Source organism: Coenobita brevimanus, chromosome 107, assembly GCF_032717465.1.
Source record: "Coenobita brevimanus isolate Jiangsu-jjx chromosome 107, ASM3271746v2, whole genome shotgun sequence".
Lineage (NCBI taxonomy): Eukaryota > Metazoa > Arthropoda > Malacostraca > Decapoda > Coenobitidae > Coenobita > Coenobita brevimanus.
The window spans coordinates 8,468,608-8,530,073 of NC_137060.1; the positions used below are offsets into that span (position 1 = coordinate 8,468,608).

At 42.2% G+C, this 61,466-nt stretch overlaps 2 protein-coding genes across 2 annotated transcripts; both read left to right on the forward strand.

The window, feature by feature from the left end:
* Positions 1-5,244: 5,244 nt before the first annotated feature.
* Positions 5,245-21,111, forward strand: LOC145416689 (sacsin-like). The gene is made up of 4 exons (XM_080285627.1): positions 5,245-5,421; positions 16,041-16,197; positions 17,078-17,386; positions 21,023-21,111. The coding sequence occupies exons 1-4, from the start codon at positions 5,245-5,247 to the stop codon at positions 21,109-21,111; spliced, it is 732 nt and encodes a 243-aa protein (XP_080141753.1).
* A 2,359-nt stretch (positions 21,112-23,470) lies between these two features.
* LOC145416690 (sacsin-like) lies at positions 23,471-58,242 on the forward strand. Its single transcript, XM_080285628.1, has 5 exons — positions 23,471-23,521; positions 34,824-34,907; positions 35,605-35,683; positions 47,802-58,118; positions 58,178-58,242. Exons 1-5 carry the CDS (start codon positions 23,471-23,473, stop codon positions 58,240-58,242), a joined length of 10,596 nt encoding a protein of 3,531 aa, XP_080141754.1.
* The last annotated feature ends 3,224 nt before the right edge of the window (positions 58,243-61,466 follow it).

The window sequence follows — 61,466 nt, forward strand, 5'->3', positions numbered from 1 at the left end:
AAAAGAATGAGCAACAGACGTGGCGAATATTACACTACCTACCGATACGAAGTGATGTCTGCACACTGGCAGATGAAGAGTTTGAGAACGAGGAACACATTCCTCTGGTTGGCGTTGCTGCTTCTACCTCAGTCAGCGACTCCAACGCACAGGGTCACCTCTTCTGCTTCCTGCCCCTGCCCTTGGACCCCAGCAACATGACGGGCCTTCCTGTACACCTCAACGCGTCTTTCATACTCGACCATAACAGAAGACACGTGAAGTGGAGAACCGCAGAGAGCAGTGATCAGCAGTTTGATGTAAGTGTTTCACGCCTTCACCTCACATCACTTTCGTATAACGTTCCTTATTATGAATATACTGTCGTAACTTTTATATCTGTTAGCTTCAGAATAAGGGAAATGTTGGGAGGATGTTTGGGATTTCTTCAAACTGTACTTCTTCTGTTTCCACTGCACGACTACTACTGTTGGGGCTGTGGTTTCTCTTAATACTAACGACATTACAGGGGTATTTCTGCGAAGGGCGGCTACATTCCATTTTCTATCCTGATGACTATTGGAAACGTGTTGTTTTAGTTAGTGTTACACGTCCTATACTGTTGTACACTAAAAGCAGAGACCTTCACTGCCGTCACCAGCAAACCCGTAAATCATAGCTGGATATTGCGGCATAAAATCTTGACTGGTGTATTATGACGAATCTGCTGTACTGTCTGTTTGCTGGCATCTGATACTTTCGTGTGTCTAGTCCATCCCGGTCTTAAGCATATAAAGTCCGGGATGTCTTTTTCATTCTTTTTCATGCCTTCTCGTGACGATTTTATTTACCTTAGAAGAGAGTATTTGAAATGGGGGATGGGATTAGATATAGCCTTAGCCTCAGATAACTGCTCTTCAGTGCAAGAATCCTTTTCAAAACAAAAGAAATTCGTCTGATAGCATTCATAATAAACCAAAATTGGCCTCACTCGAACTCAGGAGATTAACTGATGCCTTTGCAGACAGTTTTTCTCTCTCAACATAATCTCTCATATTCCTCTGCTTCTGTTCTTCTCCCATGGTAAAGTACAGTCTGCCCTTTGCTCAGCCTCCAACGTGAAGTATATCAGTGCTAACTTTTCGTCCCATAGCTCCTTTTTCGCCCCTTCGCTCCTCCTTGAAACCTTTCATCCTTTTGCTTCACCATTTTATCTTTCGTTCCCTCGCTCCTCCTTTTTAGCATCTTAACTGCATTCATGATTACTTTCCTGCCATAAACACGGTCTACGACTTCATACTCTAACGAACATAATCGTGAAGGTCTGAATTAATCGCAGGTAATTGAACGCCTGATCAGTGACAGTCAAAGAATGAAACAAAATATTTGCATCTTGAAAACCGCGACAGAGTTGTGTGCGGTTTGGGGAAAGAGTTTTCATGGGGTGGGGTGGGGATATTTTTTCAAAGGTCTTTCCTAAAATTTTCCTTTCTGCTCCATTCCTTGTTGGTCTCGTCTCTCCCATCCTCTCAGACCTCGGTATTTCATCCACGTCTCTTACACTATGCCTTCCTCTTCTCAGTCGATCACTTCGTTAGTATTCTGGCACCTTAGTTCTTCGTACTGTGACACTTCTAAGAAAAACGCGACTTCCCAATGTCCATTTCTGATTTTCCTTTGCCTCCCCCGCATTCCTTGTCGTAATAATTATTCCACAGTACATGTGAAACTTGGCATTATCGCGTCTCTTCTGTTACCATTTTTTTTTTTTTTAAATTTATAAGCCCCCATTTTTTATTCTAAAGTTACGGCAGGAATTACCCTTGGATTAAATACATTTCTTGTAGCGATAAAGGCAGCGCTTCTTCATGCTACTCCATTCCGAAGAGTCATCCATCCCATTCCCATGCTAGATTTCGATTTGATGTATGTGTATGAACCGCATGTTCCTCATCACATTGTAACAGTTAATTCTATACTAACCTCTTCGCTATGTTGACGTGTTCGTACTTTATTCTCACAAATACCCCCCCCCCCCTTTTTTTTTCCAAACCTTATTCCCTTCCACATATGACAGACGTTCCCTGTGTTGAATGAAATCGCTTGTTGAATATAACTTTCGTTTCCCTCACGTTCAATATTGACCCACTTTCACGCTTGTTCTGTTTGATATCTTCCCCTATTCAATGAAAAGAATTGTCATCAACCAAGCCGCGATTTTTCACTTGCTCATCATTTATTATAATATTTGGTTTGGGAATATCGGTGACGTGCCATGAAGCACACTTGGCCCACGTTCTAGAAGTCGTGGGTTAGATTCCCGGGCCGATCAAGAGACTTTTGCCTCTGATTTCATTATCCCGTCCTGTTCACACAAACTGTAAAACTAAAATAGGGACCTTATGTCAATCGACGGTTGCGTGACTTAGTCCTGGGGAATGTTTGTTGGGTGCTCTTCATGTCATAAAGGCAGTCCCGATTTTTTTTTTTTTTTTTTTTTTTTAGTGTGCTGGTGTTTCTTTGTTTAACATTTCCCTCGTCTCTATATTCCCGCTACCTTTATGCAGTTGTGTAATAGCGATGACACCATAAGAAGTCATTATACTGCCTTTGCATTAGGTTGTCGTAATCCATGGTTTTGACTTTGGTCCGTATTCTCATCGGTTAAGGGAGCTCCATAACACCTTTCCCTAAGCGATTTGTTTTGCCTAACATCTTTCCATAAGAGATTCATTTTGCCTAACAACTTTTCCGAAGCGATTTGTTTTACCTGTTAAACCTTAGTGTCCTCTGTTTTACATAAATCATTATATGATCGCCTTCCTCTTCAAACATAGCATGCATAAGGATATTAACCAGCTGCAGCCAAAAATAAATCGCTAAGGAAGAGGTGCTAGGGAGCCTCCTTACCCGACGAGAATACGGGCCCAAGTCTGTGTGTGTGTGTGTGTGTGTGTGTGTGTGTGTGTGTGTGTGTGTGTGTGTGTGTGTCATGTTTTACAGTCATTTTGTTAACACTTTTCCTTGGCAGTAAAGGTAGGGTTTTATTCCACCTGCATCTAAATAAAAAGAAAAAAAAAAAGAAAAAAGAAAAAAGGAAGATGTGTAGCAGGTAAAGTTACCTTAAATTACACATTGTTAGCGCTTAGTATGCTATTATCTTGATAGGCGAGATGAGGCAGAACAGTGGATATATTTTCCTATGATATGGATACTGTTTTGGCTTTCAGATACGTCATAAATTGTTCATTCGCCCTAGCTTAGCCCAGATTTCGTTTTTTGCAGCCTTATTTCCCGTAGCTCGGTGGCTGATAAAGACAATACTACGGCTTGACATCTTTTCCATAGCACTGTTTCGTGATTAGCATTCTTGTCTGAGGTACAACTCAGCATTTAAGATAGTGAGACGGTAATTTCAGGCAAAAATGGCGTAAATGAGCAGTGTCTGTACTACGTATTCTCCAGCAACCTTGATGAGCTCGATAAGAAACCGACCCTACTTCCTCCTTTGACCTTCTTAGTTCTGTCCAGAACTTTACTTACCACGTAACTCGGGTCTACGGTACAGTATTAGTCCCCCACATCCTCTCCCTCTTCTACTGTTCAGCCATGACATTCCTGCTGCAACTTTGTGTCGAGTACCGGTATCTTTCTTGGTCCATGCCCCACCTTTCCACAGAATTTCATTGAAATTCATTGAGAATTTTTGGAGATATTGTGCAGGGTAATCCAGATCCGGGTCCACCACAAAATCTAATCATTTCTTCCTTGGCCCATGACCCACCCTTCCACAAAATTTCATCAAAATCTGTGTATAACTTTTTGAGCTGCTAACAAACAAACAAACGACAGTAAAAACATAACCTCCTTGGCGGAGGTAACTATCCCAGTTCTCAAGGGCTAAGTCGAACTCTTATCAACAAGTTCTATACTCGTATGCGGACAAAAGATACCAAAGTTCAAGGATCAAGTGATTATATTTTTCCCGTCAATGAACAGATAAAATAGTTTTCCTCAACAATCCAGTAAAAGACACATGTTCACAGCTTGTCTTATCGGTATCTCGAATGACACTGATAATGCAGCCAGGAGAGACGGGTAGTGGACGAGTTCAGTGTAAACTCATATTTAAAAAGCACACAGAGATAGTGTTTGCTTTAATTATGATATTTTCATTTCGTTATTAATCTCGGTGAAATTCCTAAAATAGAGTTTAACTCAAGGATTCTGCCGTTACAGTTCCATAAAACTTTTTAGTACAGAGGAATACTGGACAGTAATTTAGTTTTATGATTATGTCTAGTTAGGTACCCACACCGAAGTATGGAGTCCTACTGTATTTGCTTAGCTTTCATCCTTTTACTCCTCTGTCTTCTTATTTTCATTTATTCATTGACTTATTCATTCTATCCTGTTTCCAAACTTCATTTTCCATTATTTCTTCATCATTTCACCTCAAACTTCGTACAGTTGTTACCTGGGTGAATACTCCCAGACACCCTTTTATTTGTATGTTTATTTATTACCTCCGCCAAGAAAGTTTTATTTTTGTCGGCGTTGGTTTGTCGGTTTGTCTGTTAGCTGGATTACTCAAAAAGTTACGGACGGATTTTGCTGAAATTTTTTGGAGGGATAGGGTACGGGCCAAGGAACAAGCCATGAGATTTTGGTGGTGATTCGGATCATCATCCAGGTTCAGGAATATTTTGTTTGTCCACACGATATCCCCAAACGTTCTCAATGAATTTCAATGAAATTTTGTGGAAGGGTGGGTCATGGGTCAAGAAAGAATTGATTAAATTTTGGGGTTCATCCGGACTCGGATCCTGTAATGGCATTGGCAGAGGTATGCGCTCTGAGTGTTTTCTCGTTTATTTATTTGTTTTATATAGGCATTTTAAAGGGTTATATGGGGTTGCAGGTCAAACTATACAAGCAAAAGTTTTAGGATTGTATGTTCTTGTATGTATAGTAATCATTATGGCAATTTGCACAGAAGTTTGTCAATGTTCTGTTTTTGTGCAAAGACCATCCTGCACTCCCTTGGCAGTGTTGACAGTCTCTCAATTATTGTTTTATTTCGGTATTTAAATAGTAATATTTTTATTTCATTATGCAGAGGGGTAAACATACGTGCATAATGTACTGTATATAAGGAGAGAGAGAGAGAGAGAGAGAGAGAGAGAGAGAGAGAGAGAGAGAGAGATGGTAACGGCGTGGTGATGGCAGGTGCGGTGGAACGAGAGGCTTGTGTCAGTGGCGGCTATGGTGGCGTACCGGAAGCTGCTGGAGGCTGGACTGCAAGAGGCTCAGCAGCATCTCGTCAGCGCCCCAGCCTGGTACTCCATGCTGCCTGCACTCACCAGACTCAGCGGCAGGTGGTATGACATGGCTATCGCTGTTTGGCGCACACTGGCTACCATGCCCATCATATACTCAGAGGTTGGTTGGACTTTGTTTTGCTGTCACATTACATCATCCCAGTCAACGCAGTATACCTCACTATATTGTTTTACCGTCACCATACTTCAGCTTACTGTGCCGTACCATACCGCATCATACATCCGTCGCTTGACCTTGCCGTGCTTCAGCTTACTGTGCCGTACCATACATCACCATATTCATCCCTCGTCTGACCCCACCATACTCATCCCTCACCTCCTCATACCTCACCATACTCATCCCTCATCTCACCTAATCTCACCATACGTTGCTATAGTCATTCATCTCACCTCACCAAAGTCCGCCATACTTGTCCCTCATCTCATCTCATCTCATCTCACCACATATTAGTTTACCTTATTTTGCCAGACCTCACCTTACCATACCACTTCATACTTTACCTCACTTCACCTCACCCCCACCTCACCTCACCTCATCATACTTCACCTCACCATCACCTCCCGTTAACCATACCTCAATTGACCCCATTATAACCCCTTCAGCAGGACTTGCCAATCAGTGTAATCATGTACTATCCACACGATTTTATTCAGTTATAGAAGAGATGTTTTGAATTATAGGAGTTAGATCCCACAATAATTCCTTCGCTCTTCCGGGGTGGGATTCTCAACTTTGTTTTTGCAGGACGACCAACAGACAAAGACTTTTTTTACGATAATTTTTCTCTTTTTTCTCTCTCTTTCTTTTTTCTTGGCTTGTACGATCATTTTCCACTCGCAGTTTCTTTTCTTTTCAGTTTCGTAAACAAGAAAGAACGAGATATGGAAAGAGTCTCTTCCTTGTCCTTCCTGCAGAAACAAATCATGGACAAAAACTCATAAGGCAAAAACTCACTATTTAAACACAGAGGGACAAAAAGTCACCGAATAAAATTTAATCTGCAGTTCTAATGAAACAAAATAGACAATAAATTTCAGTATATGCTTAATTAGTTCATGAGTAAACTATATGTCAAACATGCGGGGAAGTACTTTATTCCTAAAATAACACTGAATTATTTTATTTGTTAAGGCTACACTGAAATATAATGTCATTTAAAATGGTCAAAGCTTTTAAGATACTACAGTTTTTGAGGATGGATACGTTCAACAACTCTAAGAAATTATTCTGCTGATTTTCTGTCAGCGACCAGATATTCACACAGGTTCTTTAAGCGTTTCTGAAGGTGCACATAGTTTCTTTTTACTCTTTTCATTGGAAGTTGGCCTCTTCCATCTTGCATTGTCATTCTGCCTCGTGATAGTTTAGAATGATGGATAGGAAGGACCAACCACCTTCTTCAATGAGGAATTTCAGCATCTGTCTGGTGAGTTTTTCTCCTCGTTACTGTTTAATTGGCGAGTTTTTGGCCAGTGAGTTTTTGTTTGGCGATTTTTTGTCCAGTGAGTTTAAGTAAGGATGGAAGTTTGGAGGGTGAAGTGCTTGAAAGGGTACAGCAGGGGAGAAAGGTCGCAAAAGGTCGCAAGTTCCTTGAAAGCAGTAATAAGAAACTGGGAAGTGAGCATGGAAGTGAAAAAGTTATTACATGACAGTATTGTGATACCAACTCTAACATATGAAAGTGAAGCTTGGACGTTGTTGGAGGGGCACAAGTCAAGAGTGAGAGCAGTGGAAATGAGTTATTTGAGAGGAGCATGTGGAGTCACATGGAGAGATAGACTGACAAATGAGGAAGTGAAGGAGCGTTGTGGTGTGGATGTGGATGTGGTAGGAAGCGTTAGGAGAAACACACTGAGGTGGTTTGGCCATGTGGAGAGGATGGAGAGAGAGACTGACGAGGAGAGTGTATGTGGGTGAGGTGGAGGGTAAGAGAGAGAGGGGGGGGAAGGCCAAGGATGAGATGGAGAGGTAAATGAAAGGGGTGTGTGAATTGGGAGCAGGGCATTGGAATGGCGGGGGACACGGGGACTTGGAGGAGATTTTATTGTGGCCACCCTGTAAGGGATTAAGGCGTCTGGCAGTAGATAGATAGTTTTTGTCCGGCGATTTTTGTCCAGTGAGTTTTTGTCCAATGAGTTTTTGTCCGGCGAGAGTTTGGCCGGTGGGTTTTTGTTCGTTCTATGATGTAGGATCCGATGATGTGATGTAATGTGTGGTGGGGTGGGTGATGTAAAGTATGGTGAGGTGCAGAAATGTGAAATTGTGGAGTGGGGTCCGTTGATGTGATGCAGTGTGATGTTATGTGACGTGGGACAATGTGAGAGGGAGAAATGATGTGCAGTGAAGTGATGTGGTATAGGTGGGGTGACGTGAGTGATGTGATGTGATGCAAGGTGGAATGATGTGTGATGATGTGATGTGTGGTGGAGTAAGGTGTTGCGATATGATGCTGTAAGGGGTGAGGTGATGGTGGCATAATGTGATATGGTGTGAGGTGGGATGATGTGATGTGATATATGGTGGAGCGATGTGATGTGTGGTGGATGATGTGATGTGACGTGTTGCAGGTGATGTGATGTGTGGGAGGGTGAGTGATGTATGTGGTGTTATGTGTGGATGGGTAGGTGGTGTAATGTTATGTGTGGCGGGATGAGATGAAATGCGAGGTTGGGTGAGGTGAGGTGATGCGATGTGATATGATGTGTGGCTGAGTGATGTGATGTGATATGTGTGGAGATTATGTTAAGTGATGAGAAGTGGGATGATGTGATGTGTGTGGTGGGATAAGGTGATGTGATGTATACTGGAGTGATATGATGTATGGTATGTGGTGGTTGAGACGATGTGATGTATGCTGGAGTGATGTGACGTTGTGAGGTGAGGTGATGCGATGTGATGTATGAGTGGGTGATGCAATGTAATGTGATACGTGTTGTGGTGATGTGATGTGATATGTAGTGTGCTCATGTGTTATGGGGTGATTCGATGCGATATGATGTGTGGTAGGTGATGTTATGTGATGTGTACTGGGGTGATGTGATGTTACGATATGTGCAATGCGTGAGGTAGAGTGATGTGTTGTTCGAGTGATAAATCTGTGTTGAAGTGGACCGGTGTAATGTATCACAAACAGCAACTGGCATAATAAGCCCTATTTGATGGATTGAGGTGATGTGATGTAATATGTGATGGGATGATGCCATATGTGAGGGGGTGATATGATGTGGTGGGACGATGTGATGTGATGGGGCGATGTGATGTGATGTGATATGTCATGGGGTGATGTGATGTGATATGTGAAGGGTTAATGTGATGTGATTTGTGATGGGATATGTGATGGGGTAATATATGATGGGGTGATGTGATGTGATGGGTGATATGATATATGATGGGGTGCTATGATGTGATGGGGTGATGTGATATGGGATGGGGTGATGTGATGTGATGGGTTGACGATGTAATGTGATTGGATGATGTGATATGTGATGGGGTGGTATGATGTGATATGTGATTTGGTGATGTGATGTGATGGGGTGATGTGATGTGATGCGGTGATGTTATGTGATGTGATGGGTGATGTGATATTGTGGTGGGGTGATGTGACATCTGAATGGGTGATGTGATATGTAATGGGATGATGTGATATGTGATTGGATGATGTGATGTGATATGCAATGGGGTAATGTGGTGATATATGATGGGATGATGTGATGGGATGGTGTGATGTGATATGTGATGGGGTAATGTTATATGTGATGGGGCGATGTGATTTTTTTTTGTGAGGAAGAAGGAACCAAAGGTTGAGCACGCATGAACTTTCCTTCCAAGAAAGAAACAAAATACAAAAAAGAGCCAAATTCAAGAGCCATTCATTTCGAGATGCCTGGGGCCGGATACTCAAAACGTTTAACGGCGCCTTTTATGCCAAAGGCGCCATTACACATCGCCTTATCATGAAAGGCGCATACTCAAAACCTAGGCTGGGCGCGGCCATATTGGAAAACATGGCTCGATAGCGCCTTGTGAGACTGATGTAGCGCTCAATCCTGACTCCCTCACTAATCGTGACTCCTTGCGTTCATTGCGCATGCGCCGCCGGCTGCCAGACGTACGACTCATTCGCAGCAGAAGCCCTGCAGAAAGAAGAACTAGCGGGATGATTGGCATACTGATTACATTCACACATTATTTCGAAGAAACTACATGTAAGCCATGTAAGTCCTTTATAATAGCTTTAATAGGGTCATAACTACAATCAGAATGAAAATATCAGTGAGTAATCTGTCTTCCTCAACACGCAACTACTTTTGTTTACTGAGGATTCGTCCTTAACTTATTTTTGGCCACCGAATTAGGCTCATTGTACACGGTTCAGAGGAGAAAGAGACCTGATAATGGCACATAAGAGTAAGTGGTAAAAATTATGGTACTGAACTGTGAAATCAGCACGGATTTAGTTGGCAAAATTCCCGAATCCACTGACGTACGAAATAACCAATCATCTCGCTAGTTCTTCTCTCTGCTGCGAATGAGTCGTACGTCTGGCAGCCGGCGGCGCATGGGCAATGAACGCAAGGAGTCAAGATTAGTGAGGGAGTCAGGATCGAGTGCTACACTGGCAGGGTCGGGGGAGCCCTAGCGATCAAAAGGCGCCTTTCCTGGACAACAACAACAACTCGTGGATGATGTGTGTGGTGCTCCTCGCTCGTATTTAGATGAATTACTGCCTCTTTACCTTATTTGGAGTGGAATGGTTTGCGTCAAAAGTAGTTACTGGGTAGCAAGATATCATATTCTAGTAATAATGATGTAACTGGGGAGTATGTGTGGTATGTGGATGTAGTCAACTCAGCAGTAGAGCAATGTACTGTTCAATGCTGTTTCTTCAATACATTTAGCCATAATTCATGCTGCACCAACGTGTGTCTAATGTTACAGTTTGCTCTGTTCATATAGGTATTTATGTTCAGAAATATATTAACAGTTCAGTGTGATGTCTGTTGGATCAGTCGCTCCTAGCATAAGCCTAACCCACCAGCTTTAGCAAGAGGTAATGCAGTGCTTCAGTTAACCCGCCCCATCCCGACGTTTTCTGGGCAGTGGTACGCCCCAGTCCCGACATTTTTGGACCTTTTTTTTTTTTAGGCTCAAACATTCGCTATTGGTGAGAAACATCGAAAATTCATAGAGAAATCGCTCACCTGAGGTTTAAAATACTCGATCCAGGTACGAGTACCTCCTTACCTGACTGGGTTTTCTAACAGGCTGGCATCAAAGAAAACGAGTTCTATGGGAGGGTAACTAATTTATCCACTCATAAACAGTATTTATTTATTTACTTGGTACGAATTTATATGTAGTATAAGAGTATATTGGTTTTCAAACAGTAATATAGGCATTATAAGCATTGTTTCACTCACTAACTCATCACCATTCATTACTTTTTTTTCCCACATTACCTGATCATCATTTCTGACTGTTTCTTCCTCTAATGCTATGTAAACTTTGTCCTCCACATTGTCATCGATTGGGGAATCACTCTGGCCCTGAATGTCTTTATTGGCCAGGTCACTGGTAACAGGTGAATTGCCGAGACAATGGCGTGCAGGGGGGGGGGAGAGGTTATGCGGTGTAAGGTATTGTCCCTGCTTGGCATCTTGTAGAGGAATAGAGGAAGGTGTCCCGTGTATACGTGCCAAAAATCACTCGCAAAATCACTCGCAAAAATTGGAAATTGTTCAAATTAGGGACCTTGCAATGTTGCTGCGTTAATTTACGTCTCCGGGATATGAGTGCACATCATGTGAGGACGTGAATTCACGTCTCCGGGACGGAGCGGGTTAATAGTACTGGGATATGTTCAGTTTTCATCCTAATAGTTACTGATCCAAAGGAAGTCAGGTTGCCTATTTGCAGTTAAATTTTTTTCATTCCAGGGATGTGTGGAAGATGTAATTTTATGAAAACCCTAGTCATTTTGTGAAATGGATTTTAACTTAGGCTGGGCTGACAATGGTTATATTAGTGTAAATGAAGGTTCTAGTTAGGTGAGGTTAAATTACAATATTTTAGAAGGGTTAGGTAAAGGTATATAATGTTAGAGTAATGTTAGGTTTGGTTAGTATAGGTTTGTTTAGTAAAAGTTATGACAAGGTTATGGTAAGCTGCACAAAGCATAATCTAAATTAATCTAATCTAATCCAACCTAGCCATATTTAACCAAATCTGACTGAAATCTAACCAAAATCATCCTGGTCTAAAAATCCATTTCACAGATTGACTAGTGATTCACAAAATGACTATTTTCACAGATTTCCTGCAACATTATAGGTTATAACCTACTGTTTTTTGTTGCTGTGGTTGTTAAGTGAGTACTGTGAAGTATGTGGTTAGGAATGAAGACTATGGCAGTTTAACTTTGGTTTAGTTAGCACAATTTTTTTTTTTTTTGTCACCTTTCCCCAACAATATCCCTTGGGCATTAAACCTAATCCTCATTGTGTTAAGGGTTTGGCACCTAACCTGACGGTGCAAAAGCCCAATACAGCAATATGCAGCACCGGAAAATCCACCCACGACGGGTTTCCCCACAATTACGCTTTGCATACGGTAGGTTAGATTTGGAAAGCCAAGGTTATGATAGGCCAGTTTAGGATATTGGTAGGTTAAAAGAAGGTTTGTTGTCCAAAACCACAAATTTATCTCCTCAGATTTCCTCCTATGTTATACCAACTGAACCCAATCTAAACTAACTAAACCTAATTATTCTAAATCAATTATGACAGGAAACTTATAGCTTTATGGGAATGTTGTGCATGTGATGAGACATATCTGCTGTTGTAGTTGGGTCTATACGCTACAAGACAGACAAAATCAAGGAAAATTTGGCCTGAAAATGAAATGCAGTAATACTGGTGTTTCTCCCATCTTTAACTTAATTTCTCTCCCTGGGATAGCAGCTGTTGTTCCACCAGTGGGTCTAGGAAATGAAATAGCAACTACTTTTCTGGCTTAGAGAAGAGGAATACTGGCCAGACAAATACCTTTTATATATACTTGGGATATGTTTAACCAGTGATTTTATGAAATCCCTAGGGAATTCATGAAATGAGTTCAAATTAGGATGGCCCAATTAGGGTTAGGATAAATTAGGCTGCGGTTAGGTTTGGCTAAGATAGTTGAAGCTAAGTTTAGGTTAGTTAGGTTACCTTGGGCTGTGGTTAGGTTAGGCTGGGATAATCGAGGTTAAGGTTTGTCAGGTAAGGTTAGGTTAAATTTAATATAGAAAGATGCTAAGTTTTTAGTCGTTCATCTAAATTAACCTAACCTCACTAACCTAGACTAACCTAAACGTAACCGACTGTAGATTGTCCCAGCCTAACTTAACCTCAGTCTAAATTAACCTAACCTTTATTAACCCATCCTTATTTAAACTTATTTCACGATTTCCTAAGGGATTTCATAAAATCACAGGTTACACAAAGTCCATATATATATATATATATATATATATATATATATAGCATATAATGTGTGCACTAAATATTTAAGGAAGGTGTTACTGAAGGTAATATATATATATATATATATATATATATATATATATATATATATGCACTAAATATTTAAGGAGGTGTTACTGAAGGTACTGTACACATGAATTGACTATCTTTATTTTGGGCAGTGAGTTATAGGTCCCTCATTAAATTTTGAAGTTAGTGCGACTGAATCCCAGCTTATGTTTATTCACCATTCCCACAAAATATCACTACGAAAACGGAAATATGTCTGGGACTATTGCGTTGCATCCTCACTTCATGTTTTGTTTATGTCCGTCAGCTGAGAGAAAATGCTGCTTTGCGATTGGCAGACACTTCCTAAGAGTATTTTTATAACGCTCCTGTGATTGGTTGCGGTATCAAAAGGCGCCTTCTGAGGGAAAGTTGCCTTTCCACGGAAAGGCACACCAAAGGCGCCTGTAAAATTGTTTGAGTATGGGAGTTGGGTGTGTCCCCAACGGCGCCTTTGACCTGCCGTACGAAAAGGCGCCATTCTTCAACTGGCGCCGTGTTAAAAGGCTCGTTTTAAGTATCCGGCCCCTGGACACACTGCGCTTGAAAGACTGGAGATCATAGGAAGTAGGAAATACAGATAGAAGGAGACAGTTCCAGAGCTGACCTGTTGCATAAATGAAGAACTGAGAGTAACGGTTAACTCTTGCATTAGAGAGTTGGACAGCAAAGAGATGAGAGTTTGTTGCTAGACAGGTGCTACGTGCCCGTCATAGAGGTGGAGGGGTGCAAGCAGACAGTTCAGGGGAGCAGTGACCAGTGAAGTAGCAACAGAAAAGAGATAGAGGCAACAGTGTGGCGAAGAGACAAAGGTTGAAGGGAGCCAGTAAGAGGAGAGTTGATGAGACGAATAACCTATGCCTCCACCCTATTGAGAAGAGCTGAATGTGGGGAGACTCCCCACACATGAGAGTTGTACTTTCAACAGGGGCGAATAAAACCCGTGTATAAAGTCAACAACTGTGCAGGAAGTAAAGAAGACACGCAGTCGGCCTAGCACGCCCAATCTCCTGGAAGTAGATTTTACAAGAGACGCAATATGATCTTTCCAAGATAGGTCCCGTGTGAATGAAACCTTAAGCATGTTCAAGGATGATGCAGGATTGAGCTGGATATTATTAAACATTAGTGGGTACTTCTGTGGAAGATTCTGACGGGTTGATAGGTGTAAAAACTGAGTCTTTGGTGCATTAAAAACAACAAGATTATTTTTACCCCAGTCACAGATACGAGCCAAGTCAGACATTAAGTATGCCATAGCCTCATCACTTGTTTGTTGAAGTAACCGCTGAGAAGGACGTTGCGGGAACCGAATGGAAAGGTGAAGGGTGGAATCATCAGCGTACGAGTGGATAGGGTTAGATGTACAGCTTAGATCATTGTTGAATAAAAGGAAGAGAGTTGGTGATAGGACGGAGCCCTGAGGAACACCTCTGTTAATGGATCTAGGAGAAGAACTATGGGCGTCTACAACAGCAGCTATAGAACGACCAGAAAGGAAGCTATAGATGAAGGCACAGATAGAAGGATAGAAACCGTAAGAGGGTAATTTGGAAATTAAACATTTATGCCAGACTCGATCGAAAGCCTTTGAGATGTCAAATTCAATGGGAAAGCTTTCGCCAAAGTCCCGAACGGAGGATGACCAGGAATCTGAAAGGTAGGTGAGAAGATCACCAGTGGAGCGTCCCTGACGGAACCCATACTGACAATCAGAAAGAAGGTTTCAACAGGAAAGATGCTTTAAAATTTTTCTGTTAAGAATTGACTCGAAGACTTTTGAGACACAGGATGTTAAAGGAATTGGACGACAGTTTGAGGGTTGGGAACGGTCACCCTTCTTTGGGACAGGCTGAATGAGCGGAAACTTCCAGCAAGAAGGAAAGGTACAAGTAGAAAGACAAAGGTGAAACAGTTTACCTAGGCAGGGTGTAAGCACAGAAGCACAGTTCTTGAGGACAACAGGAGAGACCCAATCAGGCCCATATGTGGTATGTGCTGGTGTGATGTGATATGATGTGATGGGGTGATGTGATATGGTGTGATGTGATATGTGATGGGGTGGTGTGATGCAATGTGATTGGGTGACGTGATGTGATGTGATCGGGTGATGTGATGCGATACATTATGAGGTGATATGTGATGGGGTGATGTGATGCAATACATTATGAGGTGATATTTGATGGGGTGATGTGATGACGTGATGGGGTGATGTGATATGTGATTGGGTGATGTGATAATGTGATGGGGTGATATGCAATGAGGTGGTGATGTGTTGGGATGGGATGTGATGTGATGTGATATGTGATGGGATGATGTGATGTGGTATGTGATGGAGTGATGTAATGTGATGGGGTGATGTGATGTAATTTGTAATGTGATATATGATGGGGTGATGTGATGGGATTTGCGATGTGATATATGATGGGGTGATGTGATATGTGATGGGGTGATGTGATGTGAATGTGATGGGGTGATGTGATATGTGATAAGATGATGTGATGTGTGATTTTGTGATATGTGATTGCGTGATGTGATGTGATATGTAATGGGATGGTGTGATGTGATATGTGATGGGGTGATGTGATACGTGATGGGGTGATGTGATATGTGATGGTGTGATGTGATGTGATATGTGGTGGGGTGATATGTGATGTGATGGGATGATGTGGTATGTGATGAGGTGACTTTTTTTTTTTTTTTTTTTTTATGTGTCCGACACTGGGCATAGGCTTCACAGCCTGCTGTCAAGGCCCAGCAGTCCTCCTACATACCATACACCTCTACATGTCACCACTTCGGCGCTAACACCCACCGTCCATACTGAATACATGCTAGGGCTGTCTCATACAGGACTGGTGTATTGGTTTTAGCGGGGGTATTTTTACGACATGTCGGCGGGTCTTCCGGCCTGATTTTTAATGAAATTCAAATCCTTAAACTGTTCCCTGCCCCAGCCGATTTTCGATCCTGGGTCCGTTAGGACTGCAGGCCATCTTGATGTGATATGTGCTGGTGTGATGTGACATGATGTGATGGGGTGATGTGATATGATATGTGATGGGGTGATGTGATGTTTGGTGGTGAGATGTGTGGTGAAGACTGGTGAGAGGAGCTGCACACACATAAGATCACTTTACTTCCCAGACACAAGGGTTCCTCACGCCCAGGAGCATCACGATAGAGGGACAACTGAGTGACGTGGGTGCTGACGTGGCGAAGCGTGTGAGGGACTTCTTAGTCTATCATGACCTCCCTCTGGCCTCACCGCCGCCCTCCATCATAGCCTCGCTCAGTGATATTGGTTGGTTTTACCTCTGCTTTTCTCTCCATTATCGTCCCTCTCTTCGTAGCCTCACTGGGCGATGTAGTTCGGTTCCTATTTGTGATGTTCATCCATCCCCTCTTGCCTCCTTGTAGCATCAATCAACGATATAGGTTTGTTACTACTTGTCCTGCTCCTCCCATTCGTGCCACCCCCTTCTGTCCACCCTTAAAGCCTTGCTCAGCGATGAGAATCTGTTATTGACAATGCTGTTCCTTCATTTCACATTTTATATAGTGTCAGTGGGATAAGGGGAAGGATTTTATGATAGTGCGTCTTTCTTTTGGAAGCGCAGTGAAAGTTATACCAAGAAGCTCAAAATTATCAGAGAGTCATCTTTTGCATCTGTTCGACCATCCCCACATCTAATTGCCACTTTTTTTTAGTTCTGGATCATCCCCAACCTGTGTTAGTAAATGATGTAATAATTTATTAAAATATATTGTGTTTTGAGCCTAGATATCACTGTTATGAATTGTTAAAGTGAACGAATTCTCACATTTGGAATAGACATTTAATGGGGAAAAACAACAGTTTTGCGGGGAAAAGCTACTTTCACTTTAACTTGGCCCAGATTCTCCTCCTTCAGCAAGGTATTTTATGCAGCAAAGTGACAGAAAAAGACAATGCTACAGCTCAGCATTCTTTCCATAGTTTATCATCAGCATCATATTGTAGCATGAATCTGTTGCTACAGCTTATCATTCACGATGGTAAGATGGCAGTTTTAGGCCAAGGAAGAAAAGTGTATGGTCGACCTGATACTGTTTTAGTCCCTCAACAAACACCTCTTCTAAATATACTTACAACATTTCGTGGTATACAGATTAACTTATAACTCACGCTACTTCTTTCCCAGGAGTTTCCATGGCTACAGTGACACCTTCACTCGTAAGCAAGACTCTACGAAAAGTGCAGACTGTGGAGGAACATTATCGATTGTCACTGCTGGAGTATGTTTTATCAGATGAAAAATATAAGAATCTGGAAGGGCTTCCACTTCTGCCATTAGAATCAGGATGTTGGAGAAGGTTTAGCACGACTGGAGGGAGGGTGTATGTGTGCTCTGAGGACGAGGCTGAGGTGTTCCTGGGGCAGAGTGACGAGATCCTGAGAACGGACCTGCCAACTGCTGTGTACAGGAGGTTACGGGAGGCTGCACAGAAAGGTGAGACCACCACACACATTTATGCAATACAGTTTTGACGATACAGCAAAGAAGGAAAATGTATGATGAGGGAATCGGTTGTCTTCCCTTGGGCCTGATGATTAGAACACCCCAGTCAGAGTAATAGTTTTCAATTTTGCGACCACCTCACATAATTTCGGTAGTACAATCCTATTGTATTATTTTTGAATGTTACGGCATGCTTGCATATGTCAGCCTTTGGTAACCCAGTGGCATCTAGCCTTGCTGCTCGATCTCTGGCAACCTCCCTATTCAGTTCCTTATCCCTGAGGTCACACTCATTGACCTCGTCCCAAGTCTTTCTCAGTCTGCCCCTCGCAACCCAACCCCTGCTGTTCACACTTTTCGCCTTCCACACCCAATTGTCATCCTCTATCCTCTAAACATGCCCAAACCATCTTAGTCTATCTCTCCTCATCAGAACACCAATACATTCTAGTCCTGTACTTCCTCCCAACTCTTCAACCGCAATCCAAGCCGCCCCCTCCTCCCTCACAGGCGTCGCATTCAAGGACGCACTACACATCCATCTAATCATTGTCATTTCTGTACTTTTGAGCCTACAAATCTCCTCTTCCTTTACTGACCAGGTCTCACTACTAAACAGCATTGCACTCCAAACACATGACACATACAAACATCACTTAGTGTGATGGTCGAGCCCTCTCAGTTTTAGGAGAGGCAACAGCTCTCTGAACTTTCTCCAACCACTCCTTACCCTACCCATAATAACGATGGAAAATGTATGGTTGTGAAATCAACCATCCTCCCTGTAGTGCGGTGGTTAGAATGCCCCAGTCAGAGTGATAGCTTTATGTAGGTTTGACTCACAATAAGTGACTGGAGACTTTTCAATCATGTAATGCCACCAAGGGAAGTATGCTGGTCATTACCCTTTAAGCCCTAAACACTGGTCGATTTTTACCACCACCAGCTGCTCAGTATGGACAGTTTTCCCAAAATTGCTTGTTTCCAACTCTTAATATCTTGGAAAGTATAACAGTTTGAGAAACAAATTAAAACCATGTTACTCATCAACTCTTGTTTTTGTGAATGAAAACATCCCCAGGTCTGTAGGTGGTGCTGCTGATGAGTAGGGAAGTGGAGAAGACACGTTACTTGCAGCTCATGAGTTGGGATGTGTAGACCCATTGCTCATGGCCCAGACTTCGTGCTTAGTGTCTGCATTTTGGCTAGCGTTTGTAACACTGACTTCCCAGGGAGAGTGGTACTCTTTGTAACACTGTCTGACCTCTAGCTGTGCAATTTTCCATTTATTAACCAATCTCCTCCACTTTCCCCACTCACAGCTATGGTTATGAGTCATCACCTGATACATGTGGCTCACATATATGGTTTTCCAGCCATACCAGCATTGCACTTTGCCCAGATTGTGTGTGGGAGAAGGTGTAGGACACAATACTTGCCCATTTTTCCCTCACACTCCTACAATATTGCACTTTGGAAACACTTTGAGAGGAAATTTTCTCCTTTCCATTGCACTTTTTCCTCAGCTAGCATGCACTAGTGTAATGAATACCTTATTCTTAACCATGAGGTAGATGTTTGTCCTATTGGTTGGGCTTTTTGGCACATTTTTTTGGCATGAGGCTAATGCTTTTCTCACTAATTATGTTTTATATTACTTATTCTTCTGGCATTTCATATCGCATGTATGGATTATATCACTTATTTTGCACAGTGAAACAAAGGCAAGAAATATATATAAGTGCTACCGCAAAAAGCAATTTTCTTCTGGTGCACATAAGGTTTTCTTTCATAATGCTTGCGTAACTCGTCATATTTACAAGCACTTCATATCAACTTTGACTTATGCAATTACGACAAAAAAAAACAAACAAACAAACACACTTTCTTGTATTTGTCCGCTATTTACATACATGCTCCCACACACCTGTGCTTAGAATTCAGTTTCACGGTGATATATGAAGAAACACAATGGGCAAATTTCAATCTGGCACTCATGACTCTGATTGGACGTTTCATTGCATGCAGTGGGCCGACATTTTGTCATTGAACACACGTGACAATGCCTGCATGTCACTCACCCTGCAGGTGTTCAGCCCAGATTGACCAGATATTGCCTTCCCAGGTACCGTTTGCTGGCCAACCTATCAGCCGGTGGCACCTGGTGCACTTGCCTCCTTCCACTTGCAGGCTCAACAGTTCTATACTTTTCAAGGAGCTGCCATGCCAGTTCTTTCTCATCCTATTGTAGGGAAAGACTCTTACCCACAACCTCCTTGTGAAGGAGGTAACTGTTGCCAATACTGATATCCAAAAGGTGCAGCAACGCCTTTACATACCGTCTGCAAGACTTTTGAAGGCACTCTATCACTCCAGTCTGCCTGTCAGATTTATCCACGAGCAACCTGTTGATATTGTAATCATTGATGGCATCTGGCTTCAACAGTGGTTGCCTGGTCCTGTAGTCTGTTTTTCCAGTGTCCTTCATAACCCTGTGGTGGACTATTGTAAGCATATTCACCTTTCACTTGTTGTACCACTGAATGACCAAAATGCTAACACATTTCCGGGTTAACAGGGCACCTTTCTCAGTGTTTTCTGGGAAAGATGGATGATTCCGTCGTAGGGCACGAACAGTACCACAGGAACCAGTCCCATTTTTAAACAAATGATACATCAGTGCTGGAGAAGTGTGGTAACTGGTATACAGGATGTGGATTTTGTGGAAGTACCTGTCTATAAGCACTTTTACCACAGAAGCAGAAAACCCATGGGGATCATCACTGTACAGTATATATCCACATCTGTATCCGAGTACACTATCACGTCTAGCACATATCTAGTCTTGCAATTGTATAAGACAAAGAAATTTAGGCCAAAGCAATGTCTTTTGAAAGGCATATAGGCTACTGAATAAATGCTAAATAGCCCCGGAATAAAACAAGTGACTCGTCAATAACCACTTTCTGAAATGACTGGAAAAGTTTGATATATGACTCCTTCATCATGGTAAGAAGTGGCCTGGTCTTCCACAACCTGTCAATTAGGGCTGGGCCATAGTTACTGTTGAAGTGTAGGGACTTGAGGATCGAAGTACCTGTCCCGGGCCATATCATTACCAAAGACAGGTCCACAGAGCAATAATTGTGAATGATATGCTTCTTTATGTGTGCCATTATCATCGTCAGTGTGACCCACACATATATTTCCCCCACCTCCACTACCTTCCATTCTTTCATTTTTGTACTCTGGGACAGGGACAACTCAGGCCGACAAACAGATATAACCTGGTGAAAGTTTATCTCCTCCCCTAAGTGCTGCATAATGGTGGTTGTAATTATCGCATGGAAAAAAGGACAGGGTGGTTTTTTCTCTTGCCCCCAAGTTCTGCTTCTGAACACCTGCCCATCACATCAAAGGCAGGTAGGGTAGGCTGGAAGCCTTCACCCTTCTTCCACACCAAAGCCTGCCAACGCTGGGGCTGCTGGGCATGATCCGGCAGGAATAAGGCGCCTCTTGCCATCACGAGTACGCCCACTGCCATGGGCAGGGGGGTGGAGGGGAAGGAGAGGTTGAGGTGGAGGAGGATGTGGGTGATGATTCACCTGTAACTGGGACTCCCTGCAGTGATGCTGGCTGGCCACATTTCCTCACTGGTGCCGATGACCTCGTTATCCTCACATATGAAGGGCCAGGTTGTGGGAAATGACCCTTGAGGTGCTAGGTTGTGGTGATTGTTATGCTAGGTGTTTTTAGGCTGACTTCTCGTCCTAGAAACACCAGCTGTAGAGCCGGGTTCCCCTTTCAAGACTGGAGCCAGAACACACAACGAGAAGAGCAGGACATAAAAACTCTTAACAACAACCTTACACGTGTATTATCTCAACTACAACTCCAGTATACAATGTGAATGTGAGTTATACACTACACTTTTCAATATCAAATGTACTAGAGAGACTAGAGGGCTCCAACTGGTTTGTGTGGTGTTTGTATTGCACAGAATACTATCCAGTCGTAAGAGCACTGAATGGACATTGCACAAGGTGAGGGTAGGTTTCACACAGTCTGTTACTTGGGCTTGAGTACACAATCTGAATGCAAGTGTCACGCCATATACTATGCGGTGGTAGGGGCACTGATTAGACACAGTACACAGTATGAATATAGAGACACACAATACACTATGCAGTAACTAGAGCACTAGTTCGGCACTGTATACAACATGAGCATTATTGTCACAACATACACTGGGCAGTCACTGTTACACTGGGCACTCCGGCTAGGCTGCAGGAACCGGGTGACCCCCAGGTGTCGGCCATTTGTTGGAGGGGTCCTGTCTGGTGTCCCTTCTCTTAAGGGCCACAGGACTACCCTCAAAGGTGACGTCGTCTGCTGCAGGGTGCGGTTGGGCGTGGTGAGAGGCCCTCTACTCCTGGGGCCTGGCTGGGTAGTCTGGACCTCGGGGCTCGGGCCAAACAGCGCAAGTAGGCATGCTCGTCTGCGCCTACCCTGGGGAGGATGTCGCCGTCGTCTAGGGCTGGGGAGGTCGTGCCCCGGGGTTACCGGGGCTCCATGGGGAGTCCGGCATCTGTGGTCTCCCTCCCATTGGGCTGCCGTCAGGGTCGGGCAGTGGCGTCGCCTCCGGTGGGAGTCCGTCAGGTGGTCATCTCCCACGGGCACAGGGACAGCACTGGTCCTGGCCACACTCTTCCAGGCAGCAAGACTCCTCCTGGGGGCTGCCTCTGTGGAGAGAAGCGGAGGAACATCCCTCTCAGCTAAAGGAGGGGTGAGCTGAGCAAGGGTCGTCCTCTGCCGGGGAAGTCACAGGGGGTGAGAGACTTTGGTGTTGGTGTCTCTCCCTCATGTGGCTAGAGGCCATCTCCGAGGTCCCGTGGGCAACAGGGGGAGGGTGGCTAGAGGCCGTCCCTTCCCTGTTGGTGTGGCTAAAGGCTGTCACCAGGGCCCAACTTCCTGACAGGACCATGGGTGAGGTGCGGCTGGAGGCCACCACATGACCATGGGTGCGGCTAGAGGTCTTCACCGGAGTCCTGCAAGGGGAGTGACGTGCATTCAAGGTGCAGGTGGATGCCGTCACTTGCCTGCTGGTGTGGCTGGAGGCCGTGATCGGTGTTCTACTCCTGGAGGCAGCTGCAGAAGGGGAGGGGACGTACCTTGCTCTCCCTGAGTGCGGCTGGAGGCCGTCATTGGTTTCTGCAGGAGACGGGGGGTTGGCAACACTTGAGCAGCTAGAGGCCATCTCTGTTATTATGTGGCTACAGGCCATAACTTGGCTCGTGCAGCTACAGGCCATCATGTTGTGTGTGCAGCTAGAGGCTGTCACTTGTTTTGTGCAGCTACAGGCTGTCACACTGTATGTGCGGCTACAGGCCGTCACAGGGGTGCTGCTAGGGACTGAATATTTAGCCCCACCCCAAACCTGTCGAGGGGCTGGTATGGTTGAAGGGTAATGTACTTGGACTATGACATTCCTGCTTGGTCCATTCCAGGGAATAAGAGCACAAGGTAGTCGGGGACATAGGTCCATACTGCCTTGGCAATGCTTGCACCCTCAGAGCCCCTCTGTGGTCGCGTCCTGGGGAGGTTGTCACCATGTCCCGGTGGTGCTCAATTGCCATGGTCAGTATTTCATTGATGAAGGTCGTGGCGGGGAGGGGAGGCGACCTTTTTGCGCAGAGCATGATGGAGAGATGCGGCAGTAGCATTTATGTAGAACATGACAGTCATTTTCACCACCTTCTCCACTTTCCACACTTCCTGGCACATCATATTCTTCTTCTGTAACAAGAGCGTCACTCTCATACACCTCTCCAGCCTCCTGAAGCACTTTCAGGTCCTTATCTGATGTGTCTGAGGGGGCAGGGGTGGGCGCACGTGACATGTCGCTCTCAGCATGATAACTCCCGCCATTTTCTGAGGCAGTTTCACCATTTTCAGCAAGAGAGAGACAGTATCATCCAGTACATGCACTATAGCACTGTCACTAAGTCTTTCCTCGCGTCCTTTGGGAGAAGCTTGGGTGGAGTGGAAGATGTAAGGAAGCTGCAGGCGGCAGGGATGGAATCGGACAAGGAAGCTCCTGAAGACATTGTACTACACCTGGCCAGGGTATGGGAGAGACTGACTCACACTCCAGTGTGGAGGCAGGAGTATGCCAACACTCTTCGGTGACCTGATAAATTAGTGGCCACTTCAAACAGTGGCGCAAAATCAAGTGTGGTTATAGCCATCACCTAGCATTCCCGATCCACAAACTTTGCCTCAGATATAACCATCACCCGTCACCTAGTGTAAGGGCCCTCCCTTCTTCTTCTTCTGCTATGTGTCTGTCTTGATTCCCCTCTCGTCAATCTCTCTTATCTCAAACTTCAGGGAATCCTCGACGAAGGTTGGCCTCTTACTAAATAAAAAGGGGTAATTGTGCAGTGCATGATCACTGTGAGGAGGTGATTATAAAGGAAACTCAAATTTGGGACTTACATTACTTACTAACACTAGAATGGTACAGTATAAAAATGAGAAAAATATACTGAGTACTAAGTACAACATCCACTTATCCTTAATATAGCACCATGAATCAGCCACTTATCCTTAGCATAGCACCATGAGTCATTCACTTATCCCTCCTTGCTTGGACCTGGTTCCCTAGGCTGTCCATGGCCTAGAAACCGTCCCTGACGACTCTGGGGGTCTAAATCTTGGTAACTCTTCTTCAACACTCGAACCCTCGAACCGTTCTTATAAATTCAATATTATACTTAGGAACAATCAGTCCTTAACCCACAGCATCCCGTCGACGTGAATTAACGTCCACACGTTTTGTCACTGCCAATCCCGTCGACGTACATAAATGCGAATCAATTGCGAGGTCCCTAATTTGCACAATTTTCAATTTTCGCCAGTGATTTTTGGTACGTATACACAGGACACCTTCTACAAGATGCCAGGCAGGGACAATGCCTTACCCAGCATAACCTCCTCCCCCCCCCCTGCATGCCATTGTCTCAGCAATTCACCTGTTATCAGTGACCTGGCCAGTAAAGCCATGTCATGCCACGATACGAAATTCAGGGCCAGAGTGATTCCCCAATCAATGACAATGTGGAGGACAAACTTTACATAGCATTAGAGGAAGAAACAGTCAGAAATGATGATCAGGTAATGTGGCAAAAAAAGGTCAGGTATGGTGATGAGTTAGTGAGTGAAACAATGCTTATAATGCCTATATTACTGTTTGAAAGCCAATATACTCTCGTACTACATATAAATTCGTACCAAATAAATAAATAAATACCGTTTATGAGTGGTGTGAAATAGTTACCCTCCCATAGAACTCGTTTTCTTTGGTGCTAGCCTGTTGGAAAATCCAGTCAGGTAAGGAGGTACTGTTACCTGGATTGAGAATTTTTTAAACCTCAGGTGGGCGATTTCTCTATGAATTTTCGATGTTTCTCACCAGAAGCGGAGGTTTGAGCAAAAAAAAAAAAAAAAAATTTCCAAAAATGGTCGGGAGTGGGTGGAGTCAGTGGTGGAAAAGTGGTCGGGATGGGGCGGGTTAATATTGCTTACTGTCTAACCAAAATTGGCTTTACTTTGGATAATTAGGACCATACATTGAGTATTCTTATCCTACTCCTTAGCTTAACTAGGTATTTCACAGTTAAGTGCATTTCTGTGTCATGATACATCACTGGTATTGGTGTAAGTACTGTAATTTAAATAAACGGGTTCCAGTCTTTGTTCCCTTATAAAACTGGGGGCCTCATCTGCATCACAAAAACCCCTGAGTGAAAAGAACAAGCTTTGTCTAGTTTGGGGATACTGGCATAATATTTTGACAGTATATACCATACATCACTGTCTCATTAGTTTATTTTACATAAATTTTGGTCACTGAGGATTAATCTTACCTCTAATATTCCAAGAAACAGCCAAGGCTCAAGCAGCCAGTCTTTAGTGCTTCCAGACAAAGAAAGCCACTCAAGGCCATCCAGACCGAAAACAACCAAATGCATAGTTCTTTCACACTCCATACTTGGTTTATACATTAGAAAAATTACAGATTCCTTAGTAACTCATGGCAATTTGTCAGATCACATTTTATCACAACCAGTGGCAAAATCTTCTTAGTTGCTAAGATAAAAAGGTAAACAATCCCATTCTCTTTCTTGTCAAGTGGGGCAACTAAAATATTTTTTCCTCTCACATACAGTAGTAGATTACAATGAGCATTTTGAACTTATTTCCTAATGACATCATTTAGGAACCAGCAACTAGGGAAAACAGTTACACTATGATTCTCAGAGGGATCTCAGTCATAATATCAGTGAAAAAAAACTTTGGGTCACGACACTAGGGGTTAATGTACTGGACTCTGGTAGCCTTTCTTCTGGCCCTTACATCTCATGGGAAGTAAAATGGGATTTGCTGTTACTGTTTTACTCATATTTTAAGTTTTAAATGAAATTATGGAATATACAGTTAATTCACGATATGTTTGGTGGAGATATTTGTCATTTTGCACCAACTTCCCATGGTTCAGTGGCAAAGCAAACCATACACCACGGCTTGGCATCCTTTCTTCTTCTTCGTCGTGCCTCGTGCCATAATTTCAGAGCTAACCTCTAGTTACAGCACAGCGTTCAAGATATTGAGATGGCAAGACACATATATAAAGTGAGCAGATCATAGGGAAGCAAAGTCCTATTTTAACTTGTGTAATACATGTACATGGTAAGTCTGTTCTCCGCAGTGCTTTCACTGGACTTTAGGAAGATATTCAGGGTCGTATCTTAAGTAACAATGGAAATGTCCTGACACATCCATAGCGACTTACTCTGCACTTGACACTTCAGTACACTCTTAACCCGCCTCGTCCCGACCGATTTTCCACCACTGACTCCCCCCAAACCCGACCAATTTTGGAAAAAAAAATTTTGGCTCAAACCTTCGTTTTTGGTGAGAAACATCGAAAATTCATAGAGAAATCACTCACCTGAGGTTTAAAATACTTGATACAGGTAGCAGTACTCCTTACCTTACTGGGTTTTCTATCAGGCTGGCTCCAAATAAAACGAGTTCTATGGGAGGGTAACTATTCCACACCACTCATAAATGATATTATTTATTTGGTACAAATTTATATGTAGTACGAGAGTATATTGGTTTTCACACAATAAGGCAATATAAGCATTGTTTCACTCACCAAACACATCCACATACCTTACCTTTTTTTGGCGACATTATGTGATCATCATATCTGACTGTTTCTTCCTCTAATGCAACATAAACTTTGTCCTCCACATTGTCATCAATTGGGGGATAACTCTGGCCCTGAATTTCGTACCATGGCATGACATGTCTTTACTCTGGTAACAGGTGAACTGCCAAGACAATGGCGTGAGAGGGGGGGGAGGTCATGCAGGGTAAGACATTGTCCCTGCCTGGCATCTTGTAGAGGAAGGTGTTCCTTGTATACAGACCAAAAATCACCTGCGAAAATTGAAAATTGTGCAAATTAGGGACCTTGCAATAGATGCGCATTTATATACTTCAACGGGACCGACAGTGACAAAACGTGTGGACGTATATATACATCAGCGAGACGTGGCAGGTTAATGCAAACTGTATCAGTATCAAAATGATATGAACAATGTACAAGTGAATGTCAGTGCAATTTGCAAAACAAATCGTCCAGGAAGAAAAGTTACGAAGCTTTCAGTGCCTCCTAGAATACGACCCTCAGTTCCGTGACCATACCATATCAGAACAGACACTGAGATCTTCATACCACGTTTGTTCTAACCTGACAGAAATCCCTATACCCCTTTCAGCTTATTTGATGATCAGGTGTAGCCAAGGTAGATTGGGGGGCTGATTTTACTAGAAACCAAGGAGACTCATTTCTACCTCATGCAGTTACAGCTTAGTATTCAAGTTGAGGGAGTGGTCCAGTTCTGTCAGGTGAAAATAAAAGGATTATAGTTCATTTATTAAAATTCCTTGATTTTTGACATTTTACTTACTTAAATTTTTAGTCATGGTTGTAATTCCTGAGTAATCCATGAGTAATCAAGGTGCTGCAAAATTGGATTTATGTTGAATGTGGTGTGGCTGGTTGATCTGGAATAGAATACTGTTGTCTCCACCATGAAAGGGTTAATGAGGATCATTAACACTCTCAGTCTTCTAGGGCACATTCTGGGCTAGGTGAAATCTTTAAGCGGTAGCTATGAGAGAATACTGTACTCGTAATGTCTCGACCACAAATGGGTTATTAGTGACGATATAAACATTCAGGTTCCTATGACTCACTTGGCTGGTATTTGGTGAAACAATACTAGAGCTGCCCTACTATGAGTGGGTTAATGGTGGCAATATTAAGACTGACGATGCTAAGTCTCACCCCCAGACCGAAAAAAAAAAAAAAATCTGGTTCCTAACGTAAACACTTCTTAGTTTTCTTCACTATGTGGTGACGGTTGGGAATCTAAGCTAATCAAACCACTCCGAAACAAGAAGAACCACTTTGAGCAATGGTTCTTAAACATTTTTGGCCCCGATACTCCCACATTCAGCTCGAAGTCAACCAGATACCTCTCTCTAATATGATTCCTCTTTTCACTCTCAGTTTCTGGTTTGTATGGAAAAGAAACTGGCTAGTTAGTCTGAGTTACCATACACGATTTTTTTTTTTTCCAGGATGTTTTTCTGGATACCCCTCAGAACCCATTTTGATATCCCCATGGGGTATCTGGGCACTTCTTTAAGGACACCAGACTTGGAGAGTGCAACACCTGTCTTCACCAAGTGGGCCTAAGGGCCAAATATTTGACTTTGCCCTGTGACCTTGACTTTCGCTAGTTAACTTGCGAAATCAATTTGCATCATTCTTGCCAAACCCTTCACCCATCCACCAACATTGGTTCAGATCAGGCCAAAACCTTTGGAGTTGACTACCTACGGTCTTTAACCATTGATCTTCTCTGTGACGTTGACTTTTGACTGACTGCTCATGAAATCGAATCTCTCTATCCTTGTTTTAACCTGAAACCTTCCACAAAGTTCTCTACATCGGATAAAAGCCTTTGAAATTGACCTTGCCATTTGATCTTGACCCGTGACCTTTCTGTCTCAGCCCATCCACCAAATGTTATTCAGATGAGATCAATAGTTAGTTTTTTTGTTTTTTTTCCTACCCAGACACAAGTCGAACTTTGACTTTGCCCTTTGACTGACTGTGCTAAAAATTGAATTCCCTCATTCTTAACAGACCCCTAACTCTGCAACCAAGTTTAGTTCAGATCAAATATTGATTTAAATTTGCTTTGTGACATTTCCCCATCACTTTGACCTTTGATTGATTGTTCTCAAAGTCGAATTCTGTTTTCATCGCTTATCCTCAACCCTTCCACACAGTTTGGTCAATATCGGATAAAAACTTTAGGTTGTCTTTGTCCTATGACCTTGATCTTTGACCCATTGTTCTAAAAAAGGACAATAGAGTTTACCTCTTGGTTGACCCTTAGCCCTTCTACCAGGTTTGCTTAAAATCGGATAAATTTATTTGACATTTTGTTAACAATCACATACACGGGTCAAACTCTGCCTTTGCCCTCTGACCTTGACCTTTGGCCGGTTTTATCAAAATCAGAGCACTCCATTCTTGCCTTATCCTTAAGCCTTCTCTAACATTCTGTCAGTTGGATAAAACGTTTTTATTTTCCTTGGTGAAAGTGTGCCCTACACCAATGATCTTAACCTTTAGCTGTTTCTCAAAATAGCAGGTTTTACTCTTTGGGTTTATCTTTTTTCCACTATTTTCAAATTGGATATACAGTACAGTTTCTTTTGTAAGCGCACACACACACACACACACACACCGAGAGAGCAGACGAACGTCGACATTGCTCTATACCTGGCCAACTTGGCCAGCGGCATTACCTAAATAAGCATCTTCATATGAGTCAAGCTCTGTACAAGGTTAGACTAAATGGTGTTCTAATATAAAGAAGAAGAAGTTTTAAGTATGACTTTGTCAAACAGAAAAGTAAACAAGCAGCGCAAGAATGCGCACAGTCAGCTGATCGTTGTCCAGTCTACAATCTGCCCCAGGGAATGTAAGTAATATATGTGCTTTTAGTACTGCAAAATGACCACATACTTTAGTAAAGCAAATTTGGAAAAGAAAAGGGATAAAGGTAGAAAGCAGGATGATGATGATTACCAAGAACTGGTTGAAATGGAGACTCACAACAAACTGGTTGAACGTGTACACAGGTTAGAGATGGCTTTTCAAAATAAGATTGATGAAATTAAGAAACAGATGCACTTGCAAAAGGAAGAAATAGGAAAATTAGGAAAGGAAGTCAACAAGAAAGACACAACCATAAATGAGCTAACAGTTGAAGTGGGTATACTCAGGAGGAAAATTAGTGAAATGGCAAGTACTGTAGTCAACCACGAGAGTATTATGGAAGAGTTCAAAAATGATACAGTTAGGCAAGTAAGCAGTCTGATAGATCGGAGCAGTGATATTGAGAAGATAACACGGGTGAATGAAGCTGTGCAAAGCTACAAAAATGATGTGGAAACCACTTATGCTGAAATGGTGAAAGTAAAGAAAGACTTGGAAACAAGGGTGGAAGAAAAAAGCATTAAAAAGTGAAAAGAATAATCCAAAACAATCCTAAGTTAGTCAGAGATTCAGTAGATATTAACATATCTATAGTAATCACTGGTATAGAAGAGGAAGAAGTAAAAAACAAGATCTCAGGAGACAAAAAGAAGATGGCAAATGTAATGGGCATATTGAAAGAAGTATCAGAGGAAATCTGTAGTAAAGACATAGAGGAACACAAAAGGTTAGGGAAATACGAGAAAAGCAAGTCAAGACCCCTAAAGGTAACCTTCCGTCGAGAAAATACTAAAAAATGCAAAGAACCTTGTGGAAAAAAGAGTTAAAAAATGTATGGATAAAAAGATGCCTAACACAAGAGGAACTGGAATTACTGAAAGAGAAGAGGGAGGAAGCAAAAACAAAAAATGAGGGAAGATCAGAGGAGGAGAAGAATACATTTTTTTACAAAGTAATTGGATTGCAGGTACGAAAGTGGTACATGAACAGGCGGGAATAAAAAGGAGGAAGGTAGTAAACCAAATAATGACAAGTATGTAAACAAGATGATAAAGTTGATGTACTCAAATGTGGATGGAATGGTATCTAAATTATTAGAGATGAATGATTGTCAGAGAAAATGAAGCACATATAATATGCCTAACTGAAACCAAATTAACACCAAGGATATCGAATGACACCCTGAACTTAGTGGAATATAATATATAGAGAAGAGATAGGAACTTAAAAAAAAGGAGGAGGAATTATAATATTAACTAAGAAAAATCTAAAAGTCAAAGAAATAGAATTAGATATACCCTCACAAGTAGAACTGATTGCAGTAGAGATAAATACATCTGAAGGGAAAGTAATTGTAGCCAATTTGTACATGCCACCCAGATCAAACTCGTGGGAATGAGACGAATATGAGGACCTGGCGGAGAGTACAATTCAGAGTTTAAGAGCATTACTACATAAAATGGAAGAGAAATCGAAAAGAATTATACTAACTGGAGATTTTATAAATTGGAATACTCTAGATATAATAAGCCAAGAAAGCTGTTAGGACCAAAACTCCTGGAGGATCTTGTGCAAGAGTTTTTCCTAACGCAACATTGAAGGGAAAGCACCAGAAAAAGAGGACTCGATGTGCCCTTATTGCTAGATCTCATATTTACTAGGCAAGAAAACAATATTGACAGTTTAATATATCACCCTTCATTCGGCAAAAGCGACCATGCAGTACTAAATTGCAATTTCAGGATTGCATATATCATAGATAACAGCAATGAAAGTTACAAAAAGAGCCTAAACTATAAAAAGGAAAAGTATCATGACCTAAAGAAGTACTTCTTAGAAATTGCTTGGGAAAAGGAGCTTAGAGGACAAGATTTAAATGCTATATAAAAATTCTGTGAATTTTATGAAATAAGAGTCCAGAAGTACATCCCACAGCACAGAGAAGCAGAAAAGAAAATAAAGAAATTGTTCAATACAGAATGTAAAAAAAAACAAAAGAAAAAAGAGATTTGTTGTGGAATAGATACAGAAGACACAACAGGCAAGAAACGATTATACAAGAATAAGGAGGGAAGCCCCAAAACAGTTTGAGGAGGATATCATAAATAAAAGTAGTGATCAACCAAAGCTATTTTACAACTACATCAGAAGCAAAACCAAAGTAAAAGATAAAATGCAGTCCATTACGGACGATGAAATCACCTATACACAAGAGTAGGATATTTGTGAAGCACTAAACAAGAATTTCCAATCAGTTTTTACAGAGGAAAAAATTTTTGAGAGGGATTATGTGGAACATTCATGCCCACACATACTACCAGATATACAAACATCAGAAAAAGAAATACAAGAGGACCTAAGTAAATTAGACAAAGGAAAAGCGAATGGTCCTGATGAAATTTCATGTTGGGTGCTACGTGAATATGCAAAGGAGTTAAGTAAACCATTATTTTTAATTTTCAAGAAATCCTTGAGTCAAGGTAAACTACCTGATATTTGAAAAAAAGCAAACATTGTTCCCTTATTCAAGAAAGGGAATAGACAAAATCCACTTAACTACCGATCAGTATCACTAACCAGTGTTGTAAGCAAGGTATTAGAAAGCTTATAAGAAAAGCTTTGGTAAATCACCTAGTATAATAACAAAGACAGTTTGGTTTCAGAAAAGGAAAATCATGTGTTACTAATCTGTTGAGCTACTATAACGGAGTAACAGACACATTACAGGAAAGAGAAGGATGGATGGACAGTATCTATTTAGATTTCAAGAAAGCATTTGACACAGTACCACACCAAAGACTTTTATGGAAACTGTACCATCAAGGAGGAATTCGAGGCAAACTGTATTGTTGAATGCAAGATTTTCTCATGACAAGAAAAATGAGAACAGTACTAAGGGGAAATTACTCATCATGGAAAGAAGTGACTAGTGGAGTACCACAGGGCTCAGTGATGGCACCAATCATGTTTTTAGTGTATATAAATGATACAGACAGTAACACTGGAAATGAAAGCTATCTAAATATGTTTGCAGATGATGCAAAAATACAAAGGAGAATTACTAACACAGACTCTTGTAAAGAGCTACAAGAAGAATTAAATAAACTTCATGGATGGAGTAATACATGGTAAATGGAATTCAGTGTTGACAAGTGTCATGTAATCAAGTTTGGTAAAAGTGGAAAAAGACCTGATTGGGATTATAAGTTAGGAAATAAAACCCTACACACGTCAGAAAGAGAGAAGGACCTAGGTGTTATCGTCAATAACAGACTATCTCCGGCTGACCACATCAGTGAGAAGGTACACAACATGTATACACTGCTTGCAAATATGAGAATAGCGTTTACATACATAAATGAAGACATGCTAAGAAAGATAATAACATCATTCGTCAGACCAAGCCTGGAGTACGCATCAGCAGACTGGAGTCCTCGTCTCAAAAAACACATAGACAAGATTGAAAAAGTTCAAAGGGCCGCTACAAGATGGGTACCAAGCTTAAGGGATCTAAGATACGAAGAAAGACTAAATAAACTGAATCTACCAGCACTACAGGAGAGAAGGAAAAGAGGTGACATGATTTTGCTATATACTGTAAGTGCATATCAGGGAAGGAGAAAATAGACATAAATGATTACTTAACGTATGGGGAAGCATCAGCATGAGGACACTACAAAAAACTGCATGAAAAGAGAGGTGATAAAGACGTAAGGAAATTTAGTTTCCCAAATAGAGCAATTGATCAGTGGAATGCACTACCGAATGAAATAGTGTGTGCCAAAACAATTCACAAATTTAAGGATATGTACGATAAGTATGGTTTAAGACACGGGACAGTACGAGCTTGACTCATTCCTGTAAAGATACAATTAGGTAAGAACAATTAGGTAAGAACACACACACACACACACACACACACACACACACACACACACACACACACACACATCGCTCTAAACATAACACCCATTCTGGCTTTGCGATCGCAGGTGTAATTATCTATATTGCTAGATGCCCTAATCTCTGGAAGGGGGGGAGAGGTGACCTCTAACCAATCGCCTGCATGTCACCCTGTCTTCCACCATCAGGCTGCTCACCCAACTCACACCACCCGCATTCATATACCTCCTCATTCAGTCCCTCCACTTCTTCTAGTCAGTCTCTAGTTATCCATTTTCTACATGGCTATACGATCTCGGGGTACTTGTAATTCCAGCACATCCACTTTAACGCCATAATACACCGAATCTCCTTACTTGTCTGTCTGCCTCTCCACGTTACTTTACACGCTTCTCTCAGGTAATTCCGTTCATTCCTCTTGATTTGTGATCATCCAGCAAAATTGAAGCTTCACTTCCATGCGTTAGAGTTGGGTAGGGGTCACAGTACTCTCGTGCAACGACTTGTTTACTTATATGCTTATCTTCTAGTTCCTTGTCACTGCCCTCAGCGTACTTTATCTGCATCCTTCCTTCCCTTCGTACCCTTCCTTGCATTTCATCCTCCAAACTCTCGTTTTTGCTCTTTACAATGCCTAACTGCTTGAAGGCCGCTCTCGGTCTCCGTCAATTAACTGAGAAATACCAAGTAAATGAGAAGAATACAACAGTAGTTTGATGATGTTAATATTTTGAATATTATGCCACCTTTATAATCATTCTTGCTGCGAAATTATTATTCAGCTGAAGCGAGTAGCTTGGTGTTTTGGGGCCGAGAAGTGGACCACCAAACAACTTTGGGACATTGATGTGCTGTGATACTTCAGGCTTCCGCCAACACACAGGCGAAGTTTTTTTTACCGTCCGCCAACAAAAATATTTTTCCAGCATATATTGCAAGCACGATTGCATAATGTGACTTTTGGTATTTAGATTTGTCTTGAATCCACGGTCATACTTAAAAAAAAAAAAAAAAAAAAAAACTAGGAGAGCAAAATATTTCAGTTTCAGGACTTCCCAGCCCAGGTTTTAGGTAGGGAGAGTCACGGGCAGTGTTGGAATGCACGGCGAAAGTTTGTATTTATTATTTTTTTTTTTTCACGTAAGAAAACGAAATTTTGCAGTGGTATACGTCTTCTACCCAAACTAGATTTTGGCAGGATGGAACGCCGAGGGGGGGTCCTGGGGAATGCTAGTATGCATAGCCATAGTTTTTACTTCTTTTTCCCCTAGAAGGAAATTTTGTACTCAAACTCTTTACCGTATCCAGCACTGTGGGACCTCCGGGTGCAGCCCATAGGCAGCCAACACAGAGTACTGTATATTCCCACAGGCAGCCAACACAGAGTACTACTGTATACTCCCACAGGCAGCCAACACAGAGTACTACTGTATACTCCCACAGGCAGCCAACACAGTACTGTATACTGTAGAGCACATAAAAGAACACTTAAAAAAAAACTTTGATGCTCGTTTTCAGGAAATGGGAGTTTTTTTTATCTTTTATTTTTTATTTTTTATTCAAATGGGCATATCGCCTTTAATTACGGACCAAATGTCGCATACGAGGTCTCACTTCAAAGGAGAAACCTGGGAGAAGAAATTGATCCATGGAATTTTTCCTGGGTGATGTAGATTTCTCATACTACTATTCATTCTTAGATCTGTTTAAAAAAAAAAAAAGTGCATCAGAAAAAAAATATTTACAGTCACAATAGTCGCAGCAGTAGAGAAAGATCCACGGATCATAATCAGGCAATCAGTCTATAGCGTAAGATTAAAAAGATGGCCACGTTCCTTGGATAGTTTATCTAGAATGCAGCCTTGAAAATCATTTAAAAAAAAAGTGTACAAAAGCTCAAATAAATAATTTACCGGGTATGTACATATTAGTTTAAAAGAGTGTCAGAGCACATGTTAACAATGATTCCAGCTTTAAGACAAATGTTCCCACTCCATAAAAAAGAAAAAAAAAAAGTTGTCCTGCAAGATTCATCAGTAGTAGTAACAGATGTAGTACAGTAACCCTAGTCTGTGGCTAAGCAGACCCATCAACCTTGGCTAAGCAGACCCATCAACCGCAGTCAAGCAATCGCTCCTATGTTTCCTTGCAGCAGACAACGCCTCGCCATAGCGAGGTGCGGGGAGCCGGGCAGAGTGTGGAGGATTTGTTCCTGAATGGACGCGGCATTTGTACAGGCGTTAATACAGTCATAGCACAATATGTAATAGTTATAGGTATTATATAATCATAGCACAATATGTAACACTAGCGCAATATGTAGCAGAGAGGTAGCTATGTCTAGGGCATCAGCAAATGAATCAAACATTCCGTGCCTCTACACGATCAAGAATGCATGATGTATCTCAACACACGTTGTTGTCAAACACACTCACGGAAGCCAGTTAGCTCACGTGACGGAAGCGTGCCAGACGCTTTACACACATACATACACACACTTGTCAGGTAACAGGAAGCCAGGTAGTAATATAATCAGATGTGGGAGCCAGAAGGAATAGGAGATCGGTAGGAGGCAGAAGGAGATTGGAGAGGAGATTAGCTCTGACAGTCAGTGGGGTCACATCACTCCGTCCGTCGCAGGGGTAGGCAGTGAGCAATATAACTGAACAATATAACTGTGTCACAATATGTGTCACAATGACACCTCTTAAGCCCAGAGTGGCTTTATCTCACCTTCACTTACGATACAATCTCCATGCTATCCAACGCTTCACGACTTTATATTGGTAGCAGCCCGCATTACAGGTGACAGACGTGCATCTCCTAAGCTACGACTGTTATGTACATTTGACAGCAGGAGAACTCTACGATCCTCTGCAATATCCATTTATTGACACTGGTGGCACCTACCTACCTGCCAACCTGCAGTACATACCTATCAGTCTACCTATCGACATTTGTATCTCCACCCACTGAAAGAGGTACCATAGTAAGCTCCACATCACCCCGTTGTTTGGTTATGTGGTTATCATCCAGCGTTATTAATGGTTTCCTGGGCTACAAGAAACCATTAGGCTTATTACTCAGAGCTCAGTGTCGAGTCACCTAAAAAGCAGCACTAAACCGAGTGGGTGGATGGCGGGTGCCTCCCCACTCACCCCTATTAGTAATTGTATTAGTACGGGCGACCTCTGATCCCTCCGGCTCGAAAAGTCTCATCTGAGCAGAATAATATTTGTGTATAATGAACAAAGGCTGGAAAAAAAAAAAAAAAAAAGTCATTGGCAGGAGGGGTTCACCCATTGAATCCGGTATCGTAGTTTTTATTTTCATTGTTACTGCTTCCAGACAGTTTTATTTAAATTAGCAAACCCATCTCGCACTGAAAGGGTTAATAATGAAGGCAACATCTAAATTCTCCAGTTTGAAATATCTCTCCAGAGCTGAATAATATCGACTGGCGGGAGCAGTAATAAAATATAAAATGCGTCACCGGAGTGAAGTGGTTTGGAATCAGTAATTGTAAGGCATTAGTAGTAGTAGCAGTAGTAGTAGTAACTGTTACATCCCCAGGCTCATCTGAACGTGGATTGCGGGCTTAAGTTGCCCTCCTTCTGCGGTCCATCATTCTTCTTTTGCGGGATAGGGCATTAGTAAGAAGTGTTTGAGTAACCAGGCAGTGTTGCCGCTTGTATATATCGGTTATTGCCACAGGATGCGCCCCTCCAGCACCGTAAACCACCTGTAGAAGGGGTTAATAGGGCATGGTTTTGTGTCACCGTAAGCCACCTGTAAAACAGCTAAGTAGGGCATGGTATTGTGATATGCGTGCATCAGTTTGTTTTTCTCTGACGGAACTGAATCGCTCCCCTATATTAAAAATTTTATCGTGGTTGCATGAATTTCGATGAGCCTTTGTTACCAAGTAGGAAAGTATCTCCTTGGTTACTACAGTTCATTCACTTTAACTAAGAGGAGATTGTTGTTCTTTTGCAGCTTATTTCAAGTAGCTCAGTGGCAGAGAATATCAATGCTATGGCTCTACATCCTCTCCATGGCAGTTCTTTGTGTCTAATAACATATTCTGGTGATAATCTGTTCCTACAACAAAGCATTCAAGATGGAGAGATGGCAAATGTAAGCCAAGTTAGAGTAAAAAGGCTTTCGAGAAAATATGACTACATGGAAGGGGTTAAGGATACTGAATTGCAACAATAGCTCTATAGTGTCTCTCTCTCTCTCTCTCTCTCTCTCTCAATTTCCAGGTGTGGCCCTCCTCCTGTTGTGCAATATGTGCTGTGTATAGTCGCTTTGCCTTCAGCTGACGGAACTGGGCCACTCCTACAAGTTAAATACAAAGTCGTGGTTGTATGAAAATCCATAACCCTTAGCTATGAGGCAGGGATGAGTCTTCAGGAATGAGTCTTCTTGGTTACTAGTCATATTTGCCCTCCATCCTAACTGCACTTGGCTATCAGCTGACCCCAAAGGGGTTAGAGATCTTTGTTAGGTAAATGGCGTGATTGTTGCTTTACTCATTCTGCCTCTGTCTGCAATAATTATAGGTGCTGAGGAGGGACGCCATCATGCGGTGACATCGATATAACCGGGCGGCTTAACTGCCTGGTTGATCAAATGTCCTACAGTTATTTCCTTAAAAATAGGATGGTGGCCTGCAGAAGAATGGCAACTTAAGAAGCAGTGCTCTGGGTTCAAGTTTCAGATGAACCTTGGGCTATAAATACTACCACTACTACTACTACAGTTATATACTGTATAGTTTTGCTATAGGTATAGTTGTTTAGTGACTATAGCTCTGTTTTCTGTTCTGTTCACAAGTTAAGCAAACTCAAAGAGTACATACCTCCGGCGACGCCCATGCCACACAATTCAGATTACCACCAAAACTTATTAAACTCTTCCTTGGCCCATGACCCACATGTCCACAAAATTTCATTGAAATCCATCGAAAACTTCTTGAGATATCGTGTAGGCAAATAAACAAAAAACAGTCCTGAACCGGGTCTCTGGTTCTGGTCACTACCAAAATTGAATCAACTCTTCCATGGCCCATGGCCCTCATATTCACAAAATTTTATTGAAATTCAATAAATAACTTTTCGAGATTTCTTGTGGACAAACAAAAAACAGGGGTGAATACATGAACTTCAACTTTCCTTGGCGGAGGTAATTATAGACTAATGAGATGTTTACATTTATTAATATTGACATTGCTGTTTACAATTTTGAAAGTTATAATTTACCTTTTTAGCCTATTTCTGTGTATTTATTTTATAATTGTTTGCAGTTGATCAGTAGTTATGTTTACAGGTATAGCTGTGTGTGATTAGATATACGCAGCTTTGTTTACGGTTAGTTTACAGTAGTTGTTTTATCTATGTTACTGTTGTTTGTCTTCAGTTATACTTCAGATTACAGCTACTGATTAGTTACAGCCTAGTTATTTGCAGTTTTAGTTTTTACAGTATTTTAATAATTTAAGTGTTTGCAAGTCATCAGTTACAGTTCTCTTTATAATCAGTTCTCTTCACAGTTATAGCTGTTGACAGTAGTACTTTTGTTTATAATGCTGTTTACAGTATATATAGTTCACTGTATTTATAGTTCACAGTTACATTTGTGTGTACAGTGTTCAGACGTGACCTACTTGATTACCTCCGCGGTGGTAATGTATTCACCCCTGTTTCTCTGTTTCTCCACAAGATATCTCAAAAAGTTATTGATGGCTTCCAGCAAAATTTTGTGGATATGTGGATCATGGTCCAAGGAAGAGTTGATTAAATTTTGGTGGTGATCTGAGTTGTCTGGTATAGGCGCTGGCGGAGGTATGCGCTCTCTAAGTATCTTAATTTGTTTTATATTATGTATTCGGCAATTCTCTTCACAGTTCTGTTTACAGTTGTTTACAGTTGTAGTACTGTTGTTGTTGTAACCCCAGGCTTATCTGGATGTGAACCCAACAGGCTGCAGTAAGTCGGCCACTTCAACTGGTCGCTTCCAGAGGTCTTTTGTTGAGATTACGTTGAAGGATTATTTGCGTTGTGATAGTGTGGCGCATGAAATTAGTGTGTTGTTGTGCAGGGGCTGCATTGCAGTGTAGCTATATTTTGTGATGGCATTGTACCAAAGATGGTGTGGGCATCGCATTTTGCCTTACTATACTCGTGTCTTTTTTTTTTTTTTTTTTTTATTTACGTGTCTCACTCTGGGCAAAGGCTCATGGCCTATTTCTCAGGGACAGTGACCTATCCCAAGGCCCAGTAGTCCTCCTACACCTCCACATGTCACCACTTCGGCGCTAACACCCACCGTCCATATTGAATTCATGCTAGGGCTGTCTCATACAGGACTGGTGTATTGGTATTAGCGGGGATATTTTTACATGTCGGCGGGTCATCTGGTAGATCAGGAAAGTCTGCTTTTAGGAAATTCAAATCCTTAAACTGTTCCCTGCCCCAGCCGGGATTCAATCCTGGGTCCATTAGGACTGCAGGCCGCCTCTCTACTGATTCAGCAGGGTAGTTTCTGAAGGGTGGATGCCTGGTTGTCGCTCATGAAGGATGCTATATGGTTGAACGTGCTGAATGCCTGTGGTAGTTTTGTATGTGTCTGTGAAGTTGAATGTTGGGTAGGGGAGGAAGGAGGCTTTTGAGATGCTTTGAGTATTGTTTGGCGGTTGTTTGTTTTTTATGAAGGCGGGTGATTCAGTGTAAAGTTACCAGGGTAGGATGGATTTGAAATTAATTGATGAACCGTGTGTTTGTAACATATACATGCTCCTTGACTGCAGGAATTTGATGTAGATAATCAGGTCATGTGGTCTAAGGGCATCGCGTTATTATTCCTAAGGATTTGTTTTTGCTTGTTTTAGGCTTACGAGTATGTTAGGTAAGGCTGGGGCCCAGCTTGGACTAGCTTAATTCAGGCTGTTCTGCTGAACTGAGTTGAGGGTTTTCGGTAACTGTTTCTGTTGACCAGAGATAGTGCCTGGTGTCGTCAAGGCACTGACTTTACGAGATGCCTCTGCTTTGATGTAACTTGTATGCCTGGGAAATGTATGTGTCCAAAGTCAGTCCTACAGTTATGGAATGTCTTTCCTGTGGTAGTTATAGGTTAAAGAGGGAAACTTGGGGGTGTGGTTGAGGTTCATGTCTGCCTGGTATGAGGAGAGTAATTGTTGGTTTGACAAGTGAGGTAATTATTGTGTTTTGTCTAAGCCAATTTTCAAGTGAGTGTAAAGCTAGAGTTGGACTGTTCTTTGCTGAGCGGTTAAAAAGTGAGGATGAGAGAACTGACCTCTGTGGGATACCATTAGACTTTAGATAGTATTCTGAATTAACAGCTTTGGATTCGGTAGTGCACTTGGCTTTGTCTGCTTGAGAGGAAGTTGGCCAGTCATTTTTGTTGTTTTCTTCCATGTGTGTGTCCAAGGTTTTATCTGTTAGGATGTGTCAAAAGCTTCATGTCTGTTGCTGCTAGAGTTGTTTTTGATGGTGGTTGTCTTTTGTTGAGGCCATCTAGGTTAAGCCGAGTTAACTTGGAGACGTGGGAGGTTGTTGAGTGTTTTGTTAGGAATCCATATGGGAGTCTGAGAGAGGGTTATGGGGGAGGGGAGGTTGATGTTCTTTAATGTTAATATTTCCAAGAGTTTGGATGCTGTGCAAAGCAGTGATGTTGGCCTTTATGATGCGGGACTGTTAGGTTTTCCTGGTTTCCAGTTATCAAGATTTTGATTGTGAGTTCAGAAGCTGAACATTTCAGTGGGGACATTCATTGCTTTGGGGTTGAAGTGTTTTAAATGGATTTGAAATTTTGTCTAGTCCTACTGCTTTGGGTTTTGTGTGGGTATGTGTGTGTGTGTGTGTGTGTGTGTGTGTGTGTGTGTGTGTGTGTGTGTGTGTGTTTGATCATTCGAAGTACTTCCTATGAGGCGAATGGGGGTGTTGTTCGTGCGTTTCTTTTCTTTTTCTTTTTCTTTTTTTTTTTTTTTACGATAACTCTGTTTGGGGGATTTGTGTTTTTGTGGCTTAGTGCATAATAATTTATTGATTGTATTGCTTATTTCTTTCTTGTGATGGTTCAGTCATTAGGCTGTATCCTCATCGGGTGAGGAAGCTCCCTGACACGTTTTCCTAAGCGATTTTTTTTTTTTTTCGTCTATGAGACCTTATTCCTCTTCTGTGTTTCATAAATCCTACCAGTATCTCCATATTATCAACCAGCAATATCCAAAAACAAATCGCTAAGAAAGAGATACTAGGGAGCTTCATTTCCCAACGAGAATACAGGCCACTGTTTGGTAGAGCTTTGTGAGTTGGTGAGGTTTTGGGGACGTGTAGTAATTTGTTGTGTTTCCCAGAATTTACTGCTGTTTGTTCTACGATTCTGGCGTCAACAAAGTTTTGTGTGTGTGTGTGTGTGTGTGTGTGTGTGTGTGTGTGTGTGTGTGTGTGTGTGTGTGTGTGTTTGGATACATTTATTTTTGGTGATCAAGTTTTACTTCGTTTCTAGTTCTGCTGACGTGAGTTGAGCTTTACTGATTAATATTTTTCTTTGATGTGCTATTTTATACGAAGAGAGAAATTTGAGTTCAAGTTTCTAGCACTGCCACCAGGGGTATGAGATTGCTGGCTGATTTAATAATTCTGTTAAAGATGGCACCTGCATGGTCAGTGCTTAAAAAAGAATCAGTGTTAAAGCTCTATCATACTTGCTGTATGTCTTTAATAAATATTGTCCAGTTTGCCGGCTAGTAGTTGGTGAAAGTTTTTCCTTTCTTTGGCTGGATTTGCTTTTATTGTGTGTGATATGTTTTTAGTGAGGTGGTCCCATGAGAAATCGTGTATCGTTTTCCAGGAAGTTTGAATTGCCTGTGTTGGGTTGCATAAAGTGACATGAGGAAGGTGCCATCTCATTGTGTGTGTGGAAGTTGTGTTGAGGTATGGTGGATATTTGAAGTAAATAAGTGCTCAAGATGTGGTAGAATGAGGAACTTCGACTGTCTTATTTCTGTGTGATAAACCATGAGAGGCATTTTGCATTTATATCACTGGTTATCACACTGGGGATGTTCTGGAACGGGACGAGGTTTATCCTGGGGAGGGGGAAGTATGATGTAACTGGCGGTATGTATGTGTTTATGTTAGGAGTTTCATTGTGTATTTTGATTTTAATTACCTCGCCCGGGACAGAGTCCGATGAGGTATTGTTTTTGGTCTTTTTTTTTTTTTTTTTTTTTTTTTTTTTTTTTATTCGTCAGCAATATTACGGAAAAACGGCTGAACGAAATTACATGAAACTTTCAGGATATGTGAGCACTGGTTCTAAAAGAAAGTTATTATATTTTGGAGTTGAGTGACCCTGAAAGGTCAAAATCAAGGTCACGGGTTTTAAGAGGGCTATAACTTGAAACCGGTTGAAGTTAGAGATATTTATTATTATCAGTGCGCAGTATCTCCCCTCCGGGCTTGCATTTGGCACTAATACCTTTCATCTTGAGTGACCATGAAAGGTCATGCTCAAGGTCAGGGATATTCAGGGGGCTGTAACTCGAAACTGGTTGCAGATAATATTTATTGTTATCAACATTCAGGAAGTCCCATGTGGGCTTTTAATTGGTACGATGACCTTTGACCTTAAATGACCTTGAAAGGTAAACTACAGGTCACGGCTATTCAGGGGGCTATAACTATCCATCTATTTATTGTCAAACGCCTTTATCCTGTAATGGGTGGTTACAAACAAATCGCCTCCCTATCGTCCTGTCCCCCGCCATTTCACTGCCCTGCTTCCACTCACACTCCCCCTCTCTCATTTACCTTTCCACTCCGTCCCTCCATCTCATCCTTGTCCTTCCCCTCCCTTTCACCCCCTCCACCTTACTCACATACACTCGCCTCGTCAGTCTCTCCTCTCCAACCTCTCCACATGGCCAAACCACCTGAGTGTGTTTCTCCTAACGCATCCTATCATATCCACATCCACACCACAACGCTCCTTCACATCCTCACTTGTCAGTCTGTCTCTCCAAGTGACTCCAGAGGCTCCTCTCAAATAACTCATTTCAACTGCTCTCACTCTTGACTTCTGTCCCTCCTACTAGGTCCAAGCTTCATTTCCATACGTTAGAGCTGGTATCAGAATACTGTCATGTAGTAAATTTTTCACTTCCATGCTCACTTCCGTGTTTCTTATCACTGCTTTCAAGGAACCAACAACCTGTCTTCCTTGTTGTACCATTTCAAGCACTTCATTCTCTAAACTTCCATCCTTACTCATCACACTACCGAAGTACTTAAATGCACTCACATTTTCCTTTTCCTCCTCATCCAGTCTCACTGGACATTCACTGACTTCACTTCTCTCGAGGACCATAACTTTAGTCTTCCCTACATTCACCTTTAGATTCCGTTTCTTACACACTCTCCCAAACTAATCCACCAGGCCTTGCAGTTCCCCTTCGTCTTCACTTAACAACACAGTATCATCGGCAAACAACAGTACTGGGAGTTTTCAAACACTGTCCTCTCTCATTAGGGCTGCTCCAACATCCACTACCCTACCCTGTATCTCTTTTATAACCCCATCCATATACAGATTTTAAAGCCATGGAAACATGACACATCCCTCTTTCAATCCAACCTTGAAACAGAAAAAATCACTCAGTTCACTACCCACACGCACTGCAGCCTTAGCACATTCATACGTACTTTTCACTGCATTGAACAACCTCCCATCTACTCCATATATTCTTAATACTTTCCACAATCCCTGTCTCTCCACCCTGTCATATGCTTTCACCAAATCCATGAAGGCCGCATACAACTCCTTTCCCTTCTCTAGAAACTTTTCCACTAAAGATCTAAGAATGAATATCGGATCTACACAACTTTTTCCCCTCCTTAAACCTTCTCATTCTTCTCTGACTAATTCTTCTATTATTTCCCTAACTGTCAATAAGTATCTTACCGTATACTTTTCCTGTTACACTAAGAAGACAAATGCCCTTATGATTACTACACACCTCTTGTTCCTTTTTTCCTTTGTACAGGGGAATAATTATACCTGACTTCCGATCCTCCGGGACCCTACCTTCTTCCCAGCCAATCTGCACATCTTTCACATCCATTCTACCACTTTCTCTCCCCAACGCTTCAGCATTTCACCACACACTCCATCAGTTCCTGGGGCTTTCCCTATTTTGACTTTCTTCATTGCTTCGACAACTTCCATCCTATTGATTTCTTCCTCTCTTCTCACATCCCTCCGTCTCCCAGCCGTTCCCCAGCCACTTATACTTGCATTACTTTCATTCTCTATGTTCAACAGTTTCTTAAAGTGTTCTCTCCATCTGCTCACTTTTTCTCCCATCTCCACCAGTAATTTACCATTTTTATCTTTCACTCCCCGACTAACTTCTTTGCCACCCTGTCTAACTCTGTTCACCTCTTTCCAGAATATTGTATTACATTCCCTCCACTTTACACTCAAATTCCTTCCAAATTCCTCATCCACTCTCTTCTTACTCTCTCTTACTGATCTTTTCATCTCTCTCTTCCTCTCTGCATACAAGTCTCTCTTCCGTCTCTAAACTTCTTCCACACCCCTGTTTCTTATCCATTCACTATATGCTTTCTTCATTTGTGCCACAGCCTGTCTCACCTCTTCATTCCACCATGCTGTTCCTTGCACCCCCTTTCATCTTCTCTTCACCCCACACACCACCTCACATGCTGCACAGATTTCTTCTGTGAATATCTTGCACACACCTTCGACGTCCCCATCTGCTCCAATCCATATTTACCCAATCGCTCTTCAACTTCTCTTTTATATTCTGTCTTTTTGTCATCCTCTTGTAACTTCCACCCTCCCTGCATATACTACTTCCTCCTGCCTTTCTCTTCCCTTCTATTTCTCCCTTTTACTTGGACCTTGACTCTCACCACCACCAAGTTGTGGTCAGAAAGTCCACTCCCGCAACCTCTATATGCTCTTGCATCCGTTACACACCATCTCATCCTTTCATCCACACACACCATTATCAAGATATAGGAAGTCTCATATGGGTTTTCATTTGGCACCATGACCTTTGAGTGACCTTGAAAGGTCAAATGCAAGATCACGAATTTTCAGAGGGCTGTAACTTGAAAGCAGTTCAAAATAAACATATTTTCTATCATCAACATATACGTAAACTAAACGTTATTATAACGAATGTGGTGATAAAAAGTAGGTATAACTCTACTCATAATGTAACTGAACGCCTTTATTATAACTTACTGTCTGCCAGTTTGAAAGGTGAAACGCGAGGTCAAAGTGCTTCACAGGTCTAGTCGAAGTTGATGTTAGGGAGATAGTTGCTATTATTAACACCGGAACTCATTATGGCATATGTTGCAAATAATTAGTACTGACAGATAACAAGTTCCATTCATTTGCGCCAGTACCTTAGACTTTGATTATTTACTGACACTAAATGACAGTACCGATTCAAGATGTAACAGCAATATAGTAACTGCTGTCGGGTGAGATTTCTAGTGCCTGACACTACTTGTTGATGTTATTTTTCTGGTGTTGTTGTTGGGTATATGTTGCTTTGTTTGATGTGCATGGTTTGTGAATGGAATGTCTTTGGGTGCGAGGGAGATAAAGCTACCCCTCTTCCCTCTGTGTTTCCTCTGTCTTGTGAGACTGAAGTGAACTTTGTGAAGTGTAGTGTTGGATTTGTTAGTGAGGTTAGTTTCTTTTATGTTAACGTTATGGCAGTGTCGTGTGTGTGTGTGTGTGTGTGTGTGTGTGTAATGGGGTGTATAAAAGCCCGCGTTGCTTAGGGACAAAGCGAGGATCCTCTCTTTGGCTCTGTGGTAACATACGCTCGTATGAGGCGCGAGGGCCTGAGTTCAGATCCCAGCCAGACCAGTGATTAATTTGTTAAGCTTCAGCCTGGTCCTTTACATGTGTGTGTAGCATGTTGTATAGTTTTGTGAACCTTGTGTGTGTGTGTGTGTGTGTGTGTGTGTGTGTGTGTGTGTGTCTGTAGAATGTATAATTCTGTAATCTTTGTGTGTAATTGTGCTGAGTGTGTGTGTGTGTCTGTGTAATTCACCGGGTCGGTCAGGATCATTTGATGGTCGTGATCGTCAGCATTTTACCCTCCCGGAAGGGAGCTGAGAGCTCATATAGTCCGATCTAAGGGCAAGGCTGTGACCTTCACACACCCACACACCCGTCCCCTTGCTCAAGGGGGACAGTAACCACCCACTTCGTCAGTGAAACTTTTCGCAACCTGAGCGAGGCGCGAACTCCCGTCTACCAGATGGCAAGCGAGAACGTTACCACTGCACCAGCGAGCGGTGTGTGTGTGTGTGTGTGTGTGTGTGTGTGTGTGTGTGTGTGTGTGTAGAATGTTGTATAATTTTGTAATCTTTGTGTGTAATTGTGGTAATTGTGTGTGTGTGTGTGTGTGTGTGTGTGTGTGTGTGTGTGTGTGTGTGTGTGTGTGTATGCGCGCGCGCGCGTAGAATGTATAATACTTTCATCGTTTTATGTGTGTGTGTGTGTGTGTGTAGAATGTTGTATAGTTCTTTCATTTGTTAATGCCGTTGATGTTTACTTATTAAATTTTTGTCCTATTTATTTTCATTGCTTAAGTGTGGTCTTTGTGTCGTGTCGTGTGTACAGATGAATGTGCGCTTTGTGTGTTTCTACCTCCACATTTTCATTGTGAAGTTGTTTGTTTGGAGGCGAACTTGAGAAGTCTAGAGACATCCACTTATTACCGAGGCTGCAGTTGACTTACCAATATCTCCGTGTAATATTCCTGGAGAATCCGCGGCTTGTGATTGTCGGTGGTCCTGGGTTGAGTTCAAAGTTTCTGGCTAGGATAAGTTGGTGTAACTGGCAGAACAGAGTGGCTACAGGCCGTCTAATGAAAAACGAAACAAATCTCTCCGATTGTGCAGCTTTTTGTCGACATTGCAGTACACCATCCTTAATATTTTGTTTATTTGTTTATATATATACATATATATATATATATATATATATATATATATATATATATATATATATATATATATATATATATATATTTTGTGCTGTTGTAGGGGATGGGGAATGTTGAGAGGTGTTTGCGGGACCAGCTGGATTCATCACTAGGGGTTGTGACGACTCCTCTATCGGACAGGTCCTTCATCCAGCTCGTCAACACCACCATGGGAAGGTGGCCCTCTCATGCGCCTATAGTACTGTTTACAGTTACAGCAAGTATGCATTTGTTTAAAATTCTATTTACATTAATAAATTAAATTCACAATTTGGAATTTTCAGGGGTGACCCAGTTGAAGCAGTTTGAGTGGGAGGAAGACTGTGTTGAGGTGCTAAGTTCCAGTGTGGAGTACATCCGGCAGGGCCATGTGTCACATGCGAAGGTAGAAACGTGGCTGCGAAGGGTGTGGTCTCTCCTGCAAGGCGTTGATCTGTCCACTGTTTCATCATTACCCGTCGTGCCATCTGGATCTTCACACAAAGAATTGCTTTCCCTCGACTCGGTCATTGTTAAACAGATCCCCAGCCATCCTCTCTCCTCAGCACAGGTTCAGGCGCTGTCCCATCTGAGTGTACTAGTGGTGCCGTCACTGCCTGACTACGTCACACACCGGCAACTCCGCCACTATGTATTTGAATCACATCTTAGTGGAGTGACCTTGGCTCTCCTCAAAGTGGCAGAGAAATATTCACTCAGCCACCTTGCTGCTGCCTTCAACAAACATTGTACCAATGCCCACAGCCAAGAGTTCTGCGGCTTGATTGATCTTAATTCACTTCAGGATAAATTAAAACTCTTGTTACGAAAACTAAACATTTTCAAAGCCACAGACAAGTATAATACAGAGCACTATATGTCCATTGAGAATGTCAACACTGTAGCACCTCGGCTTGATGACTTCCCAGTTAGGTTACCTAAAACCCTCATAACACCTTTAACCCATCACAGCAAAGACTTGGCTAAGAGACTTGGGGCACATGTTTTATCAAAGGAGGATTTGTGTCTGGAAGCTCTTGAAAGCACCTATCCAGACAGTGAAATAATCAAATTGGCTTATTACATCCTGAAAGACTATATAATGCTTCAGAGTGCTAGTATATGCCAAAAGCTGAGGCAGAAGAGGTTTGTAGTTGGGGTACATGGTGAACTGTACCAACCTTGCCAGCTTTATGATCCTGAGCATGGTGATAATGATGTCCTAATTGGTGAGAAATTCATCCCTGCAAAGTCTTTGAAGAAGTATTACCCTCTGCTGCGCATGTTGGGAATGAGGACATTGGAAAATATGCCTCAGCAGCAGCTGATTCAGATTATACGTGAAATGCAGGCAAAACAACTGATGTTAGAAGAAAGGAGAAAAAAATCTGCAGCTGTTTTGAGGGTTCTTAACCATCGGTCAGACTGCCGTCAAGTGTGTGAAGCTGTAGCAGGTGTTCCGTTTGTCTGCGGTGAGATAAACCCACCCAGCCACTACCCTGACAACCTCTCCTGGGCCACAAAGTCGGAACTTTATGCTCCTAGCGAACTTAAAAGCTATGAGAAATACCAAGATATTGTCGGTTCAGTAGTTGCCCTGGTCAGCTGTGCTCACATAGAGCAGGTTGCTCAGAGTTTCGGCTGGAATCAAGACCCAAGCGCAGAGCATTCAGTCAGCCAATTAAAGGAAATAATGAATGGCTGTGAGCCACTGGAAGTTGGCAACATTCAGGTGATCCGAAGTATCTACTTACATTTGTCATCTCTAGTGGGCACAAAAGAGGCCCCGAGTTTGAAATCGCTTGCATCACTAGCTTCAGTTTACACTGACTGTGGCTTTAAACACCCAATCCATGTGTACATATCAACAACAGATGATGATATCTCACTGTTACCCTTAATGCATCCTCTCCCTAGTTACCTACACAGATGTGCAGATTTATTTAAGTTCCTAGGATGTTTTGAGAAGCAGTCGGTAGCAATGTTGGTGTGCTGTTTGCAAATGCTTAAAGAGTGGAACAGTTTGAGAACTATATCTACTCATAGAGTTAAACAATTGATTCTTTCCATCCTTGAGAAAGTAAAAGACTCTGCTGAACATATTCCTTTATCTCAGCTCTTGCTGCCTGTAGAGAGTGAGGATGGTGGGCTGGAACTAGTGGAGCGAGACCTCTGTTATTATTCAGAACAAAATGAATGGCTAGATAGTGAGGAACTTGGAGTCAAACTAGTGGCAGACTTTGTGAGTACCGAACTAGCGGCAAGGCTGGGTGTGGCGCCCCTACGGCGACACTTGGCGGCGGGGGGTGAAGCGCTACTGGAGTGGGGGCAGCAGGAGAACCTTATCAAACGCCTCCACAACCTACTCATCCATCAGTACCGGGATGGGGTGGCCATCTTAAAAGAATTAGTACAAAATGCTGATGATGCTGGTGCTACCTGCGTGTCCTTTCTCTATGATCAGCGTCAAAATGAAGACGCTCATTCGATGCTGCTTAACGTTAAGTTAAAAGAGTGTCAGGGACCAGCTCTGTGGGCTTACAACGACGCTTACTTCACAGAGGACGACTTCTCAGACCTAAGGGATTTGGGAGGTGGAACAAAGGAATATCAGTCCACAAAAATTGGAAAGTTCGGATTGGGTTTTAATTCTGTTTATAACCTGACTGATGTGCCAGGTTTTGTGAGTGGAACCAGCTACGTTATATTTGACCCTCAAGTGTCATACCTTGACTCGCCTGGTGTTAGGTTTAATTTCAAACACGAGAAGAACTTGTATATGCTGAAGAAGCTGAAGGGACAGTTTCAGCCTTTTCATCAGGTATTTGGCTGCTCAGTTCAGGAAGACAAGAATTTCCATGGCACACTGTTCCGCTTTCCACTGAGGACGCCAAGTCAGGCAGCAGTCAGCAAACTCAGCAATATACACTACACTGAGAAGGAAATGATGAAGCTGTTGCTGATGTTTAGAAATGTTGTGGGTGAACTCCTCTTATTTACGCAAAATGTCATTGAAATCAGAGTATTCCATTTGGCAAATGGTGCATCGTCACCTGTTGAGCAGCAGCTTCTGTTCCAGAGTGTTCGTTCTGATGGAAACACCAAGGCTTGTCAGAGTTCTAACTTGAATGATACGTTAACACCAATGAAAAGAGCGGCTGCATTATTTGACAGAAATAAAAATTATGAATTGAAGTGGAGAGGGGATATACTCGAGTACACAACGATGCCTGACATTGAAGTTCATTGCACCGAACATGGTCAGATAATGTGTGGAGGAGTGAAGGAACGTAAGACTGTCAAATGGATGATTTCATGGCACTCCGGTCATGGGACCTTGTGTAAAGTTGCAGAAAAGTTTTCAGGAAAAGCTCTTCCCCTCAGTGCTGTTGCTGTCCCTTTGAGTAGACAGAGTGATGGCTGGCAACCCATACCTCTGAGTAACCTTCCCCAGGGCTTTTATCGTAAAGGTCATCTCCATTGCTTTCTACCACTGCCTGTCACAACGGATCTGGCGGTCCAGGTAAATGGCTTCTTTGAGGTGGAGTCAAGTCGCACCAGCCTCCAACGCCAGAATGAAGATGATAGGCATGAGCTGAGCTGGAACAGAGTACTCCTTCATGATGCTGTGTCCTCTGCCTTCCACACCCTCTTACTCTCCCTGGCAGAGTACGGTTTATGCCAGAAGTGTCCCTACTACGGACTTTGGCCAGTCAGAAATAATAAGATGGACGAGTTTATGAAGCTCCTCGTCATGGGTTTCTATGAGGGCATCGTGGACAACGATCTGAAGGTTTTTCGCAGTAGAGATGAGTGGCATGGACTGTCTAGCTGCAGATTTCTTCATGGAAACCTGCAGTCATGCAAAGAAGTTGGAGAAATTGCCTATGAGTATATGGAAACCCTCTTCAAAACATTAGATAATGTGAACATCATAAAAATGCCAGAAAACATTAGCTTAGGGTTCAAGCCTAAAACTGTATCTAAGTATTGCATCACTAGTAAAGAATTTTACCAAGAGTATTTCCTGCCTAACCTGAACAAGGAGATTATAGATTCAGAGAAGAGAGATAAGCTGACTCTGCACATGATAGATAATTGCTTTGTGGAAAGCTTGGAAGAAGTGTCGTGTATACCAACCCAGCCACACGGCACAGTCACTCCTCCACAACAGCTCATTGACCCCAGGAGTGCTGCTGCTCGCATGTTCACCGAAAATGATCAGCGTTTCCCATTTCCGGCTTTTGTAAACAGCTTCGAGAGACGTGAAAAGCTACTGAAGTTTGGTATGAAGAGCGATGACATCCCAGTAGAGTGGGTGTGTGAGCGGGTGGCAAGTGTATCCAAACTGCCTTGTTCACATTGTGCTGTCCACAGAGCTGAAAATATCTTGCAGTATATCAATTCAAAGAGTCATGAGGAACAAGCAGAAATAGCCAGAAGGATAAGTACCATCCCGTTTTTGCCCGTAATGCAGAAACCCACTGACTGGCCTTTCGATTGGTATGGTGAAAGTTATCCACTCCATCAAACCAGCTTTTGTAAAGATCATGCAAAGAGTAAAATTACAGCTGTTGCATTCGCAGCCTCCTCAGACATATACTTGACAAAATTCAAGATGCTAGTTGGCAGCTGCCATCCACTGCTTGACTACATTTCGGTAGTTCCTTACATAACAGTGCTGAGACAGCTTGGAGTTGTGATGGATTTGACTGACCTGCCTCTTCCCTCAGTTGTCTATCAGCTCCGAGAATATAGCCACAGATCAGTGATTGATGAGAGCTCAAAAAATGGATGCTATGCCATATATGAACACTTAGAGGGTTGTCTAAAGGACAGTGACTCTGACACAGAAGCAATCATCCAAGCATTGATAAATGAAGACATTCTTGTTACTACGACACATGGCTTTAAGAAACCCAAGTTGTTTGCTCTGTCAAGTGATGTGGATTGCAGTCCTGATCTGTTCTCGGCACAAAATGAAAACTTGAACCGCTATAGAAGACTGATGAAAGCCTTAGAAGTCGAACAGAACTTTGCCTACGATGTCGTGAAGGAAATGCTTCTGAAAAAGAAAGAAAAGTATGGGGAAAAGCAGCTCAACAGTCAAGATGTCATCCAGATGTCAAAGCTTCTTGGTGAACTTTTCCGAGTGAGAGAAGCTGATTGTAGTGAATATGGTCGGGCAGATCCCGATATTTACTTGCCGGACACTAGTGGTCGCCTCTTCTCGACTCGTGAATTGTGCACAGAAGACGGGAAGCATTTGAGTTCAGGTCACTTTAAGTGTCTACATAAGTCCATCAGTGTGTCACAGGAAATGCTTGAGTGGCTGGGAATAAAATCTAAATCTAGGAGGAGACTGGAGGAATCATCTACTCGCCTTCGTTTTGGTCAGAAAGTAAAGCTAATAACTCGGTTAAAGAACATCCTCCATGAGTACCCTTGCGATGGAACCATAATGAAGGAATTACTTCAGAACGCTGATGATGCTGGGGCAAGTAAAGTAGCCTTCATTAAAGACTTTAGACAGTTGCCAGAAGAAAGACTCCTCGACAAACAATGGGCTCCACTTCAAGGTCCGGCACTTGCTGTCTACAACAACAAAGGCTTTAGCGAAGATGATCTCCGCAGTATTCAGGACTTGGGAGACAGTTTCAAAAGGGGTGACCCAGCCTGCACTGGTCAGTATGGTATAGGTTTTAACGTTGTTTATCACTTGACTGATGCACCTTCATTTCTGACTCGTGGTCCCTCTCTTCCATACCACGAGACTCTGTGCATGTTTGACCCTCATTGTTGGTATGACCCTTTAGCCTCTCCAGAGGAGCCAGGAGTGCAACTGAAAGATTTGAAGAAGCTCAGGGAAGATCATCCTGACTCCTTCTTAGGATATTTAGAGGAGCTCATACAGGATGAAGGAACCGTATTCAGGCTGCCTCTGCGTGTGCGAGATGATTCCTCGATTTCGGGCAACGTCATTCATCCTCAAGATATAGAAAGGATTCTGAATGGTTATAAGGGGGAAATGGCAAAGTGCTTGATATTTCTGAAGAATGTGCGTGAAATTTCGATCATGAAGGTCACTCAGGATGGCAAACTTCAGGTGGAATATTCTGTACAGTCTTTCATCTCCCCTGAAATTGAGCGCAAAATTTCATTACGGCAGCAGAGCTTAAGGGATCGCACTGGCCCATGCAAATATGAAATGGTGAGAGACTGCTATGAAATGAAAATAATGGACACACATGGCCAAACCTTCCACTGGTACGTGGTGCAGCAGCTCGGCACGGACACACCCAACAGTGTACCAGAGATAGTGAAAGAGGCTTGCAGGAGGGTACCTCTTCTGCCTCATGCTGGAGCAGCTGTTCTGCTTAAATACACCACCACTTCAGCAAGGGAGAAGTTTCTGTCACTGCATGATCTGCAGAATCTGCAGACAACCTCATGCTACCTGCCACTGCCAGCGGTTTCAGGTCTGCTCTTTAGTGTCAATGGGCACTTTACTTTGAACTCGTCACGGCAGGACTTGTGGTCAAACGAAGGAGATACCTTGGACAAGTGGAACATGTGGCTGATGGAAGAGGTCCTTGTCCCTGCAGCCGCGCACGCTCTTAACTTCTTAAGAATTCGTTTGTTTTCTTCCATGAACACTGCTGAGCCTCATGTTACAAAGTCATTTTATGAGGCAAATATTAAATATTTCCATACTTTTTTGCCAGATGCAATTGCTGTAAGAGCTGCCAAGTGGAAAAGATTTGTTAAATTGTTCTACAAATATGTTATGGCTAATAATCAGCTCAGATACTTTGATGTATTTACTCCTGTTCCAGAGACCGATAAACGTTCACGTGCATCTTTCACAGTGTCCTATTCTCATTATCCCAGAGACTTTCAAAAGCCAAAGACAGGTGTGCTGAAGTGGTATGCATTTACTGAAGCCGGTCATAAATTTCCTGTATTTTCTCCTGTACATGTGGAGGCCAATGTACAGAACACCCTCAAAAGACTTGGTATGAAGGTGAGCAGCCAAGATCTTTGGAACAAGATAAACAGTGCAGACCCTGAACAAAAATATCCTCAAGTCACCCCAGCTAGTATTCAAGAATTTCTCCTTTCTTGGAATGATGATTATCCAGACAGGTGTGAGCCAGGTGTAGGTCGCAGTATTACAAACACACCATTCCTGGAACCGGAGAATGTGCGTAAGTTACTATGCTTTATCTCCACAGTTCAAGATTTCCCTTCCAACATTACACAGCTTCCTCTCTTACTGACAAGTGATAATGTGCTGAAGTGTTTTGATACAGAAGAGCCAGTATTTACATCATCATTCTGGTACATACTACCCAAATGTGGAAACAAATTCGTTCATAAAGAATTTATATACGAAATGGTGCTGATGAAAGTGTTAACAAAGGCGAAAGTGGTGAAACGTTTTAAATTGGAGGACTTCACTGCCCACCTCTCAGAGGAGTACCGGGTAAAACAGCACATTAATACACAAGAAAAACCACACTTAATGACATGGTTGCGTAATGTGTGGAAGTTTGTGGTAAATTGTGCAGAGAAACTGTTTGAATTCAAGGAAGGTACTGAAAATGACGTTACCTGGAGGAAAAGGAGAATGTATATAATTGAGACGCTTGGTGAGTGGGCCGTGTACCCAGCCACAGTGGACAAAAGTAATGTAACACTCATCCAAGTCGCTGATGCTCAGAAAACTTTAGACATTCGTGGACATAGCATAGATTCAGTGCTTCACAAGCTGCCACTTCTTCAGCCATATACAGAGCTGCAAGAGATTCCTGGAAAGCCCTCAGACAAGCCAGTTATTCCTTCAGAGTTGAAGTTAACAACCACTTTGCAAGACCCAGTAGCGGTGCTAGAAGTATTGTTCTCACGGAAAGAACAGATAAGTGACTTTGTGACTAACAGCACTTTCATGGGTGAATTTTTGGACATGAGTGAAATTGTAGAGTACCTGAGTAGAGGTTACAGGCAAGCTCCACTTGATCTAACTAAAATTTGTTCCCTGTGCATCTTTAAAGACTTGGAGGGACAACTTCGCAGTCTGACACACCGAAAACTGATTTTGTCTGACCCAAATTCATTACCTATGAGAGATATGACTGGGATTGCTCTGGACAACAATTTCTTAATCCTAAGTAAGTCGTCCAATGATAATGTAGGAAATCTCTACAAGTCTGTTGATCCTGACCTCCTGGCAGATGATTTAGATATCTTTGCTCTGTTCATATTACCTAATCTAGGTCGCTTAAATGAGGAGCAAAGAATGTTCTACCTAGGTATACTGAGAGACAAGTTGAATCTGACTCAGTTGGTAGAGAAATTTAGCCCACAGCAACAGCGTGTAATATCCACACTTAAGAAAACTCCATTTATTGTTAGGGATGGACAGCTGGTGACTGCTGACAATTTCTATGACCACTCAAATCCTGTTTTTGCTTTGATGACTGAGAATGCTTTGCCTGATATCTGGAAAGGGAAAAAGTGGAGATATTTTATGACACTGGCTGGAGTACAATGGGATCTGACGTCTGAGCAGTTTGTGGAGTATGCCAGAGGGTTGCATATTTCTGACAAGCAGGTTGACGAGAAGTCTAAAGCTCTCTTTAATTATCTCCTGAAACATTATGAAACGCTGAAGAGCAGACTGAGCGAAATCAAGGAAATCGAGTTTATGGTTCCAGGGAAATATGAAGCATTGGCAAAGCTACTACCTTGTTTTACCACACTTTCTGGTTTGGCCTCTTTAAATAACAGCTTTCACAAGGACTTTGCTGAACTCATATGGTCAAAAGCAAATATTTTCCCAGATTATGTATGGGATTGTGATTTAAGACAGTTGGATCTGATGCGACAACCACCGCAAGAAGAAATTGTGGAGCACATAAGACACCTTTGTTGTTCACTTTATAATGAACCAGTCCAGTCCAGCACTGATGTCACCTCAGTGATGGAACACATTTATGAGCATCTTAGCACCTGTGACCAATCTGTTTATCAAGCAATGAGTGGCGTGCCGGTCATCCATCTTCCTGACCATGGGGTCTTTGTCACTAGTGAGTCAGTGATCATAAATATTGAGGATGAGATCCAGCCATACTTGTACAGGGCACCAGTGATGTATGGAAAATACTATGATGTGTTCAGGAACCTGGGAGTAGTGACAGATGGAAGCTGTGATACCTATGCCCAGATTCTTAACATGATGTATGAAGATGGCAGCTACGATCAACGTGAGAAAGTCAAGTTGGCTTTGCAAGGAATGTTGAGACATGATGAGCATCTTGGAGAATTGACAGTTCCTAAGCTGTATCTTCCTACTACAGGCGGAAGGCTAGAAAGTTCATCGGAAATGATTGTGACTGACATTCAAGCACTTCTTGGAACGACGCAAGAAAATCTTGAGGACGTTGTGCTGGTAAATTTTGGAGATCTGGGGATTTTTAGAGATAACATTGACTTTGTAAAGCGTCTGCCCCTGAGACTAAGACCCAAATTCTTGTCTGAAGTAGTTCATGAAGAGCTTCTGTCTGATGAATCACAAGGAGACTCAAGCTCTATGTACCAGGAAATACAGGAAACCATAACCTCGACGTTTTTCAGAGGTGCAGTAAAGAGGGTCATCAATCACTTCAGTGAGATAGGAAGCTACTCCAGTCCTGAACAGCTAGACACGTTGCTGGATAGTGTGACTGTGATGAGACTGAACAAAGTGAAAACTGTGATGAAGCTTTATGACAAAGAGGTTGGTTATCGACATATGCCATATTTTGTCTCTGATTGTAAGGATGGCATTCCCGGCCTTACACTTTACATCTCTGAGGATATTTCTAAGGACCTAATCCCAGCTGGACTAAGTGAACTGTACAGTCGGCTTCTTAAAGTGGGATGTGTTGATATGATGCATGTCCTTTGTATGGTTTGTAATTCCTTTGAGAGATCACGAGAGATACACAGATATCTAAATTTTATGAAGATTAAGGATTTAGATAACAACCAGAGTGAATCACTATTAAGTGCTGAGGACGTGGGCAAGTATCTCGATGTAACATTGCAGGCCCATCTGGAGCATGGATTTTGTGAGTTTAAAAAAGGGGAGGTCGTTTGCATGAAAAAATATACATCTTGTGAGAGTGACGAGGACCATGAGGATACGAACATCTTTATCATTGTCAAAGTAATGCGCTTGATATGCAGTTACCCTTTTGTGATGATGAATGAATATGCAGTTTGTACAGGAGGTGAGGAGGAAACTTTGATCACAGTCAGAGCTCATCAGTTGTACAGGTTGGTTTGTCCGCAAGTCTGTGGTGAGTCGTCATCTGAAGCCAGAGATGAAGTGTCGCTCAGTGAGGTATTGCTGGAGATTAAGCAGCAAGTAATTGATTTGTGGAGTGTGGAAGATGATGAGATCAGGCGTCACTTGTTGCGTCGCCTACTTCTCAAGAGGGACCCAAGCACTAACTCCGACAGCACCGAGCTCTGTAGCAGAGTGCTGCAGTACCTGAAGTTCTTGGCGAGCAGCCTGGAGCAAGGTCTGCCCATACCAGACGATGAGGACTACCACACAACTGCGGCCTGCGACCTTAGTGATAACCTCACAACTGCGGCCTGCGACCTTAGTGATGAGCTGGCTGTGGTGTTTAAGCCTCCCCCAAATCGGCTGGGGATGTCCTCGGCCTCTTCAGCTCCCGAGCGGCTGCCCGATCGTAGGGAGGCCAAAAAGTGGTGGCGGCAGGCAACACATGACTACACCGAAGCCAGTGGTCGTCAGCATGGGTCACCTTGCTGGATCATACACATATGCTTCCAGGTTAGTTTTTTTTTTTTTTTTCTTATTCATTTGTTATTATTAATTTTTGTGTGTTTGGGGCCCAACACTCATACATACCACACACGTTCATATGTCAATACTTCTTAGGTCTAATACCCAATATCCATATTCGACACTTGACAGGGTTGTCTCATTCAGGATCAGGATATATATATATATATATATATATATATATATATATATATATATATATATATATATATATATATATATATATATATATGGTATATGTATATCTATCTGTCTACGTATCTATCTGCCTACCTTCCTATCTATCTATCTATCTGTTTATCTATATATCAATATATCTATCTATATCTGTATCTATATATTTATCTATATCTATCTATCTATATCTATCTATCTATCTATCTATCTATCTATATATATATATATATATATATACCCGGTATATATACATATATATAGAGAGAGAGAGAGAGAGAGAGAGAGAGAGAGAGAGAGAGAGAGATTGTGGTAGATGGGGGCGCTCACCATCCACTCACTCGACGTAGTGCTGCTCTCGGATGTCTGCCCTTTCCTCTCCTTCATCTTTCTTTCCTTCATTCTTTCCTCGTTCTTCTGCCAACGGGTGACTTTACACTCCCTCTTTTGTCTTTCATTTATTCTTTCCTCTTCCTTCTGCTTGTGGGTGATTCTACACCGAGTGACAAGCCAGGAAATCATTTAGTACGGTGGGTGGTAACCATATAAACAAATTTTGGCGCCTGGTGTTTTAGTGGGTAATCGGTTTGAGCCGGTGACGGTTTATGTCCAAGAGGTTGTTGGGGTTTATTGCTCACGTAATGCCACTCAGGGAAGAGCGAGGCTGGTCACTCATCTTAAATGTCAGGACCAACTTGCCTAGCCCCGGGCTCCTACGCTCCTCATGGGGCAACGTAGGATTGGATGATGGATATATCATCCAATCCTACGTTGCCCCATGAGGAGCGTAAGAGCCCGGGGCTAGGCAAGTTGGTCCTGACATTTAAGATGAGAGTGACCAGCCTCACTCATCCCTGAGTGGCATTACATGAGCAATAAACCCCAATCACCCCTTGGATATAAACCTTCACCGGTTTAATTCGACTGGAGCACAATAATTACCCACTAAACCACCAGGCGCCAAAATTTGGTTATATGGTTACCACCCAGCGTAGTAAATGGTTTCCTGGTGTACAGGAAACCATTTGGCTTGTCACTCAATGTAGAGTCACCCACAGGCAGAAGGGAGAGGAAAGAATGAATGAATGAAAGACAGAAGAGGGAGTGTAAAGTCACCCGTAGGTAGAAGGAAGAGAAAAGAATGAAGGAAAAAAAGACAGAAGATGATGGAAGGAAACATGGATGGAGGAGAGGACAGGGCAGACACTCGAGACCAGCACTACATTGAGTGAGTGGATGGTGGGCGTCCCCACCTACCTACCAATATACCAATATATATATATATATATATATATATATATATATATATATATATATATATATATATATATATATATATATATATAATCATTATCAGCCATTTCAAGTCCACTGCTGAACGAAGGCCTCACCCAACCTTCTCCACGAATTCCTTGACTGAGGCAATCTTTGCCACGTTTTCCCTGCAAATTTCTTCATCTCATCTGTCCACCTCCTGTCTGGCCTTTTTCTGCTTCGCTTACAATCTCTTGGTGTCCAGTCAGTCAGCCTCTTGCTCCAACGGTTATCCCTTATTCTTGCTACATGGCCTGCCCACCTCCATTTCTGTTCTTTTGTAACTTCTATAATATCTTTGACTTTAGTCTTCTGTCTTACCCAAGTTGATCTTTTCCTGTCTCTTAAAGTTATTCCCAACATTGACCTTTCCATTGCTCTCTGAGAACGGATTGATTTATTTTCCATTGAGTTTATCAGCTTCCAGGCCTCACATCCATACACCATAGCTGGAATTAAACATTCGTTATGTGTTTTTCGTTTCAAACAAACTGGCAAGTTAATTTTCATAATGTCTCGATGTTTACGGAAAGCTTTCCATCTAATTGCATTGCGTCTTTTTATTACGCTATCATGATCTTTTGTTAATTTTAGTATTTGTCCCAAGTAATTGTACTCATCGACTTCTTCAAGAATATCTTCGCTAATTCTGATGACGCTGTTTGGTGTTTGTGGATTAAACATTAGTTTTACTCCGGTTCATCTTTAGCCCTACTTTAAAACTTTCTCTCTTCAGGTCATTTAACATTTCTTGCAATGTTTCTGCTGTTTCTGAGATTAGGACAGTGTCATCTGCAAATCATGAATGATGTAGCTTTTCTCCATCCATGTTCACTCCTTTGTTTTCCTAGTCTAGCTTCCTGAAATACTTTCTAGGCATGCTGTAAAAAGTTTTGGTGAAACTGTATCTCCCTGTCGCACGCCCTTCTTAATCTTAATTTTTTCCGAGTCGTTATGTAATTTAACTGTAGTAGTTCCCTCGTTGTATATGTTTTCGAGCAGTTTTACAATGTTCTCATTCACTCCTTGTTCTCGCAATGAATTTATAATTGCTATGTGCTCCACTGAGTCGAAAGCCTTTTCGTAGACAAAAAAAAAGAAAGAAAAAACTAAGCACAGTGGTTTATTATATTCAGTAATTTTCTCAATTAGCTGATTCATTGTGTGTAGATGATCAGTGGTCGAATACCCGCTTTGGAATCCTTCCTGTTCACGAGGTTGGTTTTCCTCCAAAATTGTTGTTATTCTGTTTGTAAGGACTTTCATTAAGAGTTACTAAGGTCTTTTGAGTCACCTTTTTTGTAAAGCAAAATAACTAATGCATTACATCATGTTTTGGGAATTTTCTTCCTTTTCATACATTGAGTAAGTAAGTGAGCAAGCCTATTTTGTACTTCTACCCCTGCATCCAACAGTAAATTTGCTACTGTTCCATCTTCTTTCTGGTAGCCTTCCCTCTTTTCATTTTTTTAAGAGAAATATTTACTTCATCTCGTGTTACCTCAGGTATTTCACTTGTGTCAACTGAAAAGTTAGCTATTGGTACTACTGTCTTTGATACATGCAGTTCTTTGTAAAATTCTTCAACTCTCATCGCCATCTTATGTAATAACTGATATGAAAC

Bases quoted from the DNA above. Each gene is read 5' to 3' on its own strand.
- LOC145416689 (XM_080285627.1), top strand. From the start codon at position 5,245: ATGGTGGCGTACCGGAAGCTGCTGGAGGCTGGACTGCAAGAGGCTCAG. The intron at 5,422-16,040 runs GTTGGTTGGACT...TTTACTTCCCAG, and splicing joins TGCCCATCATATACTCAGAG to ACACAAGGGTTCCTCACGCC. The intron at 16,198-17,077 runs GTTGGTTTTACC...CTTCTTTCCCAG, and splicing joins AGCCTCGCTCAGTGATATTG to GAGTTTCCATGGCTACAGTG.
- LOC145416690 (XM_080285628.1), top strand. From the start codon at position 23,471: ATGGAATCGGACAAGGAAGCTCCTGAAGACATTGTACTACACCTGGCC. The intron at 23,522-34,823 runs GTATGGGAGAGA...ATATTCCCACAG, and splicing joins TTGTACTACACCTGGCCAGG to GCAGCCAACACAGAGTACTA. The intron at 58,119-58,177 runs GTGATAACCTCA...GTGGTGTTTAAG, and splicing joins AACTGCGGCCTGCGACCTTA to CCTCCCCCAAATCGGCTGGG.